The 72,089-nt window shown below is 44.9% G+C and overlaps 2 protein-coding genes across 2 annotated transcripts in view; one reads left to right on the forward strand and one right to left on the reverse strand.

Moving 5' to 3' along the window:
- Window positions 1-13,123: 13,123 nt before the first annotated feature.
- On the forward strand, window positions 13,124-46,401 carry st3gal2 (ST3 beta-galactoside alpha-2,3-sialyltransferase 2; the record flags this gene model as incomplete). The annotated part of the gene is made up of 7 exons (XM_079248126.1): window positions 13,124-13,534; window positions 37,229-37,288; window positions 38,172-38,305; window positions 40,959-41,138; window positions 41,457-41,502; window positions 44,136-44,255; window positions 44,354-46,401. 7 exons carry the CDS (start codon window positions 13,124-13,126, stop codon window positions 44,525-44,527), a joined length of 1,125 nt encoding a protein of 374 aa, XP_079104252.1. The 3' UTR covers window positions 44,528-46,401.
- Window positions 46,402-71,490: 25,089 nt separating this feature from the next.
- The window catches only part of aars1 (alanyl-tRNA synthetase 1), a 37,407-nt gene continuing 36,808 nt past the window's right edge, over window positions 71,491-72,089 (reverse strand). The window contains exon 20 of the mRNA XM_079256089.1: window positions 71,491-72,089. This exon is cut by the window's right edge and continues 450 nt beyond it. The gene's annotated coding sequence lies outside the window, so the exon portion shown is untranslated.

The raw sequence follows: 72,089 nt of genomic DNA on the forward strand, positions 1-72,089 counted from the left end.
TTTTGTTGTTTTTTTACCTTTACATGTTTCGACTGTCACCTACAGACAGACATGACAGATCCACCAGGTTGGCCACACCTCCCACCGCTTGATGGTCTCTGGAAGAGACATCTGGCAAGTTTATTCCTGCCGACAAGTTTTATTATTTTGGAGCTAATTCTGACACATCTACAATGTGTCATGTATCAGTGCACAGAGGATGTTTGTATTTATAATCTTGTAGAAAATGATGATTCCACTGTTATGATCCACCGCCCTCTAGGGTTTTTTCACTAGTTTGTAAATAGAGTTCTCCTTTAGAGATATTGTTTCCCATTGCAAAGATGAGCTTTGTTCTGCTTCTCCTGGCTTTTTCCAACACCTACGGTTTCCTCAATGTCACGGTAAAGATTTCACCCCAAGATCTGGATTAACCTTTGGCTCGACGATCAGACTGCAGGGATTTCAGTCAGATCACCTCAGTCTCAGTAAATAACCGCTCAAAAGAGGAAGATGTTGCTGCTACAAGACATTTGATTTGGACAACCAGATAAACTTATCCATCCAGGGCAGAAATGGAATGGTTTTATGAAGTGGCAATTCAATTTAGAACCATATTTTTACAGTCTTTTCCTGTAATCAGTGGCTGAATATGACACAATTAATGGAGGACAGCAGTGAAAGACTGATCTCCTTTCCAGAGATGGAGATAGAGTTTCCATGGCTACAGCTCAGTGGTGAAGCGAGGCTTTCTGCTGGCAGTGTATAAAAATGGAGACACTTAAAGTCAGTGATAAACGACCCATTATCTTCTTTTTAAATTAGCTGCTCTTCAGTTGTGTCTGGAATCATTTTCTCATCGGGTTCATTTAATTTTTTCTGTTTTGATTGTCTCTGTGTCGCGTTCAAGGCTGAGTTTTTTTTTTTTTCTATTTCCAGATGGTGAGTTGCTTCAAAGTCAGGGCTTTCAGACATGTCAGATAAATTGACGTTCAGACAAAGACCAAGAGAGATTCTACTGACGCTTGCTTCCCCCATGAGAACAAATCTTTACTTGATTTATTCATGTGTTTGACAGGAGTCAATACAACAGATCTAGTCTGTTTTTAGATGAAACTGAATGGGTCCATTAAAACTGAAAAGACTGAATGACCGGGGAAGATGGCATTTTTGCATAATAAATATAGATTGTTATGTGATATAGTCAAGATTTCTGAAGCCTTGACATGCTGTTCTTGTCAAGATTTCAGCCACATCGGTTGCATGTCTGTTTTCAGGACTTTCTGGAGATGGTTCACTGGATTTAGGTCCAGATTTATGCAGAACCACCAAGACTTTCGAAGAGTTCTTCCAAACCGTGTGATTTTTGTGTGTTCAGGCCTTTGGAATATAAACCTGGTCTGATGAGTCTCCACTTCAGCTCCACGTGTCATTCAGTTTCGCTGAGGTCTGGTTACGAGCAATTCGTAGGATTCAGGTGGGTTGGAGAAAGGTTGCGTCTAAAAGTTGCAGGATGATAGATCTCAATGACTGGACTTGGGTATCCCTGGTGTAGCGTCTTATGATGAAAACCTCCAGCAGGATGATGAACCATGTCATAAAGCTCACATAATCTCCACCATGATGATGAGCTCACTGTCCTCCAACGGCCTCCACAGTCACCAGATCTACATCCAGCAGAGCAGCTTTGGGATGTGGTGGAACGGGAGATTCTCATGGTGATGAGGTGGAACGGGAGATTCTCATGGTGATGAGGTGGAACGGGAGATTCTCATGGTGATGAGGTGGAACGGGAGATTCTCATGGTGATGAGGTGGAACGGGAGATTCTCATGGTGATGAGGTGGAACGGGAGATTCTCATCATGAGGTGGAACGGGAGATTCTCATGGTGATGAGGTGGAACGGGAGATTCTCATGGTGATGAGGTGGAATGGGAGATTCTCATGGTGATGAGGTGGAACGGGAGATTCTCATGGTGATGAGGTGGAACGGGAGATTCTCATGGTGATGAGGTGGAACGGGAGATTCTCATGGTGGTGAGGTGGAACGGGAGATTCTCATGGTGGTGAGGTGGAACGGGAGATTCTCATCATGATGAGGTGGAACGGGAGATTCTCATCATGATGAGGTGGAACGGGAGATTCTCATGGTGATGAGGTGGAACGGGAGATTCTCATGGTGATGAGGTGGAACGGGAGATTCTCATGGTGATGAGGTGGAACGGGAGATTCTCATCATGATGAGGTGGAACGGGAGATTCTCATGGTGATGAGGTGGAACGGGAGATTCTCATGGTGATGAGGTGGAATGGGAGATTCTCATGGTGATGAGGTGGAACGGGAGATTCTCATGGTGATGAGGTGGAACGGGAGATTCTCATCATGATGAGGTGGAACGGGAGATTCTCATGGTGATGAGGTGGAACGGGAGATTCTCATGGTGGTGAGGTGGAACGGGAGATTCTCATGGTGGTGAGGTGGAACGGGAGATTCTCATGGTGGTGAGGTGGAACGGGAGATTCTCATCATGATGAGGTGGAACGGAAGATTCTCATCATGATGAGGTGGAACGGGAGATTCTCATGGTGATGAGGTGGAACGGGAGATTCTCATGGTGGTGAGGTGGAACGGGAGATTCTCATGGTGATGAGGTGGAACGGGAGATTCTCATGGTGATGAGGTGGAACGGGAGATTCTCATCATGATGAGGTGGAACGGAAGATTCTCATCATGATGAGGTGGAACGGGAGATTCTCATGGTGATGAGGTGGAACGGGAGATTCTCATGGTGGTGAGGTGGAACGGGAGATTCTCATGGTGATGAGGTGGAACGGGAGATTCTCATGGTGATGAGGTGGAACGGGAGATTCTCATCATGATGAGGTGGAACGGGAGATTCTCATGGTGATGAGGTGGAACGGGAGATTCTCATGGTGATGAGGTGGAACGGGAGATTCTCATGGTGATGAGGTGGAACGGGAGATTCTCATCATGATGAGGTGGAACGGGAGATTCTCATGGTGATGAGGTGGAACGGGAGATTCTCATGGTGATGAGGTGGAACGGGAGATTCTCATCATGATGAGGTGGAACGGAAGATTCTCATCATGATGAGGTGGAACGGGAGATTCTCATCATGATGAGGTGGAACGGGAGATTCTCATGGTGATGAGGTGGAACGGGAGATTCTCATGGTGATGAGGTGGAACGGGAGATTCTCATCATGATGAGGTGGAACGGGAGATTCTCATGGTGATGAGGTGGAACGGGAGATTCTCATGGTGGTGAGGTGGAACGGGAGATTCTCATGGTGATGAGGTGGAACGGGAGATTCTCATCATGATGAGGTGGAACGGGAGATTCTCATGGTGATGAGGTGGAACGGGAGATTCTCATGGTGATGAGGTGGAACGGGAGATTCTCATGGTGATGAGGTGGAACGGGAGATTCTCATCATGATGAGGTGGAACGGGAGATTCTCATGGTGATGAGGTGGAACGGGAGCTTCTCATCATGATGAGGTGGAACGGGAGATTCTCATGGTGATGAGGTGGAACGGGAGAGTCTCATTGATGTGCAGCAACTTTATGATGCTTTATGTCAAGTTGGAGCAAAATCTCTGAGGAATGTTTCAAACACCTTGTTGGATCTATGACTCCCAGAATCTAAGCAGTTCTGGATAGAAAGTGGGTCCATCCTGGTATTAGCAAGGTGGACTTAATGAAGTGGACAGCAAGTTTATATTTTTCTCTAACTTTCTTGGAGTGGTGCTGCCAGGTAAGCAGTCCGTCTATAACTTCCTGCTGTTTGGATTTAAGACCAAAGAGTTCAAAACTTGTGTAATCAGTTCAGTGGCTTCTGCTTCTCGTGTCCCGAGCGTTGTTCAGGTGCCTTTTGAGAAAGTCTTAGCAAATTTTATGTGTTTGGCCTCTCCCATAAATGCCAAAACTGCTGAAGGGCTACACTCGCTATTCTCCCTCTGTAAAGGTCATCTCCCTCCACAAAGCGTCTGTGGAGGCGACAGGGATTTCTGTTCCTTTCTAAAGAGTACTCTTCTATCATAACTAGTTTGATTGTGCAAAGCTAAGAGGATTGTTGGTTTCACCTTCAAATTGCTGCCGAAGTTTTCTCATATACTCGGCTGTGAGCTTTTTTTCACATCCGAGAGATTAAATCAGGTTTATTGAGTGTCACAGTGAAGCGTCTGAATACTGGAGATCCATATAAAATTACATCTGAACTGGAAAGCTTTAAAGGCTTTTAAAAACTGCCCATTTGCAGCAACTCTGTATTTCTTGCATATATTTCAGTGAAACATTGGCATGCAGAGGACAAGCCAGTACACAAACAGGAAGGTGAGGGAGGGCGAGGATCGATGAAGGGCACAGGAGGTATATCAGACAACTGTAACAGCCAAAATGGCTGCATTTTATTGTTTGAGTCACGCCATTTGCTGCAGTGATTGAAGCGTGAAGAGTGAGGGTGATAGAGGGGAGCAGTGAAAAGCAACGACAGATGAGACAGCAAGGGAAGCTGAGAAAATGGAAAATTAATAGTATCTCTGTGAGGCTGAGACACGGGCTAATGGTGGAAACCAGAGAAGGAAAACAGGAGAGGTGACGATGGTGTGCATGGAGAGGGATGTGGCAGAACAGGAGCCGTGTGCTGGCAATGACAGTATCAATCTTTTAATATCACAACCAGACGGCCACAACTGGAAGAGATGAGATGCTGAATGAGAGAGTTTCCAAAGTAATAAGAAAGAAATCATTACAAAAGACAAGATATTGTAAAAAAAAAAAAAAAAAAAGTAAGGCGCGGAGGCGTAAAGCACGATAAGGTTATTGGAAAATGTAATTGAAAACGGTCAACACAACGATAACGGCCAATAACAGATGTTTCCACTGCAGGATTTAGCTGAAGCTAGATTTAAAATGGGAATATTAGGTTGGAGAAGAGAGTGCATGTGGGGCGCAGAAGGAATATACAAGATATCCAGGCAGGTTAATGGCAGCCTTGAAACAATGGGCTGATAGATGGCAACAGGCTGGTAATTAAAGATGGTAATTAAGGCTGGAATGGACTCTCACAGATGCTCAGGTGTAAATTTATGCAAATGTAGGTCTACGGTTTGGCTAAAGGAGATGATTGCTGGTCGACATGCAGCAACCAGACAGGATGAGATCTGCATAGTGTGTACTTCTGAAAACTACATTGAGGTAGTTTTCAGCAGTATTTTACCTATGTCAAGACCATGGTCTGCATTTTCTAGTTGAGTATGTAATGATGTGATGGTGACATGCAATTTTGTCCTCAAAATGAGGAGAAAAATTAGGGACAGCAGTTCAGCACCTGTAAGTGAGTGTTATCAAACAGTATAATTTAACTTGTATAGCACAAAAAAGCTCCAGGGCACTCTTCTTAAGATAACACCTAAAATACTTTTATTTTACACATAACAAACGTGTTTTCACATTGCCTTGAAATGTTTCCATGGATTCTTCAGGAAAAATGTGCTAGCAGTAGTCAGGAGCAACAAGATCCTCTAAGCTGAGCTGAACAGAGCTGCTGTCACATGTTAGCAGTGTTACTATTAGATTTTATTTTGGCTTTAAAAAGCTTCCACATGCACTCAGTTTAGTCATGTCTGCTTTTTTAAGTCTATAAAAGCCAAAATGCTTCCAAATGCTAGCCTTCAAACCTGATGAGGAAATCTGATGCTCTGTAGCTGCCAGGCTAGCTGCTACCTTCCTGGTAGTGCTGTTGTTTGTTTTGCACCTAAACAATTCAGGAAGGTGAACTTCCGGTGTGTTCCCTAAAGGCTGTGTCTCAATTTACGCGCTTCGGAGAGCACTGCCTGCGTAGGCTACGTAGTTGCCCACATAGTTGTAGCCTACCATTGCGGCTTACTTTTAATGAACTGAGAAAGACTTAGACTTAGACTTAGACTTTATTCATCCACAAGGGAAATTCTGTTGTCACAGTAGCTCAGAACAGCAATAGAGGAAGAAATAGAACAGCAATAGTAGGTAAGAGGAAAAAAAAAAAAAAAAAAGTAAATAATAATAATAAAATAGAATAGGTACTATCCATAAAGCAATCTGGAATATGTACACTTTTACAAAGATAAATAAAACTATCTAAAGTAAAATTGGCAATATAGAATATGGAAATTTAGAAATTTACAATATATACAACATGTGACTAAATGCAGTGCCAGTTTACACAGGGGCTTTGAAATGAATGTTAGTTATCTGTCACAAAGTGGGGAGTTATTGTACATCTGTATAGAGAATGGTAAGAATGTGTTCTTGTAGCGCTCACTGTGACAGCGCAGCTGTAAAAGTCTATTGGAGAAGGAGCTCCTTTGCCCCTCTACAGTCCGGTGGAGTGGATGAGCAGGATTGTCCATAATAGAGAGCAGTTTGTCCAGAGTCCCCCTGTCCCTCACTGTCACAAATGTCTCCAGTTGACAGCCAACCACCTGTCCAGCTTTGCGGATCAGTTTGTCAATCCGAGAGATGTCCCTTTTGGAAAGCCAGACCATCGCGTTTCAGCCCCCTGTTGCCCAGCAATTGAAGACGCGACAACGATCACAGGTTTAGTAATTAAGGCGTTCAAACTTTTTCCGGGATTTTCCTTAGTTAAATCTGCATTTTGAAGCCTAAATGGAGCTGGAATTTAACCTTTATTAATAAAGTACAAACTTCATTAATACTTGAAAATCAATCAATCAAACCTCAGCCGGAATAGGGTGGATTTCCCTCTCCGGGTCGGGAGTCAGGTCCTGCCTCAAGTGGAGGAGTTTAAATATCTCTGGGTCTTGTTCACGAGTGAGGGAAGGATGGAGCGTGAGATCGACAGACGGATCGGTGCGGCGTCTGCAGTAATGTGGACTCTGCGCCGGTCTGTCGTGGTGAAGAAGGAGCTGAGCCAGAAGGCGAAGCTCTCGATTTACCAGTCGATCTACGTTCCTACCCTCACCTATGGTCATGAGCTGTGGGTCGTGACTGAAAGAAGGAGATCTCGTATACAGGCGGCTGAAATGAGTTTCCTCCGCAGGGTGGCCGGGCTCTCCTTTAGAGATAGGGTGAGGAGCTCGGTCATCCAGGAGGAGATCAGAGTAGAGCCGCTGCTCCTCCGCATCGAGAGGAACCAGCTGAGGTGGCTCGGGCATCTGGTCAGGATGCCTCCTGGACCTCCCTGGTGAGGTGTTCCAGGCACGTCCCTCTGGGAGGAGACCCCGGGGAAGACCCAGGACACACTGGAGGGATTATATCTCTCGGCTGGCCTGGGAACGCCTCGGGTTCCCCCGCAGAGTTGGTAAATGTAGCTGGGGAGAGGGAAGTCTGGGCTTCCCTGCTTAGGCTGCTGCCCCTGCAACCCCAGATAAGCAACTGAAGATGGATGGATGGATCAATCAATCAGTCAATCAATCAATACTTTATTCATCTGCCAAGATTTTACAGACAGACATTTAACATTACACAAGGTCATAGGTCCAGGAATACTTAAGAATCGCAGCTAGCTTTATCCGGCGCTGCCTTATCCACAGATATCAAATATGAAATGATTTTAATGTCGTTCATTTATCTGGCTATCATTGCTTGAAAGTTTGGAAATGTTGAAATGTAAAAATCTGATTGAACTCCAGGCCTTTTTGATTTCTTTGTTCAGCTCATACAGATCAGCTTATCTTGTTGCAGGATTGTGGAAGAGTTTGGCAAATCCCAGAGCGAGTGGGTGGCACTAAGACACCTGCAAAAACATTTTCTTCCTTCAGATTTGTTGGCATGAAAATTAAAACTCCCGCCAGACTCGGTGGTCTCTGTTCCTCACATAAAACATAGCATGGATTAAAAAAGGCTGCACTGTAATTTGGTCCCACATTTCACGTTTCACATTTTTAAAATTTCATGCATGCTTCTTATGAAGAAACAGAGACGATCCTTCAGGTTTTACAAACTTTAAGCGACTGTAAATGTCTGGCCTGAGATTTACCTTATAAATACCTGAAATCCTTTTAGATGTGGGTTTGATTTTGTCTTTAGTTGTCCGTTCGAGAACTGGGTGTAATGGACCGGAGCACGACATCAGAGACAAAGGAGTTTTTCTGACACCTGTTAAGAGCCATTTTTTAGCGAGATGAGGCTGGTGGGAGGTATTTGGGTGTGATTGCTAGCTTTAAAAAGCTGCTGGCATTAATAGCTTGAATTTGACAGGAATGTGGGTACGCCTACAGCAGAAAATATAGAGGATGCAGGCGGGGGACGTGGGTGAGGTGATTGACAGTTTAAAGCAGTTCGCTCAGTGCCAGTGAAATGTTAGCGCTCGGCAGACAGAGCGGTGCACAAAAAGTGAACAGAATACAAAACACAGCAGCTGACTTCACATACAAGGTGTAGAAATTTACTAACCCCTTGACAGGTTAGGCTGATGAAAACATGTTACCTCTGAGGTGCAGCGTGTTGCCGACTGCCTGCATCAATACATTATAGATTAACTTTGTTGTCTTGTGTATCTGTGAGCTGTAATCACCGTGCAGAGGTGTGCGGGTGTTCAGGGACAGTTTGAATCATTCAGAAGACAATTTCTGTGTAATCTCTAATGGATAACAAGGACAAAAACAGAGAAGAATGCTGACAATTGCCTCAGTGCATTTTTTTTCTCTCCTTCCACAATAAAGAGTAATGGATACGGTTGAGAATTCCCCCCGTTGCATTGCTGGCATTTCTCATTAGACACAAAGGGGCAGAGGCGGGCTTCACGCTAAAATGAATTATGTCCTCAAGCCTAAATGATAAATTGGAAGAATGCTAAAATACCATTACGCAGAATGGGAATGGAAAAGTAAATGGAAAACAGAGTGTAACATTTAGAAAAGCTCATGTTGGAAATGTGCAACACAATGTGCAGCTGGAGCAGCATTACATGCTCTGCCGGCTCGACACATTTGCATATGTTTTCCTGTAAATCTGTATTCCTTTTTTACAGCCAGGGGACATCCAGTTACAATGATCAATTTATGCAAGACTTCCAGAATGTTCTGCCCTAGAAGACGTGGTTTATACAGCAAATATGGAAATGAGACAAAAACAAACCCCGTCTGTCCCAGTTCTTCAGCTTTGATTAGATGGGTCAAGGTTGGGGACTCTGGTTTGTGTTGCTGTAACAATCCTGCATCGCTCGCCGGCTGCCATGGCGATACATCAGAAATGGAGCGGTGGAAAGTGATTCTGGCTGGTTGGGAGGGTGATAGTCTGAAAGAAAGTCAGTCTGTGTGCGTCTTTAATAATCGTCATTTGTTCAGTAAGGAGGGACAAAGGCCGGGATGTTCCGGTAGCCTGCTGTGTGTTGGGTGTCGGGGAGTTTAATGAGTTTATGTGGCTTTTCGTTTGGATTATTTAAGCATCACTTAATCTGAACTTCTGCAGACACATAAAGAGACACAGCAACAGTGGGTTAATTTGGTTAATCTGACAAATCCCATCATTAAAAGAATAATAAAACTTCCCAAACTTTCCTCATTTATGCTTTTACCTTCAATAATTATCAGCAGAATGGAGCTGCTGGCACGTATGGCCGACAGAAAAGCCCTTTCAGAGCATCAGAGCTGCAGCTACAAACCAGCAGCCTTGTTAGTGTCGTAGAAGTTTCTACAACACAGATCGTTAAACATGTAGAAACATGATGGTTTTTTAGATGTTTCCATTCATCCCTGCTGTGTTTAACGCACTCACTGCTCACTTTGCATGTGGATATGAGTTCATATTGTGATGTGGCATTTCGTTGTGAGAAAACTGAGGGTCTATAAGACCTCTGTGTCCCACTTGAAGCCATAAGGAGCATTTCTTTCTAAACAGTGTGTGAATAACGAATGCCAATGAATGCCATGGCTTTAAGAGATGGATGAGTAATGTTATGCATGTTGTGTGTAAAAACAGCTGTGATGGAAATCAGAAGGACTGGGAAATAAATGTAGCATCAGAAATTGAAAGTTAAATCAGATTTGTTCTTTACAGGAGTTAAGAATCAAATGTGTGTGTGTGTGTGTGTGTGTGTGTGTGTGTGTGTGTGTGTGTGTGTGTGTGTGTGTTTTATCTATTTAACACAAACTGTTTTATTATGTGAAGCACTTTGTTTTGGGGTTTTTTTAGCACGAAAAGTGCTATAGAAAACAAGTTTAATTGGATTTGGTTTGAATAAATTGCTTCACTTTCGTCTTCAGGATAAATTTCTTTATGAAATCAGCAACAAATCCACTCACTGGCTGCTTCATTTGGTGCCGACTGGACAAAAAAACCTGTCAGACAGTCGCATGGCAGCAGCAGAGTGTATCTGCACATCTTCGTCATGGGTGTGGTGGATGTGTGTGCAGCGGCTGTGTGACGCTGCGTGTCAACATGAGAAAGTCTCTCAGGAATGTTTCCAGGCCGAAGCGGGTCCAGCCTGTTTGTGTTGGTGGTCTGCTTCCTTAACTTGTGTCTTTTCCCTGATCTGAAGTGTCTCATGTAAAGATTCAGCAGTGTGTGTGTGTGTGTGTGCATCTTTGCTTCTCATCAGTTTACAGCCTGATTTAAAGGCTTTGTCCAAATCCCGGCAGACCTTCAGTTTCTCATGTTTTTCATGGCTTATGACATCAGCCGAGTTAAACTCATGTTTCTTCTTAAATCATGCAGTTCTCAAAGAGAAATGTGTGTGAATTGAATTTTTAATGATTACGGTACATTTTAATTTGTAAGCAGCCCCCCCACCCCAACCCACACACACACACACACACACACACACACACACACACACACACACACACACACACACACACACACACATCTCAACTAAAAAAAGCAGCCATGACACAAAGTTCTGCAACCTGACAGCGTCTTCCTGCAGAAGCCTGAGCATCCAGCACAGCAGCTCAGTGTGGCTGCTTGGTATTCCTCTTCCAGTCCGTCTGCTGTCAGTCTGCCTCACAATTTCCATTTCAACATTGTGACATCTTGAAATTTATTCAGTCCCAATCAACAGACACCAAAACAGGAGAGTTTGGGAGCCCCCCCCCCCCCCCCCCCTATACTTCTCCTTGGGATGAATCTCTGAAAGACATGTTGAGCAGGAGAAGAGGAAGGAGTTTCATGTCTGGAAGGGGGAGAAGAGGTTTACTTTTCTGTAAAACTGGGCAGAACTGCTGATGTGAGATGATTTGATGTAACTATGTGTTCAGGTAAACAAACTGAGTGAAATAGATTTCCATCTGTGTGTGTCTGCAGGCTTTCCACAGGCCAGGAACCCAGACTTCACGCCAGACATCAGGAGACCCAGGAGGAACTTCAAACCCACATAAGATGTTTTGTAATAATTGATCTCCAAACTTGAGTGGAAGCAGCGATTTGTGCCTCAGGGATCCACAAACACAGCAAGAAACAGCTTTTTCTTCCAAACTGAGAACATATAACTTTGCGTGTGCAGGTGAGCGAAGCAGGGCGTCACTTGGACATGGGTGGGGTCGACAGCTGGTGCACAGTGGGCCCTGCAGGGGTCCTACCCTGGGATTACAGTTCAGTGGATTACAGCTAAGCAGCAGCCACCTTAAGCTCAGCGGCTTGGCGACACGCCCGTCGCCAGCCAATAGGCCGCATCCTGCACATCACGCGCTGGCACAGCTGGAGAACACAATTAAATTAGTGCATCTGGCACAGGGTGTCCAAATCTAGCTTAACACCATCCACATTAAATCACAGGGAGGAAAAAACACACTCACACACACACACACACAGTGAGCTAAAGGACAGATGCTCCACCCACCCTCTCGCCCATCATCCTCTCAAAGCCAGCTGGAGAGAAGATGAGATTTGGGACTGACTGGTTTTGTCTTTTTTTTTGTCCAGTCGCGCCCTGCACACCTCGCTCCATCCGTCACTTTCGCCCCCGCGTCCAGAAAAGCCTTTAAATATTCCTCCTGCAGTCAGAATGGCACTTTATCTTTGTCTTTTCCACTTTTTTCCTCCATGGGGGCAGTGATGAAGAGTGGAAGGACTTTTAAACTTTGGGACTTGAACAATGAATCTTAAATGGCAAAAAAAGGAGAGGAAACTTGGCAGAAGCCTTAAAACTGCAGCGCTGGCAGTGAGAGGCTGCAGTCTCAACCAAAACGCCGGCAGATCTGATAATATCTCAGAGTTATGTCTTTATTAATTTTTTATCAGAAAAAAAACTTTTAAAACTTCATGTTGGAGGGAGACGCAGCGGCTTTTCTTCCAGCAGCTCTGCACACGGTTAGGTAGAAAGCAGACAGAAAACCTGGGCACAGAAGAAGAAAAGAGGGGAAGTGGGGTTTTTTTCTGTTGTCAAGGATGACTGGAGTCATGATGAAACACCCCACAGGACAGACCTCCTCCCCTCCACTGCTCCTCCTCCCGTCTTCCCTCCCTCTCTCCACCACTCTCCACTGATCTGCTGCTTTCCTCGCTTTCAGTGCAGAGCGAGAAAGCCGAGAGCAGGAGCCGAGCTCGCCGTCCTCGCAGATGGCAGAGAACACACGAGAGAGCTGCTGCATCCATCGGCTGGAAGAGTGACAGAGGGAGGCGGGGGGGTGGGGGGGGGGCGGCATGACGACAGGGAGGGGCAAAGTTTAGAACTTAAAAACAGAGGAGTAAAAGGAGGTGGAAGAAGCAGCTCGGAGCTGAAGGGGAGATCGCCTCTCGTCAGGAGCAGAGGGAGGTTACAGCTGTGGGCTTCAGCCTCCAAGTGTGTGGAGAGGAGCAGGAGGGGGAGGGAGGAGGAGCAGCACGGAGGAGGTGGAGAGACGCCGTTGGAGCATTGCGGAGACCACAGCTTGACTGTGAGACGAATCCACTCTGACACATTGTGCTCCGTCTGTGTGTCAGCGTGTGTGTGTGTGTGTGTGTTTGCTGCTCTGATATAGACGGTGGTCCAGTGTGACGGTGGGGGTGGGGTCACCCTGACCAGGACTACAGGAGGAGGTGGTGGGGGGCTGGGGACAGTGGCAGGCCCAGGGGTGGGGGCATGGCCATGGGGGGGCCGCATGCCGTCCTCCACGCTCCACCGAGACAGGGGCTGGGGTTGGGGGCCCTGGAGCGGGGGCCCACACAGGGGGGCACCCAGACTGTCAGAACTGAGGCCATGGATGAGCGGAGGGGTGATGATGGGTGGAGGTAGTGGCGGGGGAGGGGGCGGGGGAGAGAAAGGAAGCAGGGTGAGATGCTCCCGCAGACTCTGGGTTCTCCTCGGAACGCTGGTCCTTGTCTTTCTCACCTCGCTCTTTTTGTCCGTCTCCCTGCGTGGGGGAGTCGGATTCAACTACCTGGAGCCCCCCGGGTGGGAGGAGTCGAGGCGGGTGAAGCTGGTGCCCAGCTACGTGGGGGCTCATCGGGTGCCACCGGCCGACGCTCATCAGCAGAAGACGTGTGCCTGCCCTCGGTGCGTCGGAGATCCTGGAGTCTCCGAATGGTTCGATGAGAACTATGACCCGGACATCTCTCCTGTTTGGACCAGAGACAACATCCAGCTGCCCCCTGATGTCTACTACTGGTGGGTGGTAAGTAACCACTTCCCTCTTCTGTAGCTACAGCAGTTTCAAAGTGGAAAATCCTGACTTGTTTTCTCCAATTCCACAATTTCTGTGATTTTCTGGGGTTGCAGTCCAGTTGAGCAGAGCAGCTTTCACAAGGCGAGACACAACCGCATCCATCACAGATTTACTCTGCAAGGTTGTGTTTGACATTATCCAGTTTATAGTCACATGAGAAAAGTGAAAGGAACATAAGCCCCTTTCAATGTTACAGTTTAATCCATCAGCTCATAAAAACTATATATTCCTAACCAAACATTAAAGATGTGATATATAAAATAAACAACAAAGCATTTTATTCAGTGTTTAACAAAAACTAATCCAAAACATAAAGCAGCAGCGTGTAGATAAACTGTAAATATAAGGAGGCCGTGTGAGGATAAACTGTACAAATAAAGAAGCAATGAGTGGATGAATTGTAAAAATAAAGAAGCAGTGTGTAGATATACTGTAAAAATAAACTGTAAGCACAAAGAAGCAACTTTAGGATAAACTGTAAAAATAAATAAGCAGCTTTTGGATAAACTGTAAAAATAAACTTTAAAGATAAATAAGCAGCATATTGACGAACTGTAAAGATAAAGAAGGCCGTGTGAAGACAAACTGTAAAAATAAACTGGAAAGATAAAAAAGCAGCGTTAGGATAAACTGTAAAATTTAAGCTCCAGTGTGTAGATAAACCAAGCAACAACCTCTGGCGGTAAAAACTGAAGCCGATGCGAAAGTGTATAAAACTTCAGTTCCCCCTTCATCCACTAGGGGCTCCAAAACAGAGCAAATCCCCATAGACTCCCATGTTAAACAGACCAACTTCACAGCAGAAATAAACATGTTTACAGCAGAAATAAACATGTTTACAGCAGAAATAAACATGTTTACAGCATGAATAAAGATGTTCACGGCAGAAATAAACATGTTCACGGCAGAAATAAACACGTTCACGGCAGAAATAAACATGTTTACAGCAGAAATAAACACGTTCACGGCAGAAATAAACATGTTCACGGCAGAAATAAACATGTTCACGGCAGAAATAAACATGTTTACAGCAGAAATAAACATGTTCACGGCAGAAATAAACATGTTTACAGCAGAAATAAACATGTTTACAGCAGAAATAAACATGTTTACAGCAGAAATAAACATGTTCACGGCAGAAATAAACACGTTCACGGCAGAAATAAAAATGTTCACGGCAGAAATAAACATGTTTACAGCACAAATAAACATGTTTACAGCAGAAATAAACATGTTCACGGCAGAAATAAACACGTTCACGGCAGAAATAAACATGTTTACAGCAGAAATAAACATGTTTACAGCAGAAATAAACATGTTTACAGCAGAAATAAACATGTTTACAGCAGAAATAAACATGTTCACGGCAGAAATAAACATGTTCACGTCAGAAATAAACATGTTCACAGCAGAAATAAACATGTTTACAGCAGAAATAAACATGTTTACGGCAGAAATAAACACGTTCACGGCAGAAATAAACACGTTCACGGCAGAAATAAACATGTTTACAGCAGAAATAAACACGTTCACGGCAGAAATAAACACGTTCACGGCAGAAATAAACATGTTTACAGCAGAAATAAACATGTTCACGGCAGAAATAAACACGTTCATGGCAGAAATAAACATGTTTACAGCAGAAATAAACATGTTCACGGCAGAAATAAACACGTTTACAGCAGAAATAAACATGTTCACGGCAGAAATAAACACGTTCACGGCAGAAATAAACATGTTTACGGCAGAAATAAACACGTTCACGGCAGAAATAAACACGTTTACAGCAGAAATAAACATGTTCACGGCAGAAATAAACATGTTCACGGCAGAAATAAACATGTTTACAGCAGAAATAAACATGTTCACGGCAGAAATAAACATGTTTACAGCAGAAATAAACACGTTCACGGCAGAAATAAACATGTTTACAGCAGAAATAAACATGTTCACGGCAGAAATAAACATGTTCACGGCAGAAATAAACACGTTCACGGCAGAAATAAACACGTTCACGGCAGAAATAAACATGTTCACGGCAGAAATAAACATGTTTACAGCAGAAATAAACATGTTCACGGCAGAAATAAACATGTTCACAGCAGAAATAAACATGTTTACAGCAGAAATAAACATGTTCACGGCAGAAATAAACATGTTCACAGCAGAAATAAACACGTTTACGGCAGAAATAAACACGTTCACGGCAGAAATAAACATGTTCACGGCAGAAATAAACACGTTCACGGGAGAAATAAACATGTTCACGGCAGAAATAAACATGTTCACAGCAGAAATAAACATGTTTACAGCAGAAATAAACATGTTTACAGCAGAAATAAACATGTTCACGGCAGAAATAAACATGTTCACGGCAGAAATAAACATGTTTACAGCAGAAATAAACATGTTCACGGCAGAAATAAACATGTTCACGGCAGAAATAAACACGTTCACGGCAGAAATAAACACGTTCACGGCAGAAATAAACATGTTCACGGCAGAAATAAACATGTTTACGGCAGAAATAAACATGTTCACGGCAGAAATAAACATGTTCACAGCAGAAATAAACATGTTTACAGCAGAAATAAACATGTTTACAGCAGAAATAAACATGTTCACGGCAGAAATAAACATGTTCACAGCAGAAATAAACATGTTCACGGCAGAAATAAACACGTTCACGGGAGAAATAAACATGTTTACGGCAGAAATAAACATGTTTACGGCAGAAATAAACATGTTTACGGCAGAAATAAACATGTTCACGGCAGAAATAAACATGTTCACGGCAGAAATAAACATGTTTACAGCAGAAATAAACATGTTTACGGCAGAAATAAACACGTTCACGGCAGAAATAAACATGTTCACGGCAGAAATAAACATGTTCACGGCAGAAATAAACACGTTCACGGGAGAAATAAACATGTTTACGGCAGAAATAAACATGTTTACGGCAGAAATAAACATGTTTACGGCAGAAATAAACATGTTCACGGCAGAAATAAACATGTTCACGGCAGAAATAAACATGTTCACAGCAGAAATAAACATGTTTACAGCAGAAATAAACATGTTCACGGCAGAAATAAACATGTTCACAGCAGAAATAAACATGTTTACGGCAGAAATAAACACGTTCACGGCAGAAATAAACATGTTCACGGCAGAAATAAACATGTTCACGGCAGAAATAAACACGTTCACGGGAGAAATAAACATGTTTACGGCAGAAATAAACATGTTTACGGCAGAAATAAACATGTTTACGGCAGAAATAAACATGTTCACGGCAGAAATAAACATGTTCACGGCAGAAATAAACATGTTTACAGCAGAAATAAACATGTTCACGGCAGAAATAAACATGTTCACGGCAGAAATAAACATGTTTACAGCAGAAATAAACATGTTCACGGCAGAAATAAACATGTTCACGGCAGAAATAAACACGTTCACGGCAGAAATAAACACGTTCACGGCAGAAATAAACACGTTCACGGCAGAAATAAACACGTTCACGGCAGAAATAAACATGTTCACGGCAGAAATAAACCTGTTTACAGCAGAAATAAACACGTTCACGGCAGAAATAAACATGTTTACAGCAAAAATAAACACGTTCACGGCAGAAATAAACATGTTTACGGCAGAAATAAACACGTTTACGGCAGAAATAAACATGTTTACGGCAGAAATAAACACGTTTACGGCAGAAATAAACATGTATACGGCAGAAATAAACATGTTTACGGCAGAAATAAACATGTTTACGGCAGAAATAAACACGTTCACGGCAGAAATAAACACGTTCACGGCAGAAATAAACACGTTCACGGCAGAAATAAACATGTTCACGGCAGAAATAAACCTGTTTACAGCAGAAATAAACATGTTCACGGCAGAAATAAACATGTTTACGGCAGAAATAAACATGTTCACGGCAGAAATAAACATGTTTACAGCAGAAATAAACATGTTTACGGCAGAAATAAACATGTTCACGGCAGAAATAAACATGTTTACAGCAGAAATAAACATGTTTACGGCAGAAATAAACATGTTCACGGCAGAAATAAACATGTTTACAGCCTGGTTCAAAAATCCATTTTAGGTTTTTCAGGTTTAACCTTCATGACAACTGTGGGGAATGATTTTCTTACAACCCATCCATTTAGATGTAATATTGTCTTGAAATTCTGCATAATTAAGAGCGTGTCCTTTTGACTGACGGGGACCCAATATTCCGCTGTAAGTAGGGAAAGTGTAGCTTAACCACAGTTTTTAGCCGGTTAACAGCGTGACTGAGCTTTAGCCCACCTCTGTTAGCTGGTTAGCTCCTGTGAGTTAGCTTGGTTAGCTCTTAGTTACAAACTGGTCAGAGTTAGATAGTTAGTTAGTTAGGTCAGAGTTAGATAGTTAGTTAGTTAGGTCAGAGTTAGATAGACGTGAAACAGCCGCCCCCACGCTTACAGCTCCCCTCTCAGTTCTACCTCTTTGCCAATTTTTGTATTGTCTGGGAGAGACGACACGTGTGACACTGCCAAGATGGTGACGGTGGGAAACGCTCAATGAGCTTCAATTCGCTCTTCAGAAAAGTATGGGTGACATCATGGTGGCTCTGTCCATCTTTTATATACAGTCTATGGGATAAACTGTACAAATAAAGAAGCAGTGTGTGGATAAACTATGCCCACTATTTTAAATATTACTTCTTTGCATGACTTTACCAGTCTCTCGTGTGGCAGTGGAGGCTTTTTGATCCACCCTTCTTTCCATCATTTCCTCAGATCATTGAGGTTTCAAGCCTTTGGAAGGTTCCCACGCAGCATCTCAGTCAGGCTGCGGTCTGGATTTTGGATCATGTCAACACCTTGATTCTTTCCTTTTTCACTCATTCTGTTGCAGATCTGTTGTTGTATTTTAGATTTCAGACATATAAGGTCTGTTTCCATTAAACCTAGAATTGTGCAAAAACTGAATGTCGCACCTAAAAAAAACCCTCTAATTAAAACACCTACATTTAGAAAAAATGGTCTGAAATATGGCTAAAAAGTTTTTATGCTCTAATGAGGTGGTTTTTCAGACGTTTTGATTTAGAAATATATTGCAAAAGTGTAATGGAAACACTTGCATTTATGTGTCCCTTGATGTGACGTGGGGTTCATGATCAGTTCATTTCCAGTAGAGATGGCGCGCTGTGGAACAAACAGCGAATTTCAGAGGTTTTAGAAAAGAAAATGAGGGAGAAAAGCTTCAAAAATCCGTTGCGAATTCTCCGCAGCAAGTACAAAAACCCCAAAATAATGCTACATGGCTCCCTTACAGAAGCTGCAATTTTTGTAAAATCTTGCGAGAGCATTGAGATTTTTACAAGACTTGATACAAATGCACTAAACACTGTAAAATCGAAACACCTGCAAATCGCAATTGTTGTTTTTTAAAATTTACAAATATCGCTTTTTATTTTGCAAAAAAAAAAAAAAAAAAATTAATGGAAATGCAGCTATAGACTCACATTACTCATATTACTACAATACTTTCATACCCAGAAGAGTTTATGGTCCACTCACAATGACTGCATAGAGAATAAGCCCAGATCATCAACCCTCCACCGTTTCTGCTGTAAACATCCACAGTTGGGAATCATTCCACCTTTTGTTACTCAGGGTTCAGAGGGGGGTCATTCACAAACACCATTAAAGTTGTCGGCTTTGCTTAATCTGTGTAGCGATCATCTTTCAGCCCCAAGTTTCCAGTTCAACTCCTGCAATCAGCTGTTCAAGGCAGCATGTTGGTGTTCATGTTGAGTCCGATGCAGTTTATCTCAATTTGAGACCCTTAATGAACACTTTTATACTGGGGGGGGGGGGGGGTTTGCCTCAGAAGGTTGCTTATTTTATATTTATTTTCCTAGAAAATATCGTTAGATTTATTTAGGAGATCAGAGGAGATGTGGACGGTTAATATTGCTTACATGTTTGCAAACACAAAGCCGCATCGCGACACCGCAACACTGAAGCAGAGAAAACGGCGCGCCGAGCTACGTCTAGAGAAACCAAATCTTCTTACCAGCTCCTTAAAAGCTCAGTGATTAACAGGTTTTAACTTGTTTGTTTGCATGCCACCAACTGATAAACCCACATAAAACCCTTACAGAGTAAACATGCAGCACACAACGTGCAAACCTGTCAGACTTTGAAATGCTGTTAGCGCCATACTTGAACTTTGAACCTCACAAGTAGCTTCCACTTCTTTAAGTCATTACGTTAAGCTCAATTAATCAACCCTTGAATGCACCACCACACTTGCAACGTCTTCCAGGCAGGTTAATAAGTTAACCCATGAAAACCCAGTGTTTTATATATATGATAGATACAGTTTCTGAGACATTCAGCATCACTTTATAATAATGTCAAATGCTAAAAATCCTTTTAATCACAATCAGATGTTTGTTTTCTTTCCCTTATCAGACACCAGAAAGCAGAAGATTACACTATAAAACTGTTTACATTTCACATGGTCATAAATGTTGGTATGTTTTTATTTTACTTTTCGTTAAAGGGACAAATAAAGACTTCGCATTTAAAGAAATCATTTTTCTTGGGTTGGGTCTTAATGGGTCAACTTGGATAAACTCTTTTTTTAATCACTTGTTACAAATGGAAAGAAATGATTTAAGTTGGTTCAGCTGCTTTCTTTTGCAAGTTAACTGATTTAGCTAAATTAAGTTATCAAGAGGGGTTTTGAGAAACTAAAGACCAAACTCCGTTGTGTAAATCAAATGAGTTTGGATGACTTTAGTCACAACTGTTGTATTTGTTAGTTTATATTTTGATATATTGCTGACATTTTAAATATTTGAAAATGATAAAAAAAAGACCAAATAGTTTCAGTAATGGGGAAAAATCGACTAAACTTAAGATTAAAAACTGTTGTTTTTTTTTTCAGAGCAAAAGCTACTTTGTTCCTTGAGGGAAAATAGAGAACGTTGAACACATCTATAAGCTCTCATGAAAAAACAACTTTACAATAATTAAAAAGACATGATAAGATGCATTTAGCTGCGTTTATAAATGAATTATTTTATCTAATTCCTGACCTGAAATGTTTGTTTAACTGGTAAGTTAGGAAATTCAGCAACCACATCGTCTGCTGACCCGGGAAGTAAAATTTGGAGCTGTGGTTGTAACAACACCACCAGACAATCAGATTTATTCAAATAATTTAGGATAAATAGTGTAAAGATTAATGGGAATCACATATTCATAAAGAATCTAACCAAAAATGATAGCTTTCTATATTTCTATATTTGTCTATTACTCATTGTGTTTTATTTAAACTTGGACAAAGTTGGAATATTCTGGTGTGTTTAAAAGTGCAGGAATTAAGACCCCCCACCACCGAGCACTAGCAGCAGAAATAAACCTCTTTAGTGACATCTCATCTTGTTTTGTCTTAATATTTCATACTACAATAACATACTCTCATTTTACAAAGTAGTTAACATGTGACACTGTGCAATTAAAATAAACATACAATTAAAATCATTTTTATGCCATATTATCTGGTAACATGGGAAAGTTAAGTTATTTTGGGATAAATGAGTAAAATCTTTTTGGGACCCTGTGATGGACTGGCGACCTGTTCAGGGCGTGTCCACCTCTCGCCTGATGATTAGTGGGATAGACTTTCCTGTGAGACTAAATGGGACTAAGCAGGATAGAAAATGAACGATGGAAGTTGGACAAACTTGAGCTGAAAAAGCTTCATTCAGTCATTTGTTTGCAACAATTGCAGCTGGTTTAGCTCATCTCTTTTTACAGTGTCTGACTGGACTCTGGATGTTCTCGGTTACTTTGGTGTTTGTGTGCAAACGTCATGCATGGCTTGTTAGTGAAGTCTTAACCCCGTCCAACAAACTCTTATTGTTTTTCCTTGTTGCTGTGTTTAATTTCTCTCCTCATTCAGCTTCTGTTTTAATGAGGACACCATTAACACCACAAACATTAGGGGTGGGACATTTAATTGAAAAAATAGAATATTGGGATTTTTTGCTTCACAATTTTAAAAATACATTTTTTTAACAAAACAAATCGATTTTTTTTTTCCAAATAATTCAAATAATATATTTTTGCAACCATAAGGCGCACTTAAAAGTCTTTTATTTTCTCCAAAATAGACAGCGAAGAGACACGCTTTTACGAAGCACAGTCTGAACTGCGAGCTATCAGCTACGTGGACAAACATGGGAATCGAGCAGCCGTGAGAGAATTCAAGATCAATGAATCCATGGTTCTAGTGGAGGAAGCAGGAACACGAGTTTCGCCAAGTCAAGAACACGAAGCTGAGTTTCCGTGGAAACAAGGCGAGGTGGCCCGAATTGGAAGACCGACGAAAGCCGATTCGGGCTTGACGAAGGAACTCCAACTGCTGGACGTTGGTATAAACAGGGTGTTCAAAGTGATGTTGCGAACGGCGTGGGAGCGATGGATGACAGATGGCGAACACAGTTTCACTAAGAATAAGAGGCAGCGCCAGGCGAGTTACGCCACAATTTGTGAATGGATTGCGGATGTTTGGGCTAACGTGTCTGCTTGCACTGTTGTTCGAGCTAAAGCCGGCATCATTGATGAACCCGGCGTGTTCGATGGAGAGCTAGCCCAGCTGTTCATTTCGGATACAGAAAATAAGAACTTTGATGGATTTGTGAATGAGGATGGATAAAAATAATTTTAAAAATTGCTAAATTCTTCAATAAAGTACTTAGTTTTTTTTCCACTGCCTTTTTTTAAACACACACAAACAAGCATGTTTTAAGTTGAATACTGGTATGTTTTACCATGACCGCGCCCTAAAATCTGGTGCACCTTATGGATGTGTTAAATACAGAAATAGCACCTGTAACTGAGACTGTGCCTTATGGTTGTGAAAATACGGTAAATACAAACAATCTATTATAAAATTTTTGTCATTTTTATTGTTTTTATTGATCTCTTTACTTGTTTTCTTGGGCATTATAGCAGCAGAATGATGGTCTGGCTACTGTGTTGTTTTTTCCTAATTGAAATCATGAAAAAGCCAAACCCCAAAAAATCAAATCGAATCGGGACAAAAGCATATCGTCACATCCCTAAGAAACATGTACCCAGATATCACAAAAAAAGCCGAAACTCTGCATTTAAACTCTCCAAGAAGCAAATGGGCCAGTTAATCTGCACACCCTTGAAGATTTTACTGCTTTGTAAAAACAGCTGCTGCTAATCCGTCTTTGGTCAGATGGCTATACAAATAAAGATGGAGACAAATAAAACATTTCTCTGCGTCATCATCCTGTTGTTAACGGAGATGTTAAACAGAAAGGAAACTGCTTTCATTTATTCATTTCTTGTAGTTTTTTCACCATTGGTCGCTTTCTTACTGAAAATGCTGAAATGACTAAATAAAATGCAGCTATGTGAACACAAATAGGCAATTACTTCAGTAAAGGTTTGATTAAAAATGGTCTGAATGCAAATCATAGCATTGACTTTCTGATAAACTATATTATTTACTTAATAAAATCCCTAAAAGTTCATTAAACAATAAATTGCACAGTATAAGATCATTTTACCTTGTTGCTCCATCACTTAGTATATTCGCCACATGGGGGGCAGTCAGTTACCTGGTAGATGCGATGTAATTATGATTTTACTCAGGGGGAGTAATGCATCATGATCACCTCCCCCTCCTCCCGCCTCACTGCAGAGCCAAGCAATCCTGCTGCATGTACATCAAGCTCCTCCTGTCGCCCTGCCAGTCACATGTTTGTGCTGATGTGGAGCAAGTCGGCCACAGGCTTTTCCTTAAACGGCAGAGTTATGGCAGAAAAACCCAAATTAATCTGTCATCTGAGGGAACGCAGGAGACATACGGCAAGCGTTTAATTCCACTCTTGTTACATTCCCACCCTGACGGGGTTTTTACCTCGTTTTTATTGCTCCGGTTGTTTTTACAGATGAGTTGTGTGAAGTTTGACGCAAAGCTAAAATCAACTGCAACCACACAACAAGTCATGAGGTGACTCAGCAACAGGAGAGGTGATGAACCAAGAGAGAGGAAGAGGAGATGTATAATGTAGCTTAAACTGATGATTAGAGGGATGTGAAAGCAGTGAAAAAATGAACCAGACTGGCCTGGCAGGAAAACCACATGTGCCTGACCTGAACATCCACATGAGAACCACATGCTTCACATGAAAATGCACATGTAAAACACAAGCCCCTTCTGATCAGGCCCATGTTTTTTAAAGGGACATTGTGTAACATTCACATCCGCCTGACGCATGCGCGTTCTGGCACCTCACTTTCTGAAAAACAGGCATCGTAACGACGGTAGCCAACAAGTGTCAAAAAGCCTCGGCAACACCGAGGAATAAAAATATATATTATGACTATGGTAAACACAACCGAATGAAAACCGTTTCTTTAGGCAGCGCATTTGACTTACTTGTCAAGAAGAAGTTGGCAACTTCTGCATCGCTTTTAAACCCTTCTCCGTCTTCAGCTCCTTCCACCTGGAGAAATCTAGTCCGATGCTGATCCTTGTTTTTTGTTTTTCCTGGTCACGCTGCCTTTTAAGTGTCCTTTTGCGCTGGCGATGGCGAACAGGGCTCCCGTGCTGCTGCTGCATATCCGTGGTCCTCCATCTTTGTTAATAACAATTTAACACGATTTTCCCCGCTGACGGCAAGCCGTTGGTTCTCGCAGCTTTAGGCGTTTTAAAACTGATCATTTTCAGCCCAGTAAAATGCCTAATTTAGGTCATTGAAAAAAATAATTTGATCTAAAGTTTATAATGCAGTTCTTGGATTAACTAAACAAGTGGAACGCGTCTGGAGCTTTATAACAAGGATTGGCGATTATTTATTGGGGCCGTTTGTCCCTTCCTGGAGGCTGTAGAATTTCACGATTGCAGACTGTCATGGCGCGCCCTGCTGGCTTACCCGTTGAATGGAGAAACAAATCTAAAATATTTCGTCTTACGGCTTCTAACGGCGGTCATAATACATCAAAGATAATGCACGTATAAATACAGAAATTAATTTTTCAGTTAACAACCAAAAATCTCACACAATGTCCTTTTAAACATTTTCATGTGATCCAGCTGTGAATCACGTGTGTCAGACATGATTTAAACATGTGGTTCAGATATGGATCATAAATGAATCAAATATAAAGTACAAATGAGGAACATGTGAATTACATTATGTTGACATCACATGTGAAAAACATAAAAGTTTTTTAATCGTTGCGTTTTTCACATTTGGATCTCATGAAATTGTTCCAGAAACACCTGTTTTTCCTGTGAGGGAGGAATCGCTCCTGCTTCCTTGTTTTTAAGCCTTTTTTTGGCCTCTGCTTTGTAACCATCGTCATAAACTCTACATCCGCACACACACATTCCCAAAATGTAAAATAAAAAAATAAATAAGTCTCCTTGTTACGTCCCTAAGAAGGAGTAACACCTACAGAAGCAAGGTTACAACCTCAGATGGAAACACAGAGAAAAAGGTCAGAGTTGGGCACATTTATTCACTGCTCAGAGACCTTCACAGTCACAGATTCACAACCAGACAGCCATTTGCGTCAGGGAGAGCCAAGGCCAACATAGCAAACAAAAACACCCCTGCCTACAAAACAAAAGGACAACTTACCTACCCACCAAACAAAACTAAGTACAAACTTACATCTAACCTACTCTATAGTAACATAAACAGGAGAAAATAACCCCATATGATAAAACAAAATGGCAGCTCTCCCCTACAAGGCCTATCTGGAAGAAAGCTCAGGGTTATATTAAACAGAAACACAATAACCAACATATAACCCACAATGTCAATAAGCTGATGCACAATACCAACATGGTGTGAATGGCAAGTGGCCAGAAGCCCAGACGCGCAGATCCTGAGGTCTTTTAAAAGCCACTCCCAGACCTGATTGGCTGGAGGAGGCTGCCACACATCAGCATAATAAGAAACACCTGGGAAGGGAGTATAATGCACAATGAGTATAACACAATGCTGTAACACTCCTGCATATCAAGTAGTTTTTAGATCCAGATGCGTCAGCTGTCATCCGCCTGTGGATCCACCAGGCGCGCAGGTTGTTCTGACGTCCTCTGAAGCTGTTTCCAGCAGCTGAAGTGAGGTTTGGAGTTTTAGATCCCGTCAGCCATCACACATCAGCATGTCTATTTACCGTCAGAGCGTTGACATTACAGAATTTAGATTATATTCTCTCACACATGTGAAAACAGCCAGATGGGGGGTGGAGTTAGTGAAGAATTAGTGATGAAAAAAAGATTTAGAGTTCAGAAAGTTAATTATGGATATTTATGGTTCATAACGTGATAATTCTAATGCCAGATGACGACTTTTATTTGTATATATACACACCTAGTTCTGCAAGTCAAATCACTGTGATATCACTCCCGTTACAGGTGTCACCATAGCAACGCATTTATCAACTGGTTCCGATCAGCTGCCTTTTGGCAGGTGAATGAGAGAAATGCGTTAGCTTGACAACGCAACATCAAGGCCAAAATGATCTGTACTTTCTATGATTCCTGTACTTTAGCATATTCAGCAAGTTTTGTAAAAAAGAAATAAACATTTGTTATAAATTGTTTATTGTGTGGTATAAGTGGATTAAACAACTAGAATCCGTGCATTACGTGGTTTTATTGCATGTCGCGGTGTTCTAGACTCTGTATCGTGCATTAAAACTGTGTGATGTACGGCTCATCGTTTTTATTTTTTTGTTTGCATTATTTTGTTGTTTTCATACCATTTTAAGTGTTTACTTCACTACATCAAATGGTTTTTTAATAAAAGTTAGAAAACATGTAAGCTATATCAGGGAATAAAGAGTTGCTATGAACATGGGATCACTTCCTTAAACTGATAAACTTCTGATTTTTTTCAGGTATTACTGAGTTCATTTGCATGATTATAAAAATCATAATTGTGAGAAATGACATAATTTTAATACCCATATTTAACTCATTTACACACACTTATAAAAGTGTTTACAGTGGGGGAAGGCAACTCCAGCCCTCGAGTGCCGCAGTCCTGCAAATGTTAGGAGTTTCTCCGCTGCAGCACACTTGGCCTACATTACACCTAATTAGCAGACTTGAGATTTGAGCTTGACATCAAACTCTGCAAAAGTCTGCTAATTAGCCGTTGATTTGAATCAGATGTGTTGCAGCAGGGAAACTCCTAACATTTGCAGGACCAGAGTTGCCTACCCCTGGTTTACAGTATTCAGTGTATCAGATTTTCGTGTGTATTTACTTTGGGATGAAAGACTCAAATTTTGAGTTATTTTCAAAATGTTTTTCTTGTTTTTGGGGATTAAATCTGATAAAACAATCTGCAGCTCAAAATATTTATTAAAAGCTTTGCAAAGGGCTCAGCTGGTGATGAGAACGGACTGTTTCTTTGTCTGGACCCTTAAATGTTGCTGAGTGGTGCTGTCCATTCCCACTCCACGCCTCTCTCAGGGAAAGGATGTGGCTTTCACTGGCGCCCACTTAGTGATTTGAATGACTCAGCTAACCAGGAGTTTTTTTTTCCTTCTTGAGGTCAGAAACAGAAAGATCTCACTCTCACCTCATAGAGAACCCGTTCGCTGAAACCTGGAAGAACAGCAGCGACAGAATTTTCTCATTTTTTGGGCTTAAACACAGGATATGGAGACACATCTGACATCTTTTCTTTTTCACATCTTTCTTGTTAGAAAAGCTTTAATAAGCTAAATTTGAATAAAAGAGGACCTTTAAGTAACAGTATAGATGAACAAACTAAAAATTACTGAAGTAAAAGTATCACATTAACCTTTTCACTTGTGTAAAAGTAAGTGAAAACTTGCTTTTAAATATATTTGTGGTATTAAAAGTGAATGTTTTAGCTGGATGTATTGGTTAAAGCCATAGTATTCAGTGTGCTGACTGCATACTGTAGTATGGCTGGCTAATTAACAGTGATGCAGATGATGCTACTGGGAACACTGGGAGAATGTCTCATCAGATCTGTGTTCATCCTGTGACACAGTTCACACTTGGACTTGTGATGGTGGTGACCTGCACAGCTAAATACCATTAAAGTAACAAAAACGGCTGACTCCAGATTACACGTTGAGTGTTTTACCACTGGTTGATGGTGGTGGACCAGTTCCCCTCTCATTGTTGATCATGTAAGTCCTGTTAGGACAAAACATGATTTATTTTTCTATAATAAAAGTCAGACTAAACTTTACTACGCTTGATATAATTACTTACCAAAACCATAAAAGAAACTTTACACAAAAATTCATTTGATTTTACGGCTGCCAAAAATATTTTAAAGTTGTAGGTGTTGCTTAGCAACATGGTATACATTAATTCAGTATAAACTACCACGTGTCTGTGTGACGATAATCGAACGGATTACTTGGGGAATGTAATGAAAGGTGTGAATCAGAAGCTTATCACAGACGTTAGAGGACAGATCAGTCATTTCATTCAGTTCAGGGAAATGTTCTGCAACGCTCTGAAAAAACCAGAGAATAATCGAAATAAGACAATAAAACTTGCGAAATAGCTCAGGTGCAATGCAGTGCACTGTAAAAATATATCCAAAACTAAATCTACTTAAGTACAGATGTATGAAAAACATACAAAGTACTTTGTTACCTCTGAGTAAATGGTCTAATGGTAAACCAAAGCTCTTTTTCATTCAGTCATGACCATTTTAATGAAATTTGGTTTAAATGAGTCAGGTTTGAACATTTATCGGTCGTTGTGGGTTTTTTGTTCAGTTCCACCCATCATAAATATTATAAATGGTCATAAGAAACCAATAAGCATGATTTAACCAACACCTCCACTCTGTTAGGAAATATGTGAATCTAAACGATGGCTGGAGCGCTCGCGTTGTTGTTGGAAGTGTTGAGAATTGATTGGAGAAGCAGTATTATGGGAGAAATAGTAGTTTTGTGTGGTCTTTAGTTTTCAAAATGAAAACTTGAAAGTATTTAATTTATGAAAAGTACCATCTTTGCAATCAGCTGAAAACAGCTTGAGTTGATTAAAGCATCAGTTCTTCTTAAAAAGTAAAAACAGAAAGCCGCAGAGCGGCAAGTTGTAGAAATTAAAGCTGTGAAAGTGGAAATCACACATTTGTTGCCTCTTAATGGCCCTACACCTACATGGTGGGCTTGTAATTAAAACACTTTGATTATATCAAATTAACTGAATGGACTTTTTCCAGTTTTGTTGCTTTTCTTAGTGAAACACTTTGATTTGTCCATGTAAGCAATTTGAGCCTTTACATAGTTTCTGACACTGCATTTAAAGGAGTGAACCCACACTCTATGTTCAGCAGATCTCCACTTCTCTAATCAATAAATCCATTGATACTCAACTGAAGTTAATGGATGGCTAAGTGGGGATGAAGAAGGAACACATAGAAAGAACAAGCTGGTCTGCATTCTGTGTTTTCTAACCATTCCGGCAACGTGATGTAAAGTTAGAGAACCAGAAGATTGATTAAGGTTTTAGACAAACTTCAGTAACAAAAACATAGAAATAACTTTGAGTTATTTAACTTTCTCCCAACCAAAAGAAAATCTTCAGTCTAGAAATGATTCAACAAACCCAACAATACAGCAGGGGTTTGTTGTGGCCATCAACAGGGGTCATGAAAGGATGAAAACAAAACTGTGTGAATACAGAGGTCTTCAGCTAAATCTCATGTACAGAGGAAAGATTTTTTTTAAAAACCCATGAGTCCATGAATCCAAGTTCACATGTGACAACACATAACCATGTGAAACTCATATTCTTGCATGTGAAACTATGTAAATTACATGTAAAAGCCATGTGAAAAAATATGTGAAATTTATATAATTACTCGAAACTCATGAAAACTATATGTGAAAGCCAAATGATCATGTAAAACTAATATAATCATGTGAAACCTATATGATTTCACATGTAAAACCCATGTAAATCTCTATTTTAAACCAATGGGAACATGTAAAACCCATGTAAATCTCAATTTTAAACCAATGGGAACATGTAAAACCCATGTAAATCTCTATTTTAAACCAATGGGAACATGTAAAACCCATGTAAATCTCTATTTTAAACCAATGGGAACATGTAAAACCCATGTAAATCTCTATTTTGAACCAATGGGAACATGTAAAACCCATGTAAATCTCTATTTTAAACCAATGGGAACATGTAAAACCCATGTAAATCTCTATTTTAAACCAATGGGAACATGTAAAACCCATGTAAATCTCTATTTTAAACCAATGGGAACATGTAAAACCCATGTAAATCTCTATTTTAAACCAATGGGAACATGTAAAACCCATGTAAATCTCTATTTTAAACCAATGGGAACATGTAAAACCCATGTAAATCTCTATTTTGAACCAATGGGAACATGTAAAACCCATGTAAATCTCTATTTTAAACCAATGGGAACATGTAAAACCCATGTAAATCTCTATTTTAAACCAATGGGAACATGTAAAACCCATGTAAATCTCTATTTTAAACCAATGGGAACATGTAAAACCCATGTAAATCTCTATTTTAAACCAATGGGAACATATAAAACCCATGTAAATCTCAATTTTAAACCAATGGGAACATATAAAACCCCTGTAAATCAGCATGCTAACCCATATAAACATGTAAAACACATGTAAATTTCCGTGTGAAACCTGTGTTGTTTTGTATTGTTGTATTTTAGATGTGGAAACATGGAACATGATCTTATGCAAGGTATTACGTGTTGCATAACCCCAATGCTTGTCATGTGCAAAGAATACGTTTCACAAATGCAAAGCCACTAAGGCAGGGATCTCCATATTCCGTCCTCGAGGGCCTTGCAGGTCTGGGGTGTTTTCCTACTGCAACACTCTGATTTAAATAAAAACCTCCACAGCTTGTTGTCAACTTCTGCACAAGTCTGTTAATGATCTATTGATCCATATGAGGTGTGTTGCTGCAGGGACATCTCTTATACCAGCTGGACACCAGCCTCAGACGATGGCATTTGAAGATCCCTGTCAGGGCCATAACTTTATCTGGTTGCATCCATCTGCGTTGTATACCTGCTTATTCAGAGCAGGGCTGTAGGACGCTGTGACTTACCAGGCGGGAGGCAGGGTCCACGCTGGACAGGAGCCTGTTAATCACACACCTTAAGTCCGGATATTCGGCTGAAACACTTCATGCTGAAAGAAAAACATTTGATTGTGTTGAACATCTTTTTACTGTTGATTCAAACAGAACTTCTGAAGTGTAACATGTTATAAACATACAGTTCAGATATCTGTTGTTCCTCCTCTGATGGAGACAATAACACAAAACTAAGAACCATCCAAGTGAAATGTTGTGGAAACTGGCACTCTATCATATCAACATTCCCACCAGTAATACTGGTTTCTAACTGCTGGATCTCCTTCCTTCTGTTTACTTCTGCAGCATCTTGGCATGATTGCTTCAGTTTTGAGTTTTATCAAGTAAATTGTTTGCTTTTATACAACGACACATGATGTATGTCTCATAAACAAAGATCTATTTAAGTAAACGGACTTAAACGTTTGCTGATTGGTTTGAGTCGGGACGTTTCTACTTGTGGAGTGAGAAGACGGCGGTGATGAGGCACCGCGGCCAGAAAACATCTGCCAAACCCCAGAACAACAGCGGGACTGGATGCCAGACTCTCCCAGGTTTCATTCAGGTTGTCAAAGATGGAGGACGGCTCGAGGAGGACGGGGGGAATGGCGAGGGACGGGAACAAAAGAGGCATGAGAAACAAATGAAAGATGACTGGTCTCTGATCAGTGCTGATGAACACACGCATCCCAGAGAGACGTGGAGATGGAGAAAGACACGAAAATGATGATGAGGAGAGAGGAAGAGAGGGAGCAATGAGAGACTGGTGGAGAGGTTGAGAATCCGAGCGAATTAGGTCTGCGATGGGAGAATTCAGGCCGACGGTGGGGGAAGGAAGGGAAGTGGTGACAAAAGAGTGAAATAAATGAGGAATGCTGTGTGGGAGAGAAAGGAGGTGATGAAGAGGAGGAGGAGGAGGAGGTGTGCAGCAGCTGCCAGAACCCTGACGGACCTCCTGCATCTGCAGGTTTGTTTTGGAGCGTTTTCTCTGGTTTCTGCGCAGGTGTTGCTGCGTGACTTGGCACATGCTGGAAAACAAACGATTAACTTTATGCTCTCTGGAAGCGGTCAGCTTGTCAGCTGCTGCGACGCTTCATCGTCCCACCAGAAGCCGCCAAACTACGCAGGAAATGAACGACACTTTGACTGAAAGGAGGAGATGAAGCAGAAACGTTCCCGCCATCGACCGTTAACATGTGGCTTCACAATATTTCATGCCTCTGAGAGCACAGGCAGGACATGGATGAGGGAGCGGCGAAGAGATCCTCATGCTGAAGGACAGGCTCAGAGTTCCTCCACGTCTGTCATGAAACAATCATCAGTTACACAAAGAACAGAAGAGATTTTACTTTTTGTCCATTTTTTTTTTTTTTTTTAGAACATTTCCTTCATATCTTCAGTAAAACACGTTGCCCGCTTGCAGTCACAGCCCTCACATTCTCCAGCTTTCCCAGTAAGCAGCGCTCAGGTGATCCGTTTATAGGACTCACAGCAGGAGTGAAGAAATGAGACCTGATCTCCCCACCAGCACGTCTCTGAACAGTTTCTCCGTTAAAAGGCTTTTCCCGAGCAGCTCTGAGACCTCAGTCCCGTCTGTCAGATGGTTGGGTGGAAGGATGGAAGCAGGAAGTCAGGAAAGGTTATTTATACAGCACCTTTCACACACACTCAACACTAAGAGCTTCACAGGGATTTTCCTGTTAATGGCAGGGTTGGTGTGGAGAAGGAAGAGGGGGGGGGGGTTGTTCACAGGTTTAAAAACATCAGCACTTCGGCCATTATTACAAAGAAGTTTACCTTGTTTTCACACACCTGAAGCCAAAGCTGTCTGCAGTGTAGACGTCTCTAACCCTGACACTCTCCTCTTGGCCATCCATCCATCTTCTGCCGCTTATCCGAGGTCGGGTCGCGGTTGCAGCAGCCTAAGCAGGGAAGCCCAGACTTCCCTCTCTCCAGCCACATTTTCCAACTCTGCAGGGGGGATCCCGAGGCGTTCCCAGGCCAGCCGAGAGATATAATCCCTCCAGCGTGTCCTGGGTCTTCCCTGGGGTCTCCTCCCAGAGGGAGGTCCAGAAGGCATCCTGACCAGATGCCCGAGCCACCTCAGCTGGTTCCTCTCGATGTGGAGGAGCAGCGGCTCTACTCTGTTCTCCTCCCGGATGACCGAGCTCCTCACCCTATCTCTAAGGGAGAGCCCGGCCACCCTGCGGAGGAAACTCATTTCAGCCGCCTCATTTCAGATGTCAAATCGCTCAAGCGAGAGCTGGAGATCACGACCAGATGAAGCCAACAGGACCACGTCATCTGCAAAAAACGGAGACCACCAAGCCGGATCCCCTCAACACCTCGGCTGTACTTAGAAATTCTGTCCATATAAGTTATGAACAGAATCGGGGATAAAGGGCAGCCTTGGTGGAGTCCAACCCTCACTGGAAACAAATCCGATTTACTCTCCTCGTGGCACTTTTGTCTATTTTTGGGGTTTTTGGGGGGTGGGGGTGGGGGAGGCATCATCAGCCAGGTGGAGCCTGGGGTCAGCCCTCCAACCATTCTTCCTCCAGCCTACAGCCGCCCACATTGTTCTGTCTGCTGTTTTCTATGCTCTCTTGGTGAATTTGGTGCCTTCTGGTGACCCTCGTGGTACGCACACAAAAACCTGTAGAAGATACATAAAAAAATGAATGTTTGGTGTTTTTGAACAGGAAAGAAGTTGTTTAAATGATTTATAAAATGAATAATTGATGTGACACATTTATTGTAGTTGGCAGCAAATGAACTCATTGCATCAGTTAAAAGTTTATGATTTTATGTCAGTGTATTTAAATGTTGAGGTGATTTTTACTGTTGTAACCGAGTGCGTGGGTTCAGCTCAGCAGTTTCACCACTAATGGCATCATCTAACAGCAGCTCAACACTCATATTCTTCCCCTAAAAACAACAGATCTCATATAAATCTGCTTACATTGTAGTACTGGGGGAACAAACATCCTGCTCAGTAATCCACAGCAGAACGCTAAAAAAGTCCGTTCGCGGTTGCATCCTGCAGTCTGCTGGGATTTATTACAGATCACAACATGATTCATCAGGAAGAGAAACTTAATTTGAAGATGCAGTTTGAAACTGAGCAGGGACTGTGTAACCCATTTCATGTTGTCTATGAATTAGGACCGGGCGATTAATCGGATTTTAATCTCAGTACGATCTGGGTTTTCAACGATCATAAAAATAAAAGGGTGTGATTATTTTCCTCTCTGCAGTTTCCTCTCCTGCTGTCTTCAGCTGCTAATCGAGCGTCTCTGGCGTTGCAGCGCTGTGCTGTAAACTCCTCCCACAGCCGCTTTGCTTTCATTCAGACACTGTTGCCAACTTGACGACTTTCTCGCTAAATCTGGAGACTTTTTTTGTTAAAAGCGACAAATCTAGCAGCTTTTACTGGAGTTATTAGAGACTTTTCTGGTGTTTTGGCGACTGACTTGAAGGCACATATTGTTGTGCAGTTACTGTAAGGAAGGAGCAGCGGGAGCCTCTCCCGTCCTAAAGCACTCCCAGTCTCAGTCGGCTCCGGCATTAGACGGTTATGATGAGCGACACGGAGTCTAGAACACCACGACGCGCAGCGTTGTTTAAAAATACTGGATAATTGTGTTAAATAATCGAGATCTCAATTTCAGTCAAAATAATCGTGGTTATAATTTTTGTCATAATCGAGCAGCCTTACTATGAATGTCACCAGATGGGCTCCGTAGTATCATGTAGGCCGTACGCCTGAACGATGTGACAAAATCTGCAACTTCTCTGACTAATGTTGTGATTTAACCTTTTCATTCCCTTCGATGCAGAAAAATATATCTTAGTTGAGACGCAGGGTCACCACACTAGTTGGCATTAAAACATAAGCTTCTGTATGTTCTGTAAAGGTGAGATGACTGGGCAGCTGCAAGATGCAGAGTGCAGGATGCAGGATGTACGGTGTAGGATGTAGGATGCAGGTTGCAGGATGTAGGATGCAGGGTGTAGGATGCAGGGTGCAGGATGCAGGGTGCAGGATGTAGGATGTAGGATGCAGGATGCAGGTTGCAGGATGTAGCATGCAGGATGTAGGATGTAGGATGCAGGGTGTAGGATGTAGGATGTAGGATGTAGGATGCAGGGTGTAGGATGTAGGATACAGGGTGTAGGATCCAGGGTGCAGGATGTAGGATGCATGATGTAGGATGCAGGTTGCAGGATGTAGGATGCAGGATGTAGGATGCAGGATGTATGATGCAGGGTGCAGGATGCAGGTTGCAGGATGTAGGTTGCAGGATGTAGGATGCAGGGTGCAGGATGCAGGTTGCAGGATGTAGGATGCAGGATGTAGAAAGCAGAATGTAGGGTGGAGGATGCAGGGTGCATGATGTAGGATGCAGGATGCAGGTTGCAGGATGCAGGATGCAGGTTGCAGGATGTAGCATGCAGGGTGCAGGATGCAGGTTGCAGGATGTAGGATGCAGGATGTAGGATGCAGGGTGTAGGATCCAGGGTGCAGGATGTAGGATGCAGGGTGCATGATGTAGGATGCAGGTTGCAGGATGTAGGATGCAGGATGTAGGATGCAGGATGTATGATGCAGGGTGCAGGATGCAGGTTGCAGGATGTAGGATGCAGGATGTAGCATGCAGGGTGCAGGATGCAGGTTGCAGGATGTAGGATGCAGGATGCAGGATGTAGGATGCAGGGTGCAGGATGCAGGTTGCAGGATGTAGGTTGCAGGATGTAGGATGCAGGGTGCAGGATGCAGGGTGCAGGATGCAGGTTGCAGGATGTAGGATGCAGGATGTAGAAAGCAGAATGTAGGGTGGAGGATGCGGTGTGCAGGATGTAGGGTAGAGGATGTAGGATGCAGGGTGCATGATGTAGGATGCAGGATGCAGGATGCAGGTTGCAGGATGTAGCATGCAGGGTGCAGGATGCAGGGTGTAGGATGTACGATGCAGGGTGTAGGATGCAGGGTGCAGGATGTAGGATGTAGGATGCAGGGTGTAGGATGTAGGATGCAGGGTGTAGGATGCAGGGTGCAGGATGTAGGATGCAGGATGTAGGATGCAGGGTGCATGATGTAGGATGCAGGTTGCAGGATGTAGGATGCAGGATGTATGATGCAGGGTGCAGGATGCAGGTTGCAGGATGTAGGGTGGAGGATGCAGGGTGTAGGATGCAGGATGCAGGATGTAGGAAGCAGAATGTAGGGTGGAGGATGCGGTGTGCAGGATGTAGGGTGCAGGGTGTAGGATGCAGGATGTAGGATGTAGACCAGCTCTGCAGAGGCCTCCTAACGACACTTCCTTTGATGTGGATGTAAAAGTTGCAGGATGATGGATCTCCAGGTTTGTTTTGAGCCTCCTGTTGGAACATCAACACGTTGTCTGAGATTCTGAGCGCCTCTATGCTGTAAAACTGTGAAACCAGGAGGTCAGGCGCAAACCAGACACTTTGCAAGTTGCAGTGATTTTCATTCATCGTTCAGCCCAACAAGCGGCCTCTTTACAAGGTCGATGTTAGCAAAACAAATCCAGCCTTTATGTGACGGCGTGACGCTGCAGTTTCTGTCTGAAAGCTCAGCTTTAAAGATGCCTTTCAGGCGTGAAACTTAAAACTTTGCTATTCGAATGCTGTCTGGGATGTGTATATCTTGTTAGCTGTAAATAATTCAGCTGATTTTCCTCTGTGACGTCTTAGATGAGCCTACACCTCTGCATGCGCTGCTGGTGTTTGTTTTCATACCGCCGTGCATCACACGGCTCTCCGCAGCAGCACTAATGCACTTTTAGAACTGAAATCATATTCACAGGCTCTGCTCTGCTTTTATTGCTTTCAACCACTTTGCTTCAGTTCGACCACATTATCATAATTATCGCTGCTGAATTTGAGGTTTAATTAACGTTTTGAGAAATGCTCTCCAACTGTGCATTAAAGCAATTTTCAGCCGAGCAAAAAGGAAGATCTGAAACTGAAGGCTTTTTACGCACAGCTCTAATAGCTTCACTTTCATGCTGTTATTTATCCTTCAGGCTGCTGGCAGGCATGCATCTCCACAGGATCATCCTTGTCCTCCTTTTGTCTTTTCTCCAACTTCTTCTCACCCAACACAACTTTCCATGTTAACCATCATCTATTTGTTCTGAAGTTTGTTTGCAGCCAGTTTGGCATGAATAGCTGCTTCTGGCTTGTTTTTTCTCTTCCACTGCCATCTGTTGTGATGGCAGCTTGTTTCTGACATGTGGACAATGAAGCGCACGCAGGTCAGCACAAGCAGCTGCAGATGCGTGGAGGTGAACGTATGCATAAACATGGGCACAGAGAATATTTAAAGTCTGCCTGTCAGGTTGGATTTGCTGTGCAGCGGACACGTTTTAACCGCTCTCTCTCTCTTTATAGATGCTGCAGCCCCAGTTTAAACCCCACAGCATCCAGCAGGTGCTCCTGAGGCTCTTTCAGGTATTTTACATGATTAATTCATCTTTCCATTACAGTCTGGCATGGAAATGAGTTGTTACTTACCTCTCTGGGAGAGAGGCTGAGTGGAAATGTTAGATTTATCTGCAACCTGGCTGCATCTCTGTGTTCGTCCTCTGTCAGGCTCTCGGTACAGCACACTGCCTTCAGATGTCTTTAAGTTCCCTGAGGGCAGCGGGGGCTCATGGGTTTTTCATCTACAGTTGTGCTCATATGTCTTCATCCCCTTTCATTAAAGAAAAGGCTGAATTTACAACAGTCACTCAAATAACTGGAGACTTAAAAAAGGAACAATAACTAAAAATTTGCAAAAACATTATTTAGTAATATAAATAATCTGGTTTTTCATTTAATTGAGTTGAAGAAAGAAAAACAAACAAACAAACAAATTGGTCCGGGACAAATGAGAGACTTTTCTGTTGAACAGTGGGACAAAACACCTGTCAACAGGTGCAGAAGTCTGACTGAGAGGAACAGAAAACACCTGACTGGAGCGGAAACATTAAAGGATTCTTCAACTAAATATTACTTTATGACTGATGGAATATGTAATAAATTATCTTATTTGTTTGCTTTTTAAGAAAACTATTTCTGTTGAACCAGAATTAGAAAATAATGTCATGATTTTCATATTATTGTTACTTTAGTCAGTTTCAGCTTATTTTACCGGCAGCTGTTTTTTTTCCTTCTTTAATGAAAGAATAAATATGAGGACGGCTGTAGATGCTCATGAAGAATGTCCCCCCCCCCCCCCCCCCAGCATCAAGCTGGGTGTATATTTTACACAGTCGGGTCGGACCTGCAGGTCCGGCTGGGGATTTTGTTTTGCCGTTCTGTAGCTTGAACCCCGTCTGGTTTCTGGCAGGTGATTCCTGGAAGGTCACCGTACGGCTCATGGGATCCGGGACGCTGCCTCCGCTGCGCCGTGGTGGGAAACTCTGGAAACCTCCGAGGAGCCGGATACGGGGCGGCCATTGATGGACACAATTACATCATGAGGTAAGAGGATAGATGTAAAGGATTTATGGTTGATGCACAGCAGCGTTAGGTAAGAGTTAAACTCATTTAGATGGGGGGGGGGGGGTGGGAGTCCCCCTGCTTCCCTCCACCTCAGCAGTCACGCTGCACAGTGTGTCCCATTACAGCTCTGTGTAGATTATGTGTGCATGCTGGGGGGGGGGGGGGTGCTTACAAAACAGCAGACAGCAGATGTGTGGACTGATTCTAAATTTAATCTCACTGTTTAATGCCGTCTTCTGTTTGGCTCTCTCGCTGGTTGGCGGGGGTCACCTAATCTGTGTGGTCAACCCAAAGTGCTTTATGTCCAGAGAAGCTGAAACTTAAACCATTCACTGTGTCTCTGACGTGCACGGCCACGTGCACAGGCACATAAATCCCCTTCAGGATAACAAAGCGTGATTGTTCTGCATCAGCAGGCTCATGGACGCGGCTGCATGTTGTTCCCTGCAGTGTGTTTGCGCCAAGGACACGCCTGGCGCTGCGAAACGCTCAGCACGAGCTGCTGGCGTTGTGTAGTTTTTGTGTATGCTAAAGGCCAGCGCTTCCAGTACAGCTGCATCCTCAGTGTGTGTGCAGCCTCCAGCTTCCGTCTCTTGTTAGGATTCGTCATCGCTGTGGCTGATTTCCATTCGTTTCTGAGCCTCAGTTGAGCCACAGCAGTCCCACGCACCAGCAGCCACGTCTCACTCCAGCTCTCTCCACAAACATCTGTTTTATTCTCTGCCCCCCCCCCCCCTAAAAAAAAAACATACCTTCCTGTTTATATAAATGCATCACTCCTCCAGACGGTGACTCATATCTACTGTACGGTAGATACGGAGAACATCTCCAGCGCACAAAGAGCTGAGTGGTTTAGTTATTGACTAAACTGTTAAATGTGAAGCTGGGAGGCTTTTACAGTCAGAACTGCATTAAAACAGTGACTCAGCAGTTTCTGGGCCTCTAATGGCAGTCTGTAGGAGCTGCGTGGGATGCTTTGCCTTTATCGTCCTGACTGTCTGCACCTGTGAAGGTGTTGCCTGCGTTGGGGGGGGAGGTCAGTTCTCCTGCAGCACACTGTGCTCAGAGATTTTTATCTTCTGCTTGCTTGTTCTGTAATGTAAAAACAACGTTTTCCCAACACGATGAGGTGCAGAAAGGCGACATGGAAAAGATAAAGTTCTGTTGATCAACCAGCAAGTTAACTGGTGTGATTAGTGGTTTTTTTCTCCAGTCGTCATCTCGAGTCATCTAGAACTGGAAGGAGGGCTTGGGGAGGAAAGCAGGGGGTGATGCTAACACGGTGCTGTAAAGACAGCATTGTGGAGAATCAAGCAGCTTAAGAGTTAATATTGTAGAGTTTATTTATTTCTATTTTTCTCCTCTAAAGAGCAGGTTTTAACTTTCTGTTCGCTGGAGTCCGACGGTACCAGTACAAGGTGTTCCGGGGCCCATTCACGTATTAACACAGCAAAAACCTTGTAAAATGCATTATTAAAAAATATTGAAAAATATGAAAGGTAATGAGATCGTTATGTCACATGTATGTGAATCTGCACATACAGCAGGAGGCCCAGTAGGCTGCTTGGCTCCTGGGTGAACACGTTAAAAACTCCAGTCAGGCTTAATAACATCTAATGTAGTAAATATTAGATTTTACCAGAACTATTTAAAAATAAAACCACAAGCAGACGGGACTTAAATCAATAGACTGCAGCAGCCCCCAAACTCTGGAACAGTCTCCGTCTTTCGGTGAGGTCTGCTGGGACTTTAAGTGGTTTTAAATCTTTTTTGAAAATTCATCTTTATATGTTGGCTTTTAATCGCTAGGTCTCTTCTGTCTTATTTAGTCTTTTTAACTATCATGTTGTCTTTATTTTAGTGCTTTTAATGCTGATTTTTTCATTTTACCTGTAGCACTTTGGTTACTTTGAGGTATGTGAGAGTGCTTTAGAAATAAAGTTTGATTGATTGATCGAATAAAACAATGCAGTGATCAAATATATTTAAAAAAGTAAAAATGTTCAATTAAATAAACCGAAACTAAATTTACAGTTTCAGATACTTAAACAAAAAACATTAAAATGTTTTATTTTCTCAGGATTTTGAAAGAGTTTCCAGACATGAAGCGACAGATGTTTTCTGCCTCTGTAGTTTGTCTCACAGCGAGTGAAGAAGTGTTGCATTTTCATCACTTTTTAAGATAATCTCAAAGGGCCTTTTGGGCACTTAGTTGGTTGTAATTTGCTATTTGAGCCACTAGATGTCTCCATTTTCTCACGCTGTTAAACAGAGAAAAGACCTTTAATGATGCAGATTTCCTCTTCAGTGGTGATGCTGGAGGTGGGAGTGGATGAAGTGTTGCTAGAATGATGATGATGATGATGATCTTGTCATTTCCCAAAATGTTACAACACCTATAAACACTTATAAGCACTTATTAACACTTATAGATACGTTGAAGGCAAGTAAGGCATCAGGAAGTTTGACTCAGAGACATTACAGGAAAATGTGATGCGAACAAATCGCTGTGAAATGACTTCTGTGTGAAGCGACCTTAACGCTGCTGATTGACTTGATTGGGCTTGTTCATCACGCAGCTAGCAGCCTGCAGATCTCTGACGATGTTCCTCCCTTCAAACCCTCCTCCCAGGATAAATCTGGCCCCCACGGTGGGCTACGATGAAGACGTGGGCAGCCGCACCACTCACCACTTCATGTACCCGGAGAGCGCCAAAAACCTGGCCGCCAACGTCAGCTTCGTCCTCGTTCCCTTCAAAACACTGGATCTGGTTTGGATCACCAGCGCTCTGTCTACCGGCCAGATTCGATTGTAAGACCACACACACACACACACACACACACAGATGTGCATAAGCATGGATTATATGAGTGTGCACAAACACATGAACGGAGTTCAGGACATAGAGCTAACACAGACACTGAGGCATCAGGCTGCACACACACACGCACACACACACACACACACACACACACGTGTCTAGTTTAAAGTTAGGGTTAGCGCTGTGAGGAGCCAGAGAAGTGGAACAATCTGTCAGCTGTCAATCATGCAGAATTCCTCTCTGCTGTAATGACATTACGATCTGATTGAACGTGTCTCATCAACGTGTCTCTGCTCTGCGTCTTTCAGCACCTACGCTCCAGTGAAGCAGTTCCTCCGTGTCGACAAGGACAAGGTGCGTCTCTTCAACATTTCCATCGTTTTGACACTTGGTGGAGAACATCTCATCACATTTGCAGAGGCGTAAACAAGCGGCGCTTTGCTGTAATTGTAGCACCTCATTGTTGATGAGGGATTACAAACCTTCCCTTGGTTTTCTCTAATCTCCTGACTGCTCTTTAATCTGGGAAAATAAAGAAACTAATCTCTGCCACGTGAAGATGTTGGAAAAGCCTCCGCCCGGTCAAAGGCACAGCGTCTTTGGGGACTGACCCATAAATACAGATTTGTAAGAAACACGCCTCCACTTCGGCGCTCTAAGCAGCGTAAAGCTCTGTTTGCTGGGACTCTGCTTCATCAGGAGGAAGAGGATGGATTTGTAGTTACTTTGGATTCAACTGAGAGCTGCTCATAAATTCAGGGAAAATAAAAATTTAACTTGACAGAAGACCTCCGTCCTCCCACTTTTCAGAGACGCAGCAGCTTTTATGGCATCTTTTCTCTGAAGGAATGTTGGCATTAAAGCTTTAAAAGCTTCAGAATTTGTTGTCAGAATGAGGAAAAAGTTCGCTTTCTTGTAATCATTGGATTATAAATATCAGGACATTAATTAAAAAAAATTATATTAAAAGCAGCAGTTTTATCAGTTTGCTAGTCTGGAGCATGCAGGTTAGTTTTAACACAATGCCACGGAGGAAAGACATCAGCAGTGACCCTAGAGAGGAAGCTGTTGCTGCCCGTCTGTCTGGGAGGGGTTGGGAGGTCATTTCTAATAAATCTGGAAATTATTCACAAGTAGAAAATATCAGAACTACATGTCAGACTCACTGTTAGCCTGTTCAATGTTAAAGTTCATGAGAAACAGACCGAACCAGTGTGGCTTGTTGGGAAGAGTGGCAGGAGAAAGACTCCTCCTCTCTTAACTGGTGGAACATACTGGAACATACCATTACATCCCAGCACGGCTCAGGTTTGCAAAGCTGCAAGACTTCTGCGGTTTCTTCACCAGGATAAAAGCTTTCATGTGATCTGTGTGGTTTCCTTCGCGGCTGCAGATGTATTCCAGTCAGGCTGATGTTGCATGTTGGTACGACAGTCAGACCCAGTTCAAGACTGGAAAAATGTAAAAACATTGAGCGTGTGTAGCCGAGTAGGAGCCAAGCAGTTAAAGCTCCTGCACAGGGTTCATATGTCCTTCTCAGCATCATGCATTTCGTTCCGATTTATCTCCATACTGCCTTAAATGCAAAAGACAAACTGGTCTCCTTACACACTCCTTGCACAGCAGGAAAATGCAGCAGTTTTGGTGGGTTATATTTGCCAAGAAATGAATAAAATTCTGGTGATTAATGGGAGGGACCATCCTTCACATTTACTACTAGGCAGATCAGATCCCTGCATTACTGACAACTTTAAGAGAAATCTTTATCAGAAACTCACTTTTTGTGCAGGGAAATGTATTCATTTCAACTGGATCACAGATAAAGTTCCCTCAGAGGTTCAATGGCAAAGAATATTACTGGAATAGATTGCATTGGATCATTTAACATATAAATTACACAGCAAAGAGCATATTTTATATAAAACATGGCATTACATTATCTGGCCTTGGACATTTCCACTGCTCTAACAAGAGGCTTAATGCCGTAGTTACTGCCTGGTAAAGCGTATTACAATGTTTGGATGCTCATGTTTGTGTCTGCTGCGTCAGGCGTAAAAGGGTACGCAAGGATTATTCTGATTTGTTGACTTGGTCATCGCTCGGGGCCATTGGGGCCTGGGACCGGCCCTCAGAGAACATGAAATTAAATTAAATGAAAAATACTTTATTAATCCCCAAAGGGAAATTCAATATTCTAGTAGATAATAATAATTAATTTGAGGAAGTCTTGTTCCGGAGGCTGCTGGCAGGAATAATCTTCTGTATCTTTCAGTGTTACAGCAGACGCATTTAACGTTAAGGCCACTAGCAGCTAATGCTAAGGCCACTAACAGCTAATGCTAAGGCTGCTAGCATTTAACGTTAAGGCCACTAGCAGCTAATGCTAAGGCCACTAACAGCTAATGCTAAGGCTGCTAGCATTTAACGTTAAGGCCACTAGCAGCTAATGCTAAGGCCACTAACAGCTAATGCTAAGGCTGCTAGTATTTAACGTTAAGGCCACTAGCAGCTAATGCTAAGGCTGCTAGCATTTAACGTTAAGGCCACTAGCAGCTAATGCTAAGGCCGCTAGCAGCTAATGCTAAGACCACTAACAGCTAATGCTAAGGCTGCTAGCATTTAACGTTAAGGCCACTAGCAGCTAATGCTAAGGCTACTGGCAGCTAACGCTAAGTCCGCTAGCAGCTAATGCTAAGGCAACTAGCAGCTAGTGCTAAGGCGTTGGGCGCCAACCTGTAAACAGGAAGTTACATCACTATGCATTTTCCATGAAAGGAATCCAGTAATGGACTGGGAGTGTTATCAGGGTGTTTTGGAATAGCGAAGGGGGTCAGATCAGATTACTGCAGTAATTAGATTACTCCCAGTCATCCGCTGGTTAAATGGGCTCATGAAAAGCTCTGAAAGCTGAAGCTGGGCTCAAAAATCAAAAGCAGGGTGTATTTGTCACAGAAGGTCAACCGGTTTTTCCTCTCTCCACCTCTCAGGTCCAGATCTTCAACCCGGCCTTCTTTAAATACATCCACGACCACTGGACCCGGCATCACGGGCGCTACCCCTCCACCGGCATGCTGGTGCTCTTCTTCGCTCTGCATGTCTGCGATGAGGTTTGTTCTCCTTAAATCCTCACATCGTCCTGAAACGTTCCGCCTTTCCAGCTACCGCTCCAACGCTGGAAGTTACATCTCCCTTCTCTCCCTTCTAGGTGAATGTTTTTGGATTCGGGGCGGACAGCCGAGGAAACTGGCACCACTACTGGGAGCAGAACCGCTACTCCGGCGAGTTCAGGAAGACGGGCGTCCACGACGCCGACTACGAAGCCCAGATCATTCAGCAGCTCGCCAAGGCCGGAAAAATCACAGTATTCCCTGGAAAATGAGCAGCAGCGTATCCGGAGCAGATCTTCGCTTCACTGGCCAAACACCACAAATCAGAGACTCACCTTTCCTAACCTGCACCAGTTAGAAGAATCTAAACCAGTTTAGATTCTTCAAGCTTACTGAGGGGGAGCAAAGATGCTGAACTTCCCCCTGGAGTTAAATCCCAAACATGTCCATAGTCAGTCCAGAAACGGCGTCCTGTGCTGCTCTTTTCCCCAAGGCGAGCGAGAAACGGCTGGAAAACTCACCCGCTAAAACAAACCCCTGAAGCGCTGACGCTTCTACAAACAACTCACCTCCAGACTCATCATCAGAGGACGGTTCGGTCCTGGTTTCCCGTCAAACGGAGCTCTCCACGGCGAGCAAGCCCACATGACTCGTGTTCCATGTGACATTTTAACCTGAGGATCCTTCAGTGATGACTGAAGCTACAGAACATGAGTCGTGTCTTTCAGGACAAACGTCTCGAACGATTTCCTCCATGACCGCTTGTGAAACGGTTGCTTAGCGACAGTATGTGATGACTGTGGGTTTATCGAACATGGCGCCCTCTGAAGCCTCCTTCGACCCCTTACAGCGTCAGCAGCTCGTAGATTCTCAGAAACAGAAAGGAGACTTTTTCCCGTTCAGCTTGTCTGAGTGAAATCGCCGCAGCATCACCTGATCCAGCTTCTGGAGGCTGCTAAACGCCATGGCAACCGCTTCAGTCTCACATCCAGGCATGGAGAGAGATGTGCTGATCTGACGGCATGAGACTAATGAGGCTAGGAGAACGTCTCCTGGGGTCTCCTGTTTGGATGGAGGCGTGCTGGTTTCTGGTTGGGGACCTCCTGTGGTCTGGCTGGGTCTAATTAGGGAGAAACGGTGATGGAGAGCTGGAACATGAACGAGACGACGCCCTGGAATGTTTTTAAGGAGAAAAAAAGGAGTTTTTTGGTTGTTTGGGAGACAACTTGGACAGAAACTTCAGCTGGAGTGTCTCCCACGCTTTGAGCGGACAGACAAGCACACTCCTGCGTCCCGGGGGAGTCGAGAGACCGTCTGGAGGGCTTTGCCCCAGATTAAGGCCCACATGATGGGGTGAGAGAAAACCCCCTCTGGAACTTGTTTCTGCTCGCCAGCAGCTCGGCCTCATTAACCGCTCGCTCCTGTCCCTGATCAGCCAATTAAAAGTTCAGCAAAGTCTGGAGGAGGTGGAGCCACCAGATGCCTGAGACTTCCCCTCTGCAGCCGCGGCGTGATGGCGGCGGACTTCAGATTGGCTTTTTCCCTCCTTCCCTCGGCACGCTGATGGCTCCTGTCACCATAGTGACCCTTTCTCACCCTCCGTTCTGACTTCTTTACATCTACAAAGAAGAACTCCTGTCTGTGGAAAGCAGAAAGCTCAGAGGGACGAGAGACGTGCTGGAAACCAAACATGACAGATGTGTTGATGAGCAAGCAGCTGGTGGCTGATGCAGAGAAGTGCTCGGGGTTCCTGAGCACATCTGGAAAGCAGGGAAGCAACACGCGGCGGAGAAACAGCCAATCAAATATCTTTTCTCTTCTTCAGAACAACCTGATGAGCATCAGGCACAGACGGCTTGAAGATCCTGAAAACAGGATGAAATCATGTAAAATCTTCTCAACAATTCAGATCAGATAAAAACGGCGTATAAAACGTATCTGGTGGAGCTGCGAGCAGCGTGTACCGCGGCGCCTTTTCTCCTGCAAGTCTGGAACCAGGGAGAAATGTCGGACATGAAACCTGGAAGGGAATTAGTCATCAAGTTAGAAACTGTTCCAGATTCACATTTTCCTTCATCATCAAGGGTTCAGAAAGGCAACTCCGACACGGTAGCTACCCGATCGTGTTACGTATGTACACCTCATCATCATCATCATCATCATCATCATCATCATCATCATCATGATGATAATGATAATAATAATAATATTAATTTAAAAAATAATAATGATTATATTAAAATAATATTAATTATAACATCATCATTATTATTATTATTATTATTAATAATAATAATAATAATAATAATAATAATAATAATAATAATAATAATAATAATAATAATAATAATAATAAAATAATATAAAATAATAACAATAATAATATATTTTTATTAATAATAATATAATAATAATAATAATTCTCTTGTGTTATGAGAAGCTTTTTGGGACATTTCTGCTTTTTCTGTCTTTAGAATACTTTAATATTTTAATCACAATAACACATAAACATGATATAATAAACATCTGAATTCTCCGCTAGAGAAGCTGATTTTGTCACAGCGGTGAAGCACATCTGCCAAAAACCACTTAATCCTCCTTATTTGTGGATCTTTTCTAGTTTCTCTGTAAACCATAGACTGACGTGTTAAAACGTGTTCTATGAAGCGATCTTCGGGATCCTCAGCAGCTGCGTCTCTCTGGAGGAAACTGATGCATTTTACAGAGGAAATGAGCAAAACTTCCAACCAAAACAAAACAAGCTGATCTGTTCTGATGATGTTTCCAGGATAGTTCACTGTAAACAACAACAAACCTAGAATCGGTCTGGCCGTCGTGCTTGGAGCTTGTAGGATGAGGCCACCAGCTGCTGCAGCATCCTCTCATCATGTTTTAAAGGAAAATCCAGGAGCAGGATTTTCCCGCTCTGATTCAGTGTTTCAGCTCAACATCAGCCTCCATCGCCGTGCACCCTTACAGAGGAGGGCTGGGTGTCACACCGCCCCCTGCAGGGGGTGCAAGGACCCGGCCTTGGCTCCGTTTGTTCTCTTTTCTCCAAAGGAAGCAGTCATGTTGAGCTGGATTCATCTCACACTGCTCAATCTGGACGTTTCATCTGCGTTTCTTCTGCCCCCAAACACAAACACACACTTTTGTGCCTTGTCCCGATACTGCACCATCAGCAACACACACCTGCTACCTTTTTTTTGTCCTACACATCATCCAGCTGAGAGCTGTGCCTTCTGAGCTACACACACACACAGATACTGCCTTCTGTTTGCACTTGTTTGTAAAGAAGCGTTTTAAGAGATGACTCTGAAGGAGAAGGAAACTGATGCTGCTCATACAGCTTGCTTTTGGTCAGACTGCATGCAGGGAGGGGTCACCTGCTGGATCTGAGCCCCTGAGACTGCAGGAAAAACCTGCAACGTGATGAAAAAACCTGCAGCGGTGATGAAGAAGCACCTTAAACAAAGGTTTCGAGGTCTGCCTGCTGCCGTGAGCTCGCGCCGGCTGCTCGCTCCCCTCCAGCTTCATAATAAATGCTCATTCCTTCCACGCTGACATCTTTCCACCCCTCTGGCAGCAGAATTCCTCTTCACTTATTTTTAGTTAATCTGTGCTCCAAACAGGCCGTTATCGGCCTGGAGAGTGTCCACAGCGTCTGATCAGATCAGGATAGCAGAGTCCTGCTGCTTCAACCTACATTACAGGCATGACACAGATCTGAGTGTTCACGCTGCAAACATGCTTAAAGTAGGTCCTTTTTCTCCTGCTGCTGACCCAAAAACACCCCATTTTATTGGCCTCCAGACAAGATTCAAGACATCTTTTCTGAACAATGTGCCATTTATTTTTTACTGATTTCCTTCAAAAGATGCATTATTATTTTTTTTTTAACTCCAGGCTACATGAATCCAAAACATCCTGACTTTCACCGTCTTTGTGTTTCTATTTTTACTCCCTTTTGTCTGGCACATTAGACACTGAGTTACGTCACGTTTCAGCCACAATCACTCATTTTACAGACCGGGTTCAAGCTCAGGCTGTAAACGGTAGACGTGCAGCGCAGCTTCCAGCAGACCGGACACCCCCACTCCCAGTCAGATCATCGCATGTCCATTTAAACCAGTTTGGAAACGACAGATTGTTTGATGCCAGAGATGGCATGTGAAATTTTCATGTGAAAATGTAGATTGTTATTTAAGAAAAAAGTTGTGAAACATCTGCCATAAGGAGCCAATCAGATCAGATCAGATCAGAATCTCCACCACAGCAACTTGAAGCTTGCATTGTTGCCCCATAACTTTAGGCCTTAATCATTGCTCTGAAACGTGAACCCATCGGCTGGTTTGAGTTGAGCTGAGAAAACTGGATCCATTCAGCTGGAAAGATCCGGCTGACGGGCCAGAACACATCCAAGCAGCTCTTCACTCATCTGTACCAAACAGGAGCCCAGCATCCGGCCCATATCAGACTGCCTCCATCGATTGCAACGCCAACACTCATACCTCCGTTAGATATCGTCCATTAGCTCCAGAGCTGAGACGTCACACCTGCCCAGCAGGAATAGAGCTGCTTGGTGGATCTGTGAGAGCAGTAAACGTTCAGCAGCAGGTAGAGTAGGAACCGAAATAGTGCGTTAAGCTTAGCTGGAATGTGTGAAGCTTCTCCATGTGGGTGGAGTCCCGTCACCGCCGTCCCATCCCGCCTTTCACGTCTCCTTCTGGGAAAAGCCTGTGTGTATTTACCACCGAGCGTCTGTGTGACATGTGACTCTTTGTATTTTATGCTGTTGTACAAATAAACGCTTCATGAAACTGGATGTGTCTGGAGTGACTGGTTATAATGGTCATTAAAACTTCTTCCTGATTGGATGGTGTCATGGCAACCGCTTTAAAAGTAGTAAAAGCTTTTAGTGTACAACAGGAATGCTGAATTTAGTCCTCAAATCCTGCAGGTTTTCTGTATTTTCCTGCTTCAGAACGCCTGAATCACATGAAATGGATCAAACTGCCAATCGGGTTCTGCACCTGACAGCTGTGTTGGAGCAGGGACACATGGAAAACCTGCTGGACCTTGTAGCCCTGGATTGAGTCCTCCTACTATGAAGTAAAAAAAATGACACAACTAGGAATGAAGTCTTACTGCTGACCTGGTGCAGAGCTGCTGGCAATCATGTACACGTCTGCCTTCTTCTTCTGTGGTCCTTTTTAGGACATTATTTACCCCAAACAGTGTCCGACACACGTCAACACACTGATAGAAATGGTTTTTAATCATCACGCTGACTTTTGATTGTTACATGTTGCAACTTTAAGTAAAATGAAGTTTAGTTTGAGAGCATGAGGTTTAATAATGTGGAATATTAGGAGATGCTGAGCAGCTGTAGAAAAGTGACATTGTTTAACGAGGATAAAGAGAAGAAAACCAGCAAACTGAGCTGTGATCAGCTGCACATCTGGCTGCAGGTGTTCACTTCCTGTCACTCAGTATCTCTGATCATCAGGCAACATCTGAACATACAATTTACATGGCTGATGATGAGGGATAATGCAGTTTTACCCATGACCGATTTTGTCCAACTCCTAATTTCTGACACCGATGTCAGCTGATCCTGATATTTTTGGAGCAAGATGTTCCAAACAACACAAATATCTGGAAAACATGGCATTTTTTATGTTTTGTCATTTTGAGTTTGAGGAGATAAAGATAAAGAGTTTGATAAACAATATGTGCATGTTGTGTAAAAGTTAAAAAGAAGAAAAAAACAATAAAGATAATTTCCCATATTGCATTTTAATGGCAAGTTTGGGCAAAAATACTTTAGACATGCTGCATGAAGACTGATAAAACTTCTGATTAATTTATTCCTTTTATTAACCAACATATCACATGCTTAGTAACGGTTCAAGTCACACAGGATCATTTTAAATAAAATAATAATGGATTAATAATTATTCAACATTTATTTCCCATAAAATGTTCTCTTTTTTCCATAAGACAATAACTTTACATGGAATAAATGGTTGATTATTTCCCTAAAAATCTATCTTTAAAACAGTTTTCCACATCATTAATGTGTGTCATAACCACATATTCTGGTTTTAGGATGTAAACTGACCCGGTCGCTCCTCCCTCTTCCTCAGGAGCTTCATCTTTGTGCTCAACAAAATTTTAAATATGTTCTTAGCATTTAATACTGTAAATATTGTGCACAAATATGATCCATGCCTCTAACGGATTTGTTTAAAGCTGCAGCAGAAACAAAGACCCCGTTCTGAGTTTGTCACATCACTGATGTTCCCAGAAAAACACGGCCGATTGCAGCCATGGAGGACTTAAAGTTTAATTTCCTAAGAAATGAGTCATGCTGGGAATCCTGACTGACAGGTCTCAGATCAGCCCAAACAGATGTGAAAACAACTGCTTAGATGGGAGCAGATAAGCACAGTCCAGATGTGGGCCACACATCTGGACGTTAACTAATGAAGTTAACTTCCAGTTCAGTGGTGGCGGGTGCATTATTCCGCTCCAGCAGTGGGAATGTTTGGAGATCTGATGATCGCAGCCAGGCAAGTTTATCTGTACAGCACCTTTCATGTACAAGACAATTCAAAGTGCTTTACATGAAACTTTAAAAGCATTACAGAAAAATCCATAAAAGAAAATACAAATAACAAAATCATAAATTATATTAAAATAATTAAAAGTAGAATCAAGTAAAAGTTACTGTGCAGATGTCATGCGTAGGCGCATGAGAAAAGAAATGTTTTTTAACCTGGATTGAAAAGTTTCTACATTTGGTGAAAGTCTAGATGTTCCTTGTGGCTCTGTGGTGCTGGACCTTCACAAAAGGAATGAATCCAGCTTTTCTTGTTTTTCCCTTCAGGAGGTAGGACAGCGTTTAATGCTGGCTGCTCTAGTGCTGTTTGACATGTTTTCCAGCTCCAACACACCTGAAACAGGAATCTTTAGCAGACTGGAGCTGAGGAGCGATAAAGTAGATCTGTTTTTCATGTCCCAGAACTGGGAATGGGATTTTTCCACTCAGTCACAAGCTGGCATGGAGGAGTAATAAATATCCTGGACAGAAGATCAATGGAAAACTATAAAAGTTGATTTTGACGCAGACCACATGTTTTCATTCAATCTGCTTCACTCTGACATCAGGAATGTGTTTCTATGGAGACCAAAAGTTCACCATAGTTACACATTTATTCATGTTCTGCCAGGTTTGGATATGGAAAAAGCAGAAGGTGAAAGAACACGAAAAGAAAACCACATTTCAAAACCAGTTTATAAACCCTGAAATAAGATACTGGTGGACTTTTACTGCCTGCAGGTCGAGTGAAAAATATTATCTTCTGATGAGTTTACTGTTGGGTGAATAAATGACTGAACCCATTAAAGAAAGAAAATGCAATATATTCAAGTTGTAAACAAGACCCCTACCCCCCCCCCCCCCGCCCCCCATTATTAATGAGAATCTCCCATTCCACCTCATCATGATGAGAATCTCCCGTTCCACCTCATCACCATGAGAATCTCCCGTTCCACCTCATCACCATGAGAATCTCCCGTTCCACCTCATCATGATGAGAATCTCCCGTTCCACCTCATCATGATGAGAATCTCCCGTTGCACCACATCACCATGAGAATCTCCCGTTCCACCTCATCACCATGAGAATCTCCCGTTCCACCTCATCACCATGAGAATCTCCCGTTCCACCTCATCATGATGAGAATCTCCCGTTGCACCACATCACCATGAGAATCTCCCGTTCCACCTCATCACCATGAGAATCTCCCGTTCCACCTCATCACCATGAGAATCTCCCGTTCCACCTCATCATGATGAGAATCTCCCGTTCCACCTCATCATGATGAGAATCTCCCGTTGCACCACATCACCATGAGAATCTCCCGTTCCACCTCATCACCATGAGAATCTCCCGTTCCACCTCATCACCATGAGAATCTCCCGTTCCACCTCATCATGATGAGAATCTCCCGTTCCACCTCATCATGATGAGAATCTCCTGTTCCACCTCATCATGATGAGAATCTCCCGTTCCACCTCATCATGATGAGAATCTCCCGTTCCACCCCATCACCATGAGAATCTCCCGTTCCACCTCATCACCATGAGAATCTCCCGTTCCACCCCATCACCATGAGAATCTCCCGTTCCACCTCATCACCATGAGAATCTCCCGTTCCACCTCATCACCATGAGAATCTCCCGTTCCACCTCATCATGATGAGAATCTCCCGTTCCACCTCATCATGATGAGAATCTCCCGTTGCACCACATCACCATGAGAATCTCCCGTTCCACCTCATCACCATGAGAATCTCCCGTTCCACCTCATCACCATGAGAATCTCCCGTTCCACCTCATCACCATGAGAATCTCCCGTTCCACCTCATCATGATGAGAATCTCCCGTTCCACCTCATCATGATGAGAATCTCCTGTTCCACCTCATCATGATGAGAATCTCCCGTTCCACCTCATCATGATGAGAATCTCCCGTTCCACCCCATCACCATGAGAATCTCCCGTTCCACCTCATCACCATGAGAATCTCCCGTTCCACCCCATCACCATGAGAATCTCCCGTTCCACCTCATCACCATGAGAATCTCCCGTTCCACCTCATCACCATGAGAATCTCCCGTTCCACCTCATCATGATGAGAATCTCCCGTTCCACCTCATCATGATGAGAATCTCCCGTTGCACCACATCACCATGAGAATCTCCCGTTCCACCTCATCACCATGAGAATCTCCCGTTCCACCTCATCACCATGAGAATCTCCCGTTCCACCTCATCATGATGAGAATCTCCCGTTGCACCACATCACCATGAGAATCTCCCGTTCCACCTCATCACCATGAGAATCTCCCGTTCCACCTCATCACCATGAGAATCTCCCGTTCCACCTCATCACCATGAGAATCTCCCGTTCCACCTCATCATGATGAGAATCTCCCGTTGCACCACATCACCATGAGAATCTCCCGTTCCACCTCATCACCATGAGAATCTCCCGTTCCACCTCATCACCATGAGAATCTCCCGTTCCACCTCATCATGATGAGAATCTCCCGTTCCACCTCATCATGATGAGAATCTCCCGTTGCACCACATCACCATGAGAATCTCCCGTTCCACCTCATCACCATGAGAATCTCCCGTTCCACCTCATCACCATGAGAATCTCCCGTTCCACCTCATCATGATGAGAATCTCCCGTTCCACCTCATCATGATGAGAATCTCCTGTTCCACCTCATCATGATGAGAATCTCCCGTTCCACCTCATCATGATGAGAATCTCCCGTTCCACCCCATCACCATGAGAATCTCCCGTTCCACCTCATCACCATGAGAATCTCCCGTTCCACCCCATCACCATGAGAATCTCCCGTTCCACCTCATCACCATGAGAATCTCCCGTTCCACCTCATCACCATGAGAATCTCCCGTTCCACCTCATCATGATGAGAATCTCCCGTTCCACCTCATCATGATGAGAATCTCCCGTTCCACCTCATCACCATGAGAATCTCCCGCTCCACCTCATCATGATGAGAATCTCGCGTTCCACCTCATCACCATGAGAATCTCCCGTTCCACCCCATCACTATGAGAATCTCCCGTTCCACCTCATCACCATGAGAATCTCCCGTTCCACCTCATCACTATGAGAATCTCCCGTTCCACCCCATCACCATGAGAATCTCCCGTTCCACCTCATCACCATGAGAATCTCCCGCTCCACCTCATCATGATGAGAATCTCCTGTTCCACCCCATCACCATGAGAATCTCCTGTTCCACCTCATCACCATGAGAATCTCCCGTTCCACCTCATCATGATGAGAATCTCCCGTTCCACCTCATCACCATGAGAATCTCCCATTCCACCTCATCACCATGAGAATCTCCCGTTCCACCTCATCACCATGAGAATCTCCCGTTCCACCTCATCACCATGAGAATCTCCCGTTCCACCTCATCACCATGAGAATCTCCCGTTCCACCCCATCACCATGAGAATCTCCCGTTCCACCTCATCACCATGAGAATCTCCCGCTCCACCTCATCATGATGAGAATCTCCCGTTCCACCCCATCACCATGAGAATCTCCCGTTCCACCTCATCATGATGAGAATCTCGCGTTCCACCTCATCACCATGAGAATCTCCCGTTCCACCTCATCATTATGACAATCTCCCGTTCCACCTCATCACCATGAGAATCTTCCGTTCCACCTCATCACCATGAGAATCTCCCGTTCCACCACATCACCATGAGAATCTCCCGTTCCACCTCATCACCATGAGAATCTCCCGTTCCACCTCATCATGATGAGAATCTCCTGTTCCACCTCATCATGATGAGAATCTCCCGTTCCACCTCATCACCATGAGAATCTGCCGTTCCACCTCATCACCATGAGAATCTCCCGTTCCACCTCATCACCATGAGAATCTCCCGCTCCACCTCATCACCATGAGAATCTCCCGTTCCACCCCATCACCATGAGAATCTTCCGTTCCACCTCATCATGATGAGAATCTCCCGTTCCACCTCATCACCATGAGAATCTCCTGTTCCACCTCATCATCATGAGAATCTCCCGTTCCACCTCATCACCATGAGAATCTCCCGTTCCACCCCATCACCATGAGAATCTCCCGTTCCACCTCATCACCATGAGAATCTCCCGTTCCACCACATCACTATGAGAATCTCCCGTTCCACCTCATCACCATGAGAATCTCCTGTTCCACCTCATCACCATGAGAATCTCCCGTTCCACCCCATCACTATGAGAATCTCCCGTTCCACCTCATCACCATGAGAATCTCCCGTTCCACCACATCACCATGAGAATCTCCCGTTCCACCACATCACCATGAGAATCTCCCGATCCACCTCATCATGATGAGAATCTCCCGGTCCACCTCATCACCATGAGAATCTCTCGTTCCACCTCATCATGATGAGAATCTCCTGTTCCACCCCATCACCATGAGAATCTCCCGTTCCACCCCATCACCATGAGAATCTCCCGTTCCACCACATCACCATGAGAATCTCCCGTTCCACCTCATCACCATGAGAATCTCCCGTTCCACCCCATCACTATGAGAATCTCCCGTTCCACCTCATCACCATGAGAATCTCCCGTTCCACCTCATCACTATGAGAATCTCCCGTTCCACCCCATCACCATGAGAATCTCCCGTTCCACCTCATCACCATGAGAATCTCCCGCTCCACCTCATCATGATGAGAATCTCCTGTTCCACCCCATCACCATGAGAATCTCCTGTTCCACCTCATCACCATGAGAATCTCCCGTTCCACCTCATCATGATGAGAATCTCCCGTTCCACCTCATCACCATGAGAATCTCCCGTTCCACCTCATCATGATGAGAATCTCCTGTTCCACCTCATCATGATGAGAATCTCCCGTTCCACCTCATCACCATGAGAATCTGCCGTTCCACCTCATCACCATGAGAATCTCCCGTTCCACCTCATCACCATGAGAATCTCCCGCTCCACCTCATCACCATGAGAATCTCCCGTTCCACCCCATCACCATGAGAATCTTCCGTTCCACCTCATCATGATGAGAATCTCCCGTTCCACCTCATCACCATGAGAATCTCCTGTTCCACCTCATCATCATGAGAATCTCCCGTTCCACCTCATCACCATGAGAATCTCCCGTTCCACCCCATCACCATGAGAATCTCCCGTTCCACCTCATCACCATGAGAATCTCCCGTTCCACCACATCACTATGAGAATCTCCCGTTCCACCTCATCACCATGAGAATCTCCTGTTCCACCTCATCACCATGAGAATCTCCCGTTCCACCCCATCACTATGAGAATCTCCCGTTCCACCTCATCACCATGAGAATCTCCCGTTCCACCACATCACCATGAGAATCTCCCGTTCCACCACATCACCATGAGAATCTCCCGATCCACCTCATCATGATGAGAATCTCCCGGTCCACCTCATCACCATGAGAATCTCTCGTTCCACCTCATCATGATGAGAATCTCCTGTTCCACCCCATCACCATGAGAATCTCCCGTTCCACCCCATCACCATGAGAATCTCCCGTTCCACCTCATCACCATGAGAATCTCCCGTTCCACCTCATCACCATGAGAATCTCCCGTTCCACCCCATCACTATGAGAATCTCCCGTTCCACCTCATCACCATGAGAATCTCCCGTTCCACCTCATCACTATGAGAATCTCCCGTTCCACCCCATCACCATGAGAATCTCCCGTTCCACCTCATCACCATGAGAATCTCCCGCTCCACCTCATCATGATGAGAATCTCCTGTTCCACCCCATCACCATGAGAATCTCCTGTTCCACCTCATCACCATGAGAATCTCCCGTTCCACCTCATCATGATGAGAATCTCCCGTTCCACCTCATCACCATGAGAATCTCCCATTCCACCTCATCACCATGAGAATCTCCCGTTCCACCTCATCACCATGAGAATCTCCCGTTCCACCTCATCACCATGAGAATCTCCCGTTCCACCCCATCACCATGAGAATCTCCCGTTCCACCTCATCACCATGAGAATCTCCCGCTCCACCTCATCATGATGAGAATCTCCCGTTCCACCCCATCACCATGAGAATCTCCCGTTCCACCTCATCATGATGAGAATCTCCCGTTCCACCTCATCACCATGAGAATCTCCCGTTCCACCTCATCATTATGACAATCTCCCGTTCCACCTCATCACCATGAGAATCTCCTGTTCCACCTCATCATCATGAGAATCTCCCGTTCCACCTCATCACCATGAGAATCTCCCGTTCCACCCCATCACCATGAGAATCTCCCGTTCCACCACATCACCATGAGAATCTCCCGTTCCACCCCATCACCATGAGGATCTCCCGTTCCACAACATCACCATGAGAATCTCCCGTTCCACCACATCACCATGAGAATCTCCCATTCCACCACATCACCATGAGAATCTCCCGATCCACCTAATCATGATGAGAATCTCCCGTTCCACCTCATCACCATGAGAATCTCCCGTTCCACCTCATCACTATGAGAATCTCCCGTTCCACCCCATCACCATGAGAATCTCCCGTTCCACCTCATCACCATGAGAATCTCCCGCTCCACCTCATCATGATGAGAATCTCCCGTTCCACCACATCACTATGAGAATCTCCCGTTCCACCTCATCACCATGAGAATCTCCTGTTCCACCTCATCACCATGAGAATCTCCCGTTCCACCCCATCACTATGAGAATCTCCCGTTCCACCTCATCACCATGAGAATCTCCCGTTCCACCTCATCACCATGAGAATCTCCCGTTCCACCCCATCACTATGAGAATCTCCCGTTCCACCTCATCACCATGAGAATCTCCTGTTCCACCTCATCACCATGAGAATCTCCCGTTCCACCCCATCACCATGAGAATCTCCCGTTCCACCACATCACCATGAGAATCTCCCGTTCCACCACATCACCATGAGAATCTCCCGTTCCACCACATCACCATGAGAATCTCCCGTTCCACCCCATCACCATGAGAATCTCCCGTTCCACCTCATCACCATGAGAATCTCCCGCTCCACCTCATCATGATGAGAATCTCCCGTTCCACCTCATCACCATGAGAATCTCCCGCTCCACCTCATCATGATGAGAATCTCCCGTTCCACCCCATCACCATGAGAATCTCCCGTTCCACCTCATCATGATGAGAATCTCCCGTTCCACCTCATCACCATGAGAATCTCCCGTTCCACCTCATCATTATGACAATCTCCCGTTCCACCTCATCACCATGAGAATCTCCTGTTCCACCTCATCATCATGAGAATCTCCCGTTCCACCTCATCACCATGAGAATCTCCCGTTCCACCCCATCACCATGAGAATCTCCCGTTCCACCACATCACCATGAGAATCTCCCGTTCCACCCCATCACCATGAGGATCTCCCGTTCCACAACATCACCATGAGAATCTCCCGTTCCACCACATCACCATGAGAATCTCCCATTCCACCACATCACCATGAGAATCTCCCGATCCACCTAATCATGATGAGAATCTCCCGTTCCACCTCATCACCATGAGAATCTCCCGTTCCACCTCATCACTATGAGAATCTCCCGTTCCACCCCATCACCATGAGAATCTCCCGTTCCACCTCATCACCATGAGAATCTCCCGCTCCACCTCATCATGATGAGAATCTCCCGTTCCACCACATCACTATGAGAATCTCCCGTTCCACCTCATCACCATGAGAATCTCCTGTTCCACCTCATCACCATGAGAATCTCCCGTTCCACCCCATCACTATGAGAATCTCCCGTTCCACCTCATCACCATGAGAATCTCCCGTTCCACCTCATCACCATGAGAATCTCCCGTTCCACCCCATCACTATGAGAATCTCCCGTTCCACCTCATCACCATGAGAATCTCCTGTTCCACCTCATCACCATGAGAATCTCCCGTTCCACCCCATCACCATGAGAATCTCCCGTTCCACCACATCACCATGAGAATCTCCCGTTCCACCACATCACCATGAGAATCTCCCGTTCCACCACATCACCATGAGAATCTCCCGATCCACCTAATCATGATGAGAATCTCCCGGTCCACCTCATCACCATGAGAATCTCTCGTTCCACCTCATCATGATGAGAATCTCCTGTTCCACCCCATCACCATGGGAATCTCCCGTTCCACCCCATCACCATGAGAATCTCCCGTTCCACCACATCACCATGAGAATCTCCCGTTCCACCACATCACCATGAGAATCTCCTGTTCCACCTCATCATGATGAGAATCTCCCGATCCACCTAATCATGATGAGAATCTCCCGGTCCACCTCATCACCATGAGAATCTCTCGTTCCACCTCATCATGATGAGAATCTCCTGTTCCACCTCATCATCATGAGAATCTCCCGTTCCACCTCATCACCATGAGAATCTCCCGTTCCACCTCATCACCATGAGAATCTCCCGTTCCACCTCATCATGATGAGAATCTCCCGTTCCACCTCATCATGATGAGAATCTCCCGTTGCACCACATCACCATGAGAATCTCCCGTTCCACCTCATCACCATGAGAATCTCCCGTTCCACCTCATCACCATGAGAATCTCCCGTTCCACCTCATCATGATGAGAATCTCCCGTTGCACCACATCACCATGAGAATCTCCCGTTCCACCTCATCACCATGAGAATCTCCCGTTCCACCTCATCACCATGAGAATCTCCCGTTCCACCTCATCATGATGAGAATCTCCCGTTCCACCTCATCATGATGAGAATCTCCCGTTGCACCACATCACCATGAGAATCTCCCGTTCCACCTCATCACCATGAGAATCTCCCGTTCCACCTCATCACCATGAGAATCTCCCGTTCCACCTCATCATGATGAGAATCTCCCGTTCCACCTCATCATGATGAGAATCTCCTGTTCCACCTCATCATGATGAGAATCTCCCGTTCCACCTCATCATGATGAGAATCTCCCGTTCCACCCCATCACCATGAGAATCTCCCGTTCCACCTCATCACCATGAGAATCTCCCGTTCCACCCCATCACCATGAGAATCTCCCGTTCCACCTCATCACCATGAGAATCTCCCGTTCCACCTCATCACCATGAGAATCTCCCGTTCCACCTCATCATGATGAGAATCTCCCGTTCCACCTCATCATGATGAGAATCTCCCGTTGCACCACATCACCATGAGAATCTCCCGTTCCACCTCATCACCATGAGAATCTCCCGTTCCACCTCATCACCATGAGAATCTCCCGTTCCACCTCATCACCATGAGAATCTCCCGTTCCACCTCATCATGATGAGAATCTCCCGTTCCACCTCATCATGATGAGAATCTCCTGTTCCACCTCATCATGATGAGAATCTCCCGTTCCACCTCATCATGATGAGAATCTCCCGTTCCACCCCATCACCATGAGAATCTCCCGTTCCACCTCATCACCATGAGAATCTCCCGTTCCACCCCATCACCATGAGAATCTCCCGTTCCACCTCATCACCATGAGAATCTCCCGTTCCACCTCATCACTATGAGAATCTCCCGTTCCACCCCATCACCATGAGAATCTCCCGTTCCACCTCATCACCATGAGAATCTCCCGCTCCACCTCATCATGATGAGAATCTCCTGTTCCACCCCATCACCATGAGAATCTCCTGTTCCACCTCATCACCATGAGAATCTCCCGTTCCACCTCATCACCATGAGAATCTCCCGTTCCACCACATCACCATGAGAATCTCCCGTTCCACCCCATCACCATGAGGATCTCCCGTTCCACAACATCACCATGAGAATCTCCCGTTCCACCACATCACCATGAGAATCTCCCGTTCCACCCCATCACCATGAGAATCTCCCGTTCCACCTCATCACCATGAGAATCTCCCGCTCCACCTCATCATGATGAGAATCTCGCGTTCCACCTCATCACCATGAGAATCTCCCGTTCCACCCCATCACTATGAGAATCTCCCGTTCCACCTCATCACCATGAGAATCTCCCGTTCCACCTCATCACTATGAGAATCTCCCGTTCCACCCCATCACCATGAGAATCTCCCGTTCCACCTCATCACCATGAGAATCTCCCGCTCCACCTCATCATGATGAGAATCTCCTGTTCCACCCCATCACCATGAGAATCTCCTGTTCCACCTCATCACCATGAGAATCTCCCGTTCCACCTCATCATGATGAGAATCTCCCGTTCCACCTCATCACCATGAGAATCTCCCATTCCACCTCATCACCATGAGAATCTCCCGTTCCACCTCATCACCATGAGAATCTCCCGTTCCACCTCATCACCATGAGAATCTCCCGTTCCACCTCATCACCATGAGAATCTCCCGTTCCACCCCATCACCATGAGAATCTCCCGTTCCACCTCATCACCATGAGAATCTCCCGCTCCACCTCATCATGATGAGAATCTCCCGTTCCACCCCATCACCATGAGAATCTCCCGTTCCACCTCATCACCATGAGAATCTCCCGCTCCACCTCATCATGATGAGAATCTCCCGTTCCACCCCATCACCATGAGAATCTCCCGTTCCACCTCATCATGATGAGAATCTCGCGTTCCACCTCATCACCATGAGAATCTCCCGTTCCACCTCATCATTATGACAATCTCCCGTTCCACCTCATCACCATGAGAATCTTCCGTTCCACCTCATCACCATGAGAATCTCCCGTTCCACCACATCACCATGAGAATCTCCCGTTCCACCTCATCACCATGAGAATCTCCCGTTCCACCTCATCATGATGAGAATCTCCTGTTCCACCTCATCATGATGAGAATCTCCCGTTCCACCTCATCACCATGAGAATCTGCCGTTCCACCTCATCACCATGAGAATCTCCCGTTCCACCTCATCACCATGAGAATCTCCCGCTCCACCTCATCACCATGAGAATCTCCCGTTCCACCCCATCACCATGAGAATCTTCCGTTCCACCTCATCATGATGAGAATCTCCCGTTCCACCTCATCACCATGAGAATCTCCTGTTCCACCTCATCATCATGAGAATCTCCCGTTCCACCTCATCACCATGAGAATCTCCCGTTCCACCCCATCACCATGAGAATCTCCCGTTCCACCTCATCACCATGAGAATCTCCCGTTCCACCACATCACTATGAGAATCTCCCGTTCCACCTCATCACCATGAGAATCTCCTGTTCCACCTCATCACCATGAGAATCTCCCGTTCCACCCCATCACTATGAGAATCTCCCGTTCCACCTCATCACCATGAGAATCTCCCGTTCCACCACATCACCATGAGAATCTCCCGTTCCACCACATCACCATGAGAATCTCCCGATCCACCTCATCATGATGAGAATCTCCCGGTCCACCTCATCACCATGAGAATCTCTCGTTCCACCTCATCATGATGAGAATCTCCTGTTCCACCCCATCACCATGAGAATCTCCCGTTCCACCCCATCACCATGAGAATCTCCCGTTCCACCACATCACCATGAGAATCTCCCGTTCCACCTCATCACCATGAGAATCTCCCGTTCCACCCCATCACTATGAGAATCTCCCGTTCCACCTCATCACCATGAGAATCTCCCGTTCCACCTCATCACTATGAGAATCTCCCGTTCCACCCCATCACCATGAGAATCTCCCGTTCCACCTCATCACCATGAGAATCTCCCGCTCCACCTCATCATGATGAGAATCTCCTGTTCCACCCCATCACCATGAGAATCTCCTGTTCCACCTCATCACCATGAGAATCTCCCGTTCCACCTCATCATGATGAGAATCTCCCGTTCCACCTCATCACCATGAGAATCTCCCGTTCCACCTCATCATGATGAGAATCTCCTGTTCCACCTCATCATGATGAGAATCTCCCGTTCCACCTCATCACCATGAGAATCTGCCGTTCCACCTCATCACCATGAGAATCTCCCGTTCCACCTCATCACCATGAGAATCTCCCGCTCCACCTCATCACCATGAGAATCTCCCGTTCCACCCCATCACCATGAGAATCTTCCGTTCCACCTCATCATGATGAGAATCTCCCGTTCCACCTCATCACCATGAGAATCTCCTGTTCCACCTCATCATCATGAGAATCTCCCGTTCCACCTCATCACCATGAGAATCTCCCGTTCCACCCCATCACCATGAGAATCTCCCGTTCCACCTCATCACCATGAGAATCTCCCGTTCCACCACATCACTATGAGAATCTCCCGTTCCACCTCATCACCATGAGAATCTCCTGTTCCACCTCATCACCATGAGAATCTCCCGTTCCACCCCATCACTATGAGAATCTCCCGTTCCACCTCATCACCATGAGAATCTCCCGTTCCACCACATCACCATGAGAATCTCCCGTTCCACCACATCACCATGAGAATCTCCCGATCCACCTCATCATGATGAGAATCTCCCGGTCCACCTCATCACCATGAGAATCTCTCGTTCCACCTCATCATGATGAGAATCTCCTGTTCCACCCCATCACCATGAGAATCTCCCGTTCCACCCCATCACCATGAGAATCTCCCGTTCCACCTCATCACCATGAGAATCTCCCGTTCCACCTCATCACCATGAGAATCTCCCGTTCCACCCCATCACTATGAGAATCTCCCGTTCCACCTCATCACCATGAGAATCTCCCGTTCCACCTCATCACTATGAGAATCTCCCGTTCCACCCCATCACCATGAGAATCTCCCGTTCCACCTCATCACCATGAGAATCTCCCGCTCCACCTCATCATGATGAGAATCTCCTGTTCCACCCCATCACCATGAGAATCTCCTGTTCCACCTCATCACCATGAGAATCTCCCGTTCCACCTCATCATGATGAGAATCTCCCGTTCCACCTCATCACCATGAGAATCTCCCATTCCACCTCATCACCATGAGAATCTCCCGTTCCACCTCATCACCATGAGAATCTCCCGTTCCACCTCATCACCATGAGAATCTCCCGTTCCACCCCATCACCATGAGAATCTCCCGTTCCACCTCATCACCATGAGAATCTCCCGCTCCACCTCATCATGATGAGAATCTCCCGTTCCACCCCATCACCATGAGAATCTCCCGTTCCACCTCATCATGATGAGAATCTCCCGTTCCACCTCATCACCATGAGAATCTCCCGTTCCACCTCATCATTATGACAATCTCCCGTTCCACCTCATCACCATGAGAATCTCCTGTTCCACCTCATCATCATGAGAATCTCCCGTTCCACCTCATCACCATGAGAATCTCCCGTTCCACCCCATCACCATGAGAATCTCCCGTTCCACCACATCACCATGAGAATCTCCCGTTCCACCCCATCACCATGAGGATCTCCCGTTCCACAACATCACCATGAGAATCTCCCGTTCCACCACATCACCATGAGAATCTCCCATTCCACCACATCACCATGAGAATCTCCCGATCCACCTAATCATGATGAGAATCTCCCGTTCCACCTCATCACCATGAGAATCTCCCGTTCCACCTCATCACTATGAGAATCTCCCGTTCCACCCCATCACCATGAGAATCTCCCGTTCCACCTCATCACCATGAGAATCTCCCGCTCCACCTCATCATGATGAGAATCTCCCGTTCCACCACATCACTATGAGAATCTCCCGTTCCACCTCATCACCATGAGAATCTCCTGTTCCACCTCATCACCATGAGAATCTCCCGTTCCACCCCATCACTATGAGAATCTCCCGTTCCACCTCATCACCATGAGAATCTCCCGTTCCACCTCATCACCATGAGAATCTCCCGTTCCACCCCATCACTATGAGAATCTCCCGTTCCACCTCATCACCATGAGAATCTCCTGTTCCACCTCATCACCATGAGAATCTCCCGTTCCACCCCATCACCATGAGAATCTCCCGTTCCACCACATCACCATGAGAATCTCCCGTTCCACCACATCACCATGAGAATCTCCCGTTCCACCACATCACCATGAGAATCTCCCGTTCCACCCCATCACCATGAGAATCTCCCGTTCCACCTCATCACCATGAGAATCTCCCGCTCCACCTCATCATGATGAGAATCTCCCGTTCCACCTCATCACCATGAGAATCTCCCGCTCCACCTCATCATGATGAGAATCTCCCGTTCCACCCCATCACCATGAGAATCTCCCGTTCCACCTCATCATGATGAGAATCTCCCGTTCCACCTCATCACCATGAGAATCTCCCGTTCCACCTCATCATTATGACAATCTCCCGTTCCACCTCATCACCATGAGAATCTCCTGTTCCACCTCATCATCATGAGAATCTCCCGTTCCACCTCATCACCATGAGAATCTCCCGTTCCACCCCATCACCATGAGAATCTCCCGTTCCACCACATCACCATGAGAATCTCCCGTTCCACCCCATCACCATGAGGATCTCCCGTTCCACAACATCACCATGAGAATCTCCCGTTCCACCACATCACCATGAGAATCTCCCATTCCACCACATCACCATGAGAATCTCCCGATCCACCTAATCATGATGAGAATCTCCCGTTCCACCTCATCACCATGAGAATCTCCCGTTCCACCTCATCACTATGAGAATCTCCCGTTCCACCCCATCACCATGAGAATCTCCCGTTCCACCTCATCACCATGAGAATCTCCCGCTCCACCTCATCATGATGAGAATCTCCCGTTCCACCACATCACTATGAGAATCTCCCGTTCCACCTCATCACCATGAGAATCTCCTGTTCCACCTCATCACCATGAGAATCTCCCGTTCCACCCCATCACTATGAGAATCTCCCGTTCCACCTCATCACCATGAGAATCTCCCGTTCCACCTCATCACCATGAGAATCTCCCGTTCCACCCCATCACTATGAGAATCTCCCGTTCCACCTCATCACCATGAGAATCTCCTGTTCCACCTCATCACCATGAGAATCTCCCGTTCCACCCCATCACCATGAGAATCTCCCGTTCCACCACATCACCATGAGAATCTCCCGTTCCACCACATCACCATGAGAATCTCCCGTTCCACCACATCACCATGAGAATCTCCCGATCCACCTAATCATGATGAGAATCTCCCGGTCCACCTCATCACCATGAGAATCTCTCGTTCCACCTCATCATGATGAGAATCTCCTGTTCCACCCCATCACCATGGGAATCTCCCGTTCCACCCCATCACCATGAGAATCTCCCGTTCCACCACATCACCATGAGAATCTCCCGTTCCACCACATCACCATGAGAATCTCCTGTTCCACCTCATCATGATGAGAATCTCCCGATCCACCTAATCATGATGAGAATCTCCCGGTCCACCTCATCACCATGAGAATCTCTCGTTCCACCTCATCATGATGAGAATCTCCTGTTCCACCTCATCATCATGAGAATCTCCCGTTCCACCTCATCACCATGAGAATCTCCCGTTCCACCCCATCACCATGAGAATCTCCCGTTCCACCACATCACCATGAGAATCTCCCGTTCCACCCCATCACCATGAGGATCTCCCGTTCCACAACATCACCATGAGAATCTCCCGTTCCACCTCATCACCATGAGAATCTCCCGTTCCACCTCATCACCATGAGAATCTCCCGTTCCACCTCATCACCATGAGAATCTCCCGTTCCACCTCATCACCATGAGAATCTCCCATTCCACCACATCACCATGAGAATCTCCCGATCCACCTAATCATGATGAGAATCTCCCGTTCCACCTCATCACCATGAGAATCTCCCGTTCCACCTCATCACCATGAGAATCTCCCGTTCCACCTCATCATGATGAGAATCTCCCGTTCCACCTCATCATGATGAGAATCTCCTGTTCCACCTCATCATGATGAGAATCTCCCGTTCCACCTCATCATGATGAGAATCTCCCGTTCCACCCCATCACCATGAGAATCTCCCGTTCCACCTCATCACCATGAGAATCTCCCGTTCCACCCCATCACCATGAGAATCTCCCGTTCCACCTCATCACCATGAGAATCTCCCGTTCCACCTCATCACTATGAGAATCTCCCGTTCCACCCCATCACCATGAGAATCTCCCGTTCCACCTCATCACCATGAGAATCTCCCGCTCCACCTCATCATGATGAGAATCTCCTGTTCCACCCCATCACCATGAGAATCTCCTGTTCCACCTCATCACCATGAGAATCTCCCGTTCCACCTCATCACCATGAGAATCTCCCGTTCCACCTCATCACCATGAGAATCTCCCGTTCCACCTCATCACCATGAGAATCTCCCGTTCCACCTCATCACCATGAGAATCTCCCGTTCCACCTCATCATGATGAGAATCTCCCGTTCCACCTCATCATGATGAGAATCTCCCGTTCCACCTCATCATGATGAGAATCTCCCGTTCCACCTCATCATGATGAGAATCTCCCGTTCCACCCCATCACCATGAGAATCTCCCGTTCCACCTCATCACCATGAGAATCTCCCGTTCCACCCCATCACTATGAGAATCTCCCGTTCCACCTCATCACCATGAGAATCTCCCGTTCCACCTCATCACTATGAGAATCTCCCGTTCCACCCCATCACCATGAGAATCTCCCGTTCCACCTCATCACCATGAGAATCTCCCGCTCCACCTCATCATGATGAGAATCTCCTGTTCCACCCCATCACCATGAGAATCTCCTGTTCCACCTCATCACCATGAGAATCTCCCGTTCCACCTCATCATGATGAGAATCTCCCGTTCCACCTCATCACGATGAGAATCTCCCATTCCACCTCATCACCATGAGAATCTCCCGTTCCACCTCATCACCATGAGAATCTCCCGTTCCACCTCATCACCATGAGAATCTCCCGTTCCACCTCATCACCATGAGAATCTCCCGTTCCACCTCATCACCATGAGAATCTCCCGTTCCACCCCATCACCATGAGAATCTCCCGTTCCACCTCATCACCATGAGAATCTCCCGCTCCACCTCATCATGATGAGAATCTCCCGTTCCACCCCATCACCATGAGAATCTCCCGTTCCACCTCATCATGATGAGAATCTCCCGTTCCACCTCATCACCATGAGAATCTCCCGTTCCACCTCATCATTATGACAATCTCCCGTTCCACCTCATCACCATGAGAATCTTCCGTTCCACCTCATCACCATGAGAATCTCCCGTTCCACCACATCACCATGAGAATCTCCCGTTCCACCTCATCACCATGAGAATCTCCCGTTCCACCTCATCATGATGAGAATCTCCCGTTCCACCTCATCATGATGAGAATCTCCCGTTCCACCTCATCACCATGAGAATCTGCCGTTCCACCTCATCACCATGAGAATCTCCCGTTCCACCTCATCACCATGAGAATCTCCCGCTCCACCTCATCACCATGAGAATCTCCCGTTCCACCCCATCACCATGAGAATCTTCCGTTCCACCTCATCATGATGAGAATCTCACGTTCCACCTCATCACCATGAGAATCTCCTGTTCCACCTCATCATCATGAGAATCTCCCGTTCCACCTCATCACCATGAGAATCTCCCGTTCCACCCCATCACCATGAGAATCTCCCGTTCCACCACATCACCATGAGAATCTCCCGATCCACCTCATCATGATGAGAATCTCCCGTTCCACCTCATCACCATGAGAATCTCCCGTTCCACCTCATCACTATGAGAATCTCCCGTTCCACCCCATCACCATGAGAATCTCCCGTTCCACCTCATCACCATGAGAATCTCCCGCTCCACCTCATCATGATGAGAATCTCCCGTTCCACCACATCACTATGAGAATCTCCCGTTCCACCTCATCACCATGAGAATCTCCCGTTCCACCTCATCACCATGAGAATCTCCCGTTCCACCCCATCACTATGAGAATCTCCCGTTCCACCTCATCACCATGAGAATCTCCCGTTCCACCTCATCACCATGAGAATCTCCCGTTCCACCCCATCACTATGAGAATCTCCCGTTCCACCTCATCACCATGAGAATCTCCTGTTCCACCTCATCACCATGAGAATCTCCCGTTCCACCCCATCACCATGAGAATCTCCCGTTCCACCCCATCACCATGAGAATCTCCCGTTCCACCACATCACCATGAGAATCTCCCGTTCCACCACATCACCATGAGAATCTCCCGATCCACCTAATCATGATGAGAATCTCCCGGTCCACCTCATCACCATGAGAATCTCTCGTTCCACCTCATCATGATGAGAATCTCCTGTTCCACCCCATCACCATGAGAATCTCCCGTTCCACCCCATCACCATGAGAATCTCCCGTTCCACCACATCACCATGAGAATCTCCCGTTCCACCACATCACCATGAGAATCTCCCGTTCCACCACATCACCATGAGAATCTCCTGTTCCACCTCATCATGATGAGAATCTCCCGATCCACCTAATCATGATGAGAATCTCCCGGTCCACCTCATCACCATGAGAATCTCTCGTTCCACCTCATCATGATGAGAATCTCCCGTTCCACCACATCACTATGAGAATCTCCCGTTCCACCTCATCACCATGAGAATCTCCCGTTCCACCTCATCACCATGAGAATCTCCCGTTCCACCTCATCACCATGAGAATCTCCCGTTCCACCTCATCACCATGAGAATCTCCCGTTCCACCTCATCACCATGAGAATCTCCCGTTCCACCCCATCACCATGAGAATCTCCCGTTCCACCTCATCACCATGAGAATCTCCCGCTCCACCTCATCATGATGAGAATCTCCCGTTCCACCCGATCACCATGAGAATCTCCTGCTCCACCTCATCATGATGAGAATCTCCTGTTCCACCCCATCACCATGAGAATCTCCCGTTCCACCTCATCATGATGAGAATCTCCCGTTCCACCTCATCATCATGAGAATCTCCCGTTCCACCTCATCACCATGAGAATCTCCCGTTCCACCTCATCATGATGAGAATCTCCCGTTCCACCTCATCACTATGAGAATCTCCCGTTCCACCCCATCACCATGAGAATCTCCCGTTCCACCTCATCACCATGAGAATCTCCCGCTCCACCTCATCATGATGAGAATCTCCCGTTCCACCACATCACTATGAGAATCTCCCGTTCCACCTCATCACCATGAGAATCTCCCGTTCCACCCCATCACTATGAGAATCTCCCGTTCCACCTCATCACCATGAGAATCTCCCGTTCCACCTCATCACCATGAGAATCTCCCGTTCCACCCCATCACTATGAGAATCTCCCGTTCCACCTCATCACCATGAGAATCTCCTGTTCCACCTCATCACCATGAGAATCTCCCGTTCCACCCCATCACCATGAGAATCTCCCGTTCCACCCCATCACCATGAGAATCTCCCGTTCCACCTCATCATGATGAGAATCTCCCGTTCCACCTCATCACCATGAGAATCTCCCGTTCCACCTCATCACCATGAGAATCTCCCGTTCCACCACATCACCATGAGAATCTCCCGTTCCACCTCATCACCATGAGAATCTCCCGTTCCACCTCATCATGATGAGTATCTCCCGTTCCACATCATCACGATGAGAATCTCCCGTTCCACCTCATCATGATGAGAATCTCCCGTTCCACCTCATCACCATGAGAATCTCCCGTTCCACCTCATCATGATGAGAATCTCCCGTTCCACCTCATCACCATGAGAATCACCTGTTCCACCTCATCATGATGAGAATCTCCCGTTCCACCTCATCACCATGAGAATCTCCCGTTCCACCTCATCCCAAAGCTGCTCTGCTGGACAGAGATCTGGTGACTGTGGAGCCGTTGGAGGACAGTGAACTCATCGTCATGGTGGAGATGAAGTGAGCTTTGTGACATGGTAAATGATCCTGCTGGAAGTATGGCGGTTAAACCATGTCATGTTGGTACCGAGGGATACCAAGAGGTCCAAGAAACCATTACAATTATAGCCCCACCACCTTCACCTTGTCTATATGACCAAATGCCTTGAGTTGCTGCCATGTGATTGGCTGATTAGATCTGCGTTAACAAGCCGTTGAGCAGGTGGAGCGGAAGTTGCCAGCGCCTATAAACAGATCAGTGTCATATTAAATCAAACTGAATAATTAGTGCATAGAAACAGCAGGAATGTAACTTCACAGAGTGCAAGGATAAATTCAAACGTATCACCACGTTAACTATCCAACAAAAGGCCCGTTAGCTGAGCACTGACATTATTCAGCAGGATGGGCCGACAGTAACTACCTTTGTATTGATTTTGCATCTGCTATGGCTTTATTTATTTTAACTGGGCTCCTAATGGAAGTTGCATTGGGCTAAGTATCTCAGATAAATCTGGCGCCTGAGGCCAACAACAGACAGCTCTGCTGGGTTCCCTTATGCTCTGTGATCCACATCCAATGCTCTCTGCTTAACCTTTACAGGGGAATTGATCTAAACCGAGCCCACATCTGAAGCTTCGATTAATCAGTCTGTAGATGCTGATCTGCGATCAATCACTCTGTTATCTCACCTTCAAAAAGGACAAGAGACGCGAGACATTTACCAGACATATTTATTCCATCCTCATCATCAACATGGAACAGCTACAATGATAAGACACTCTGCATTCCATCAATATTAAATGTCAGCGATATGAAGACACACACATGATGATCTGGTGGAACTGAACACATTTGTGATCAGTTTACACATTAACCAATCATTAATCTACAGAATGAATCCAGACGTGTCCAATGGAGGCTGGATGTTTTGCGACTATGTTACAGCTACTGCACTAACACCTCCAGTCCACCCAGTAAAAACTGGGTTTGGCTCACACTGATGGACGGCGCTGCTGTTGGGAGATCAGACAGAAATCCTGGAGCCGGCGAGGAGTATAAACCGCACCTCAGTTGTTTCCGAGCTAAGCTGACTTGTTACGTCTCCTCCTCAGGCTCTAGTGGTGCAAGCAGCCAGAAGAAAGACGAAGTGCCTCGGGGGTACGAAGGGGTTACGGCGAGATGAAACGGCAGCTCAGAGGCAGGATGTGGTTCATTAAGTGCTCCGTTCTCAGAGGAATCTACACTTTTATACGTTCTTTATTTCATCTGAGCTGTACAGTAGTATTATTAGGCGTGGCAGCAGAGTACGTCCCTTTGTCTCTGCG

The sequence above is a fragment of the Telmatherina bonti genome (genome assembly GCF_933228915.1).
Source record: "Telmatherina bonti genome assembly, chromosome: 2".
Taxonomy (NCBI): domain Eukaryota; kingdom Metazoa; phylum Chordata; class Actinopteri; order Atheriniformes; family Telmatherinidae; genus Telmatherina; species Telmatherina bonti.